The 71,896-nt window shown below is 35.6% G+C and overlaps 5 protein-coding genes and 1 long non-coding RNA gene across 10 annotated transcripts; 3 read left to right on the forward strand and 3 right to left on the reverse strand.

Moving 5' to 3' along the window:
* Positions 1-21,627: 21,627 nt before the first annotated feature.
* LOC126718461 (uncharacterized) lies at positions 21,628-27,195 on the forward strand. 3 transcript variants are annotated; one of them, XM_050420663.1, is made up of 8 exons: positions 21,684-21,762; positions 21,859-21,924; positions 21,967-22,088; positions 22,210-22,292; positions 25,156-25,242; positions 25,500-25,648; positions 26,012-26,143; positions 26,746-27,195. In XM_050420663.1, the coding sequence occupies exons 2-8, from the start codon at positions 21,887-21,889 to the stop codon at positions 26,933-26,935; spliced, it is 801 nt and encodes a 266-aa protein (XP_050276620.1). In that variant the 5' UTR covers positions 21,684-21,762; positions 21,859-21,886; the 3' UTR covers positions 26,936-27,195. The 3 variants fall into 3 exon arrangements, with proteins under 3 accessions (XP_050276618.1, XP_050276620.1, XP_050276619.1); XM_050420661.1 differs by having other exon boundaries at positions 21,628-21,762; positions 21,859-22,088; XM_050420662.1 differs by having other exon boundaries at positions 21,759-21,779; positions 21,859-22,088.
* Positions 27,196-28,451: 1,256 nt separating this feature from the next.
* On the reverse strand, positions 28,452-34,535 carry LOC126718462 (uncharacterized). Of its 2 annotated transcripts, none has more exons than XM_050420664.1 (9): positions 34,305-34,535; positions 33,009-33,363; positions 32,358-32,391; positions 31,814-32,038; positions 31,219-31,308; positions 30,065-30,130; positions 29,876-29,967; positions 29,667-29,714; positions 28,452-29,004 (listed from the first exon to the last, which is right to left on the reverse strand). In XM_050420664.1, the coding sequence occupies exons 2-9, from the start codon at positions 33,332-33,334 to the stop codon at positions 28,887-28,889; spliced, it is 999 nt and encodes a 332-aa protein (XP_050276621.1). In that variant the 5' UTR covers positions 33,335-33,363; positions 34,305-34,535; the 3' UTR covers positions 28,452-28,886. The 2 variants fall into 2 exon arrangements, with proteins under 2 accessions (XP_050276621.1, XP_050276623.1); XM_050420666.1 differs by having other exon boundaries at positions 34,168-34,308.
* Positions 34,536-35,853: 1,318 nt separating this feature from the next.
* Positions 35,854-42,472, reverse strand: LOC126718463 (CRS2-associated factor 2, chloroplastic). The gene is made up of 6 exons (XM_050420667.1): positions 41,673-42,472; positions 40,901-41,028; positions 40,026-40,251; positions 38,943-39,070; positions 37,325-37,469; positions 35,854-36,413 (listed from the first exon to the last, which is right to left on the reverse strand). The coding sequence occupies exons 1-6, from the start codon at positions 42,352-42,354 to the stop codon at positions 35,998-36,000; spliced, it is 1,725 nt and encodes a 574-aa protein (XP_050276624.1). The 5' UTR covers positions 42,355-42,472; the 3' UTR covers positions 35,854-35,997.
* Positions 38,405-45,714, forward strand: LOC126718465 (uncharacterized). Of its 2 annotated transcripts, XR_007652931.1 has the most exons (3): positions 38,405-38,639; positions 44,882-45,266; positions 45,439-45,714. It is a non-coding gene; the product is annotated as an uncharacterized LOC126718465 (long non-coding RNA). The 2 variants fall into 2 exon arrangements; XR_007652930.1 differs by having other exon boundaries at positions 44,882-45,714.
* On the forward strand, positions 43,352-44,083 carry LOC126718464 (ubiquitin-40S ribosomal protein S27a). Its single transcript, XM_050420668.1, has one exon. It carries the CDS (start codon positions 43,443-43,445, stop codon positions 43,911-43,913), a length of 471 nt encoding a protein of 156 aa, XP_050276625.1. The 5' UTR covers positions 43,352-43,442; the 3' UTR covers positions 43,914-44,083.
* Positions 45,715-65,950: 20,236 nt separating the features above from the next.
* On the reverse strand, positions 65,951-66,550 carry LOC126719817 (F-box protein CPR1-like). Its single transcript, XM_050422328.1, has one exon. The coding sequence runs from the start codon at positions 66,548-66,550 to the stop codon at positions 65,951-65,953; it is 600 nt and encodes a 199-aa protein (XP_050278285.1).
* Positions 66,551-71,896: the final 5,346 nt, after the last annotated feature.

Raw genomic sequence — 71,896 nt, forward strand, 5'->3', positions numbered from 1 at the left:
CTCTAGTCACTGTTTGCTATTTTATTTTATTTTATTTTATTTTTAGTGCCATTAGCAAGATGACTTTACAATTCAACATCATTCTGGATTAGATATTTTCTATGTTACAATAAATTCTCAATTACAAAAAATAAATTATCACTCTAATGAACATTTATTGGAGTTACTCATTCGTAACTCAGTTATAGATCCCTGGTAGTCAATGACCTAAATTCCTTGCCATTGGCGATGGGTTTCATGATCTCAACCCTAACATTCTGGGGCCAGGTGGCGAGTTAACAACTTAACACCAAACTTGACCCTGACCGACTCGTGAACAACCCTATTAGAAAGACACCAAGTTTTGTATATATAAAAAAAAAAAAAAAAAAAAGTATATACTAGTAATTACTAATTACTATTTGAAACTTTTGGTTAAAGAAAAACTTCATATCTAACCCCTTCCAAAGTTGAAATTTAAAATTTAAAATAGTCATATAGCCCAAACTTTTAGCTAGTGGTCCCTTCCAGTAAATCCCTTTTCCTCACAAAACAAAAATAAATTCTTAAAAAAAAAAAATGTGTTTGGTATGACACTTTGGTTATTTACATCTTTGAGACCCAAAATTAAAATTTATTATATGGACTTGCATGTTGTTTTACTCTTGTAACCATTTGGTGTTTTATTTTTTATTTTATTTTTTTGGTGCCATTAGCAAGATGACTTTACAATTCAACATATTATGGATTAGATATTTTCTATGTTACAATAAATTATCAATTACAAAAAAAATAAATTATCACTTTAATGAACATTTATTGGAGTTACTCATTATTAACTCAATTATAGATCCTTGAGACCCAAGAGTCTTTTATGAAGGGAAGTTTTGGGTGTTAAATTACACATCCAACCTGTCTACATGTGTGTTTATATATATTATCACGTGATTATGTGCTATTGGATAAAGGGTTTACAACTTTTCCTCCTACCTTCAACCTACCATATTCTCACATAGACCTCAATTTTTTCTTCACATAGTCTATCACATCACAGTTATGACAAAGTTGTTCTAAAAAGTAAAAATAGGTGTGGTCCTAGATTTTCTCTCTTTTTTTAGTTTTTATTTTTATCAAACTCTAAATTTACTAAGCAAACCCCCCATCAAGGTTAATTTACAAATTGAGAGAATGTTAGTCTCCATTTTGTACATCCCAACAGATCCCAAAGAAAAGCTTGATACAAAAAAAAAAGGAGGGCAACCATGATAAACTATTTTTCCGACCGGTATGTTGTCCACACTTGTTTGTCAAAAATATCTGCACAACAAAGAACTTCACAGTAGATGTGCTTAGGCCACATATTCATATGTAACAAATATAGCAGAGTAACGTCAATACATCTTTTATTTGGCTAAGTAATTATGGAGAAAGAGAATAGCAAATGAAACCCTTATAAGTAATCACTTCTTTTATTGTGGCACAAAATTTGTGTCCATAGACTTTCTCAAATATAAGCACCAAGCTCATCCAATTCTCTTACAAGATAGTTTAGATAGTTAAAAAACAAATATAAAACTCCCTTCCCTTCTTAAGGATGCGGAACAAAGCCCAAACCTGTTATGACCCATGGGCATAAGGAGATAGAAGATGGACACGTGGAATTGGAAGCAGCCGCTGAGTCAGACAGTGGCTAAGTTATTGGACTTGTGATGTTGCCTTACGGAGTAGTTATTATTGTGTTAGGATAATTGTTATCAGGATAGGATAATTGTTATTTAAATTTGATTAAGTTGTTATTAGGATGAGGTCTATCTTGTGATAGAACCATAAGACTAGGAGTTATCTTGATTAATTGTATTTAAGCGTTAAGATGAATAAACAAAGCAGGCATAATTTAACCCAAATACTCCTTCTTCCTTTAATTCTAGGAGGTTAGTCACCTCTAATACGACTAAAACCATTCTATCAACTGCAGATCACTGCAATTGGTATCAGAGCCATGACCACCATTCCACCAAACACACGTTTAACCACTAATGATGACCGCTTGGCTGCCTTGGAGATTAGCACCCATTCCCTCAAACAGCAAACCGATTCTCACAGGGAAGAGTTTGCCGGCATGAAGGGAGCTATGGAGGCTCTCACTGATGCCGTGGCCAAGATGAGTCGAGCTATGGAGAGCAGGGGAATTCGGGTAGATGAGAACCATAGCGATGATAACCGAGACCATGGTTCCATCAACCGGAACCGTGAAACTAGAGAAGGAAGCCGAGGAATTCACCAAGGCGGACTGCAGACCAGATTTGCACGTCTGGACTTTCCTCGTTTCGATGGGGACAACCCAACGGGTTGGATCTACAAAGTAGAGCAATTTTTTCATTACCAAAGAACCGATGACAATGAAAAGGTGTTGCTGGCTTCTTTTCACTTGCAGGACGATGCCTTAGAATGGTATCAATGGTATGAACAATCCCAACCAAACGTGACATGGGAAGAGTTCACTCAGGCCTTATGCATTCGTTTTGGCCCTTCGGACTACGAAGATTTCGACGAGGCCCTCGCGAAACTACAGCAAACGGGCACCGTGCGAGAATACCAAACGCAGTTTGAGCGTTTAGCAGCACGAGTACGCCAATGGCCACAACGTGCGTTGGTCGGAAGCTATGTTGGCGGACTGAAAGAAGAGATACGCGCCGAGGTAAAACTCTTTCGGCCCACCACTCTGCTTCACGCAGCAAGCTTGGCTCGGTTGCTAGAAGAAAAACTCTCCAAAATACGACGACCATTGTTTACGACATCCAAACCTTCGCTGCTACAAAACCCACCATACAAACCTTCACTCCTACCTACCCCCACACCCATCAAGACCTCCACAACCATTAATCCCAGCAACAGACCTTCCACCAATCCAACATTCCGCAAATTGTCCTGGACTGAGATGCAAGCGCGACGGGAAAAAGGCTTATGCTACAACTGCGACGAGAGGTTCGGACCAGGACACCGATGCAAGAAGTAGCAATTATTCATCTTAGAATTAATGGAGGAGACGGAAGAAAATTCAGGGGCGGTTGAGCTTGATCCTGAAGGTGAGCCACCACAAGCGGTACCGGAAATATCGCTCCATGCATTGTCTGGTGTGTCCACGCCCCGAACCATGCGAGTTACTGGCTTAGTCCGTGGAAGGCAGTTGCACATTCTTATCGACAGCGGCAGCACGCATAACTTCGTTAGCCTGAAGTTTGCCAAGCGCTTGGGCTGTCCGACAACTCCAACGCCAGCCTTCCAAGTGATGGTAGCCAACGGTGAAAGGCTACGATGCGATGAATTCTATTTGGCAGTGCCAATGGAAATACAAGGCTACAAATTCAGGACCAACATGTATCCTATTGATTTACAAGGCTCAGATGTGGTTTTGGGTATACAATGGCTACAGAACCTTGGCCGTGTGCTGCATGATTGGAGTAAGCTTTCCATGGAATTTTCGGTCGACGGCCATACGTTTGTGATACATGGGGACAAGACGGGAAAGGTAATTCCAGAATCCGCCCACTCCATTGCCCGGCTCGCATCGAATGGTATGAGATTCTGCATTATGGCCATGTCAGGAGAAACCACCAACGCGCTCGCATCAAAGGCAAAGTCAGACCAATGCAGCAAACTCGACGCACTGTTGAAGCAGTACTAGCAGGTGTTTGATACACCAAAAACGTTGCCACCTCTCCGTACCCATGATCACCGTATTCCCTTAGAACCAGGGAGCGGGCCTGTGAGTGTTCACCCTTACCGGTACCCCCACATCCAAAAGAACGAAATCGAGCGGGCTGTCAAGGAGATGCTCGCCACTGGGATTATACGTCCGAGTTTCAGTCCTTTTTCATCACCGGTACTCTTGGTTAAAAAAAAAGACGGTTCTTGGTGCTTTTGCGTGGACTATCGAGCACTCAATCGCGTCACTGTCAAGGACCGATACCCAATCCCAGCCATTGATGAGTTGCTTGACGAACTCCATGGTGCGACATTCTTCACTAAGCTGGATCTTAAGTCCGGATATCATCAAATCCGAGTGCAAACTGATGACATCCATAAGACCGCTTTTCGCACCCATGATGACCACTATGAATTCTTGGTCATGCCGTTTGGACTCACCAATGCTCCGGCGACATTCCAATCCTTGATGAACGATATTTTCTGAGCACTCTTGCGAAGGTACGTTCTTGTTTTTTTTTATGACATATTGGTTTATAGCAAAACTTGGGATGAGCATTTACTTCATTTAGACACGGTGCTGCACACCTTGATGGACAATCAGTTATATGTAAACCATTCTAAGTGTTTAATTGCTCGGAAGGAGGTGGAGTACCTCGGCCATGTCATTAGTGTTACAGGTGTGGCTGCTGATTCGGCAAAAATTCGGAGCATGGAAACCTGGCCGACTCCAACAACTACCACCGCTCTTCGCGGATTCTTGGGGTTAACCGGTTACTACCGGAAATTCATCAAAAATTACGGCACCATCGCAGCACCACTCACCCAGTTATTAAGGAAAGATGGGTTCCGCTGGTCCGAAACAGCCGAGAAAGCGTTCCTCACGCTCAAGCGAGCAATGATCCAAGCACCTGTTCTTGCATTGCCGGACTTCGCCAAACAGTTTGTGGTTGAGTCTGATGCATCTGGGACTGGGCTAGGTGCAGTCCTAATGCAAGATGGACGGCCCATAGCCTACTACAGCAAGGCACTCTCGGGCCGAGCCTTGGTGCGTTCCACCTACGAGAAGGAATTGATGGCCATCGTATTATCGGTCCACCAATGGCGCAACTATCTGTTGGGATGGCGGTTCCGCATTAGAACGGATCATAAAAGTCTAAAATACCTGCTAGAATAGCGCATCTCAACCTTGGACCAACAAAAATGGCTTGTGAAGTTGATGGGATACGACTACGAGATCGAGTACCGACCGGGTCGTGAGAACGTGGCAGCCGACGCTCTGTCACGGTTACATGGGGAGTTAACGGCTATATCTTGCCCACAGCCCACTTGGTTAGCCATGGTTCGCCGAGAAGCCCACAACGATCCGCTCTTGATCATTATGAGGAATGACTTGCAAACCGGCGCCAATAGCATGCGCGGCTAGAAGCACGGGGTGGACAACTGTGGTACAAAGGCAGGCTGGTTTTGTCTTCAAACTCTCTGTACAAGGAAGCCATCATTCGTGAGTTCCACGATACACCCGTTGGGGGACATTCCGGAATTTTTTGCACCTTAAAAAGGTTGGCTGCCAACTTCCATTGGGTCGGCATGAAGCGAGATGTTCAACATTACATTCAGCGATGTGATGTTTGTCAACGTAACAAGCACGATACGATGACACCGGCTGGGCTATTACAACCGCTGCCCATTCCGGACCGAGTTTGGGAAGATGTGTCAATGGATTTCATTGACGGGCTGCCGGCGTCGAATGGCTTCTCTGTCATCTTGGTTGTGGTGGATCGCCTATCCAAGTATGGCCATTTCATAGCTCTTAAGCATCCTTATTCAGCAAAAGGGGTGGCGGAGACCTTTGTCAAAGAAGTGGTGCGGCTTCACGGCATGCCACGTTCCATTGTTTCTGATCAGGACCCTGTTTTCACTAGCCGGTTTTGGTCGGAATTCTTTCGCCTGCAAGGCTCTGAGTTGCGCATGAGCTCTGCTTACCACCCTCAAACGGATGGTCAGACGGAAGTCCTCAATCGTTGCTTAGAAACTTACCTACGTTGCTTTGCAAGCTCCAAGCAAAAACAGTGGCTCAAATGGCTGCCTTGGGCAGAATACTGGTACAACACAAGCTACCATACGGCCATTCGCATGACCCCCTTCGAAGCTGTTTATGGGCGGTCTCCTGCAACCATTCACTCGTATGTGCGTGGAGAGACGTTAGTGGCAGATGTTGAGCAATCCTTGCGCAGCCGAGATGAAATTCTTCGACTCTTGAAGGAAAGTTTGGTCACAGCTCAACAGAGGATGAAAATTAATGCCGATCGTCACCGCCGCGAGCTGGAGTTTGCGCCTGGTGACTTCGTCTATCTCCGGTTGCAGCCTTTTCGACAATTGTCGGTTCGAACCAGGGGAAACCAGAAGCTATCTCCCCGTTTTTATGGGCCATACCAGGTGGTGGAACGCTTAGGGACGGTAGCCTATCGGATTGCACTTCCCGCTGATTCACGGATTCACCCGATCTTCCACGTCTCGCAATTAAAAAAACAGTTGGGCCGCTCCGACCATGCTGCGCAAGAGCTTCCCCAAGTGCAAGACGACAGCAAGCTGCTGTTTGAACCCGCTGCTATACTGGATTTTCGCTGGAGCAAGGCAGGAAAGAAAGTGCTTCAGGAAGCCTTGGTGCACTGGACGGGTACAGCTTGTGAAGATGCTACGTGGGAGCCATTTCCGGAGTTACAGCAACAGTTCCCTCACTTAAATCTTGAGGACAAGATTCGTCTTTCAGAGGGTGGGAATGTTATGACCCATGGGCATAAGGAGCTAGAAGATGGACACGTGGAATTGGAAGCAGCCGCTGAGTCAGACAGTGGCTAAGTTATTGGACTTGTGATGTTGCCTTACGGAGTAGTTATTATTGTGTTAGGATAATTGTTATCAGGATAGGATAATTGTTATTTAAATTTGATTAAGTTGTTATTAGGATGAGGTCTATCTTGTGATAGAACCATAAGACTAGGAGTTATCTTGATTAATTGTATTTAAGCGTTAAGATGAATAAACAAAGCAGGCATAATTTAACCCAAATACTCCTTCTTCCTTTAATTCTAGGAGGTTAGTCACCTCTAATACGACTAAAACCATTCTATCAACTGCAGATCACTGCAAAACCTTTAAAGGCTTTTTTCTTATTTTTCGCTAAGTAATCAATACATTATTAATTATACATGTTGTACATAGCAAATTATTAGGTAGCCTTGAAATAGTGCTCTAAAACTACCAAATAATTTCTCGTTATATACATTATTTAATCTTTTTCATCAAGCATAACCAACCATTTGATGATTGGCAAGATTGTCCAAATTTGAATATGATTTTGCTACTTCTTTTTATTAATCAAATCAAAGTTGGCACCAAACTATAATGGCTACTTATATTAAAATTGTTGTTTTCACATTAGCAGTTAGCCCTATTCATGAAAATGATTTTACTAATAAGCTTACCGCATAATATTTTTGAATGACATTAAAGTCATTGTCAAACAAGTTGTCAATCTCCACATATTTTAACAATGAAAAACTATTAGCAGTACATTCCATTATTCATATTGACAATTAAATAATTCGTAAGGTTTGAAAATATCAATCTATTGCTTTCGTATTTTGCCAGAAAGCTAGAAAATATCAATCAGTTGCATACCCAAAAAGAAAATTTATTAATCTGTCATAATTTGAAAGCTAATATCTCAACTTAGAGTTCTATAAACAAAACTCAAAATTGTAGTGCGTACTTATAAGTTTTTAAGTTATTAATCTTATTCATATATAGCTGGCTTGAAATTTCAACCCCTCATTTGATATTGCTTTGCTCACCAAGGTCCTATAATATATTATTGACCCGCAAACTCCTTCTTCAACCTATAGACAATGCTTTCAATTTCGTGTAAAATTCTGAGCCACTGTAAAAGAGACAAACATTGGATTTGGATGTTAATGGGAATTCAAAAGGCACTCAGCCACAAAATAAAATAAAATAAAATAAATGAAGGAATTTCACAAGTGTTGCTTCACCCTTACCAACCACAGTCAACCAAATGAGTTGACACACCGCAAAACCCTTTGGTCAACACTGTACAGCTGCTCTCTATCATTGACTTGGTTTTGCTAATTGCAAGTAATAATATAGATTCATACTCAACAACAATATGATACTCTCTCTAATTTCCATGGAGACCGTGAAAGAGTAAACAACTTAACATTTCAGCCATGACTTCAAATATACTCCTAGTCCTAGCAAACTTTCAATGTTTTTATTCTTTGTTTTTCCTCCTTGGATTATGACTTGGCACCATTTACTAGTAGACTATAGACTCCAAAAATTGAGTAATTATAGAATATTCAGAGTACTATAAATGCATATTTATTCCTCTTATATAATAGTAGGTTCTATAAATTACATTCATGGTATGATCCACAATTCATGTAAAACTAAAAGGGAGGAAGTATGCATTTATGATACCTAGAGCTTAAAGTATTCAATAATTTTCTCCAAAAATTAAACATAATTTGAGACAAAAACTCATGCAGCATAAAGTCTTTGGAAAATTATTAGGTACTCCCGGAGTACCATAAATGCGTACTTCCTCCTCTCACATGAATGGTGGGTCCCACTATGAATTTAATTAGTGGGACCCACCATTCATGTGAGAGGAGGGATCACGCATTTATAGTACTCCAGGAGTCCACGATAATTTTCCAAAGTCTTTTGTCAAATTCATAGCAACTCAATAATGCTAATGTGATTTCTCAAAAAAAAAAAAAATAATAATGCTAATGTGGATCATTACCTCCTTTTTGGGTAAACCAGAATGGACGACACGTCCTAACCTTTTAAAAAAAATTTGGTACACATTGTGAACCAGCAGAAACCAAGCACTAATAAAGAAACATGGAAATCTTTAGACTGCGTAAAACGTGGGACATTTTTGAAGTCTTTGGCTTGTGGGTGTATAAATTGGAATTTTGGGCTTCACGGGCACATAGTGCTGCAGCTGAATATTGACTTTGATGTGTAAAAAATATGAATACGCTGGTTGACATAATTTTTTTCTTCTTTGTTTTTGAAAGATTGCGTAATTCTCCTTTTCATAATTTTTCCCTTCTACGTGTGGTTGTAGAAAAGTCGGGAAAATGCGTAGCAGTACAGTTTATTTATTTTATTTGTTCTAAGGGTTAAAATCCAAAATTCACTTTATATGTTTCACCAAAATTTATTTAAGTCTTTTAACTTTGTTTTTGTTCATTTATGTTATTTAAATTTCAAGTTTATTCAATTAAGGTTTTTTTCGTTACGAATATACGATTTTTTTTTTTTTTCTCATTAATCACGTGCGAAGAACAGATGCGCGAATCCGGCTCTGTGCACTGTGCAGTGTCTTTGTCAAGCATTTTGTATTGTTGAGCACGTGACAAACTTACAATAATGTTCTGAACTTCTGATACTAGCCCCAAAAGGTGAATAGGTTGATTTTTGGGTGGGTTTTTTTTTTGTTGTCTTTTTGTATATTTTCCTAGATTACATTTTTGCTCTTTTAAAGCATTTTTTTTTTTGAAAAAAACAATTTTGGTTTATATATATATATATATATATATATTGGTTATTATCAATTTAGTTTATACATTTTGATAGCATCTAATTTGGTATTCTTATTTTTAACTAATTTGAAAAATACCATATTGATCCATACATGATGTAGTCACTATCCATTTGATCCCTAGTTTTTTTCTTTTATATATATATATATATATATATATATATATATATATATATATAAAATAAGAAACTTGAAGAAAGAGCACTTACATATGGGATTACCGCTGTTATTTAGTGAAAAACAATCTAATCATCACTTGACACATAAACAAGTTGTAATAATTTGTGTGGCAAATTGTGTGTCCATATAAATTTTTTTTTATTTGTGCTTCGTGTTATATAAGTCTAAAGAGCAAAATATTTGCTGGGAAAAGAGAGGCAAGATTAGTTAGGAATTCAGGACTTGTGAATTCAAGTCAACATGCAGTGATATTTATACCTCCATTGCTATCACCATACTCTTTTCTCACTATCTTTATTTCCTTCTTCTAGCTGAATTTTTTCTTATTGAATTATGCCTGATTTTTTTTTTTTTTCAAATCTCAATTATAAGATTTGGGGTATATCTAATTGTATAGTTTTTGTTTTGTTTTATGTGTGTCATATTTGGGATTTTTAATAGATTTGATATTTGGGTTAAGATTTTTTCCTTCAAAAGTGTTTTCTTGGTTTTTTAGGCACTTCCTTACTTCTTTTTCATTCCCTTATCTATATATATAATAATAGATGAAATTGAGAGAAAATTCAATTAGATTTCAATTGAATTCTCAATTTTGCACCACGTGTTTTTTTTTTTTTTTGGTCAAGTGAGTTAATTGGATTCTCAATTTTGCGCCATGTGTCCTATCTAAATTTTTAAAATTTTTGTGCCAAAATAAATAATATATTAACACCTAATACAAAAACTAAGAAGACCACAAAAATAACCTAAACAAGAACATGTCATCTGGACACTTCTATGTAGATCTCTCAAGCTCCTCTCTCTCACTCTCTCTCTCTCTCTCTTAAATGTTTCTCTAAATATAATTTCAACCCCTAACCACTTGCTACCATCGGCAAACAACTCCTAACCACTTGCTACCATCCCTATTAGTCAATAATTGAGTGTCGTACTCCGCTACCAATCCATACATCAATTCATCAATGGATCATCTGTTACGCAAAGGGAATGAGAAATCTACCCATAATCCATAGATCCGGAATAATTAAATTCCAAAAAAAAAAAAAAAAGTGCAGATTAAGTAAATTCAATTAGTAAAATCTTTTATCGTCGAATAAAATAACTTGAATTTGATATCTGCCTACACTAAAAACCAATTGGTCCCCATTTGGATTGAGGAAGGAGGTAAGGGGAGTAAAGGAGGAGCTTGACATTCATGGAGGGATCTATTCATTAAATTTGATATTCGCCTACATTAAAAACCAATTGGTCCCCATTCGGATTGAGGGAGGAGGTAGGGGGAGTAGAGAGAGAGTAATTCAACCCCTAACCACTTGCTACCATTGGCAAACAACTCTTAACAACACACCAGCAACCCCCCAATGTACAACAAACAAATTTGTAAGTAAACTTGCGCCCCTTTTATATTCATATTCATTGACTTATGAAACATTGTCAATTCATTTTCTCACATATTTTTTTTTACGGTTAACAACTCTTTTGCTTCATAACTAACCATTGAATTTAACAATATCAATATTCAAATGTATAAATGAAATTTAAATCCCGTATGAGGATTAAAATAAGCATCCATATGAATTTGAAAAATATGGCTTTTGGAAACAATATTTCATTATAATGCTATTTGGAGATTTTATTTATTATTAATTTTGTTGTTGTCATATGCCTTTTTTGTTTTGGGTTGCATCTCAACAATAAACAAAGCCAATGATCCAATTATTTATGGTAAGAATATAAGGGTATGATTGGGCAAGACCAATAGTTCTTTTTCTTCCAAGTCCAATGTACATGACTTGTTTTTTGGAGACTACAAAGTTGCAGTTGTACCTTAAGACTACAATTTCCTTTAAATTTTTTTTAATATTGTTACATATTTTGAAAATCTAATAATTGTAGTGCATATTTTTTACACTCTTAATTATTATGGGCATACACTAAGTTGAAAGTGGTATTTCTTGAAATTTTTCATATTGCATGAGATAAGATCTATAATGAAAAAATATATAGTTGAATTTAGTTATACAATTAGTAACAATGACCATACTTTAATACAAGTTTTTTATACAGTTAGGTAGATGATATTTATCGATTAAAAATTAAAAATATATTTAGTTTCTCAATAGGTAAATATAGAGAGATAGTATTTACTTAGATCCAATATGGGGGATGACAGTCAAAAGCGGTAAACATTCATCAATAGCTAAAATATAGCATTCCATATGAGTGTTGTTACTTATCTTTGAAAATATCATATCCAAAAACAAACAAACCAAAAAAACATGAAAATTATAAATTCAGCCCATTTTCAGAGAAATTTGTTTAGTTTACGAGCTTTTATAATATTTTTTTTTTTTTTTTTTTTTTTTTTTCCCATAGTTTGTAATGCTCTTCAAAGTATATACTAAGTTATGTGTGACTTTTAATGAAGCTAAGCATTGCTAGAAACAATGGTATCATATAGTAGAAAATAGAGTGGAACAAATGAAAGCTCTCAACGAAAGCTATTTATTTGTCTTAATTCGTGAGTGAATTTTGGTTTGGAAGATTCACATATGAATGAATTTGGAAATATTTCATATAAGAATCATGTAACATAATATAATAGTGGGTGAATGCCATGGTTGAGAAAGAAGATATTTTAAAGTTTGATTTGTAAGCCAGAGGATAATAGTGTGTGTATGTCATTTGATAATTGTATCTTTGACCTTAAGCTTCGCAAATCTTTTTTTTTTTTTTGAGAAACAAACACACACACACACACACACACAAGGGAGAGGGAAAGAGATTCTAATACAAAGGCATACCACAACTCCACTCAAAAGCCATAGTAACTTTTAAGGTAGGGTGGGGCAAGTTATACTACACACAACACACTCTCTTAAGCAATGTGGGACAATTACCCATTCTTTTTTTTTTTTGAGAAACAAACACACACAAGCTTCGCAAATCAAATGTACATAACTTAACATTGACTCTTGAGGCATTGTCATTGTCCAATGTCCATAGTTCAAGGCAAGCTTTGAGTTATAAATTTTTTAAGACAAAACTTTTTCTCCTGAATGTTGTCATTCATGGTCATTTTATGTCATGTTGAACTTGATATCAGAATCATGTATGAAACATAGCTCCTACATGCACCCTTGGAAAGTGGCTTATAGTGAAGCTTATTCGCCTTCTCAAAAAAAGTGAATACTAAGGTCGCTATTCAAGTGGAAGCCAAAGCTTTTTTGTGCGCAGTGGAATTAGCAGGTCAAAAGTGGTTTTGGAATGTGGTAATTGAGGGTAATTCCAAAATTTGAGTTGAGGTAGTGACCAATAGCTCCAAATTAGTGCACTAGAGAACTGTTAATTTTGTTGTTAAAGTTAGATTGCTATATGCAAGATTTGACCGGTTGGAGTTTAATTGGGTGTATAGGAATGCTAACAAAGCTACACGTCTTAGCAAGATGGTTTTTGTCAAACTCTTTTCCAAGTTATTTTGGTGAAGGGATTGGTCCCTTAGGAAATATTGTCTTGGCATGACTAATTCTATCTTTACGTTTATTATTCTAAATGTTAATTTCAATTTTTTTTTTTTAATTCATAATCAATAAGCAAACAATTTATATATATATATATATATATATATATATATAATTGTGATTGTTTTTAAATGTACAGTGCATATGCACGGGGTTACACACTAGTATATACTAAAATCAAGCGCAAAACATCAAGATCCACACGCACGCACAAACACTAAATTTCTCTCTCAAAATTCTCACTCTAATTGATCCACTGGATCCATCAAGGTTGCCCATGAGCATTGGATTGTTTCTAAAATAGCTAAGAAAGCCGGTTTGCTAAAATTTTACATAAATTTCACCAAAACTTATTGAAATGTTTTGTGAAATTGAAGTTTTGGTTTGTTATATTACTGATATTACTTTTTTTTTTCTTTAAAGATGTGTGAAAAAGTGTTTTTTTATTAAATTAATCTTTGTTAACATTATGTGAATTTCTTTAGATCCTTTAAACATTTATGTCATACCATTTAGGGCAAGGCCCTTTGGACACTCTCTGGGGACGTCCAACCAATATTCTTTGGTCTCTTTTATTCTTTGTTTATAGATTCTTAGATCTATTTCATGTTCTTGTGTTTTAAGATAGCCTCTTGGGTTGGTAATCTTGCTTTAATTTTGTTATCATGTATGGATTTGATTAATTATAGATTTGAGCTTTGGGTAATGGTTTTTTTTATTATTTAAATTTTGAGTTGGGTATGGGTTTGTTTGAGTAATATATCGTTTTACTTGCCTTCTTCTTTTTATTTTTATTTATATAAAAAAGAAAAAAAAAAAAAAAAGAAGACGTTTCATACTTTTTATAGTTGTTGATGTTTGGTTTCAATTCAATTCCTACGGAAGGGCAAGACCCATAAGTCAAGCTAAAAATTGCTGCCACGATTTCAATTTATTCTCTAATTCTAAATTGTTTCTTTCTTATTATTAGCTTTACTTATTTAACCTCTAATTTTGATTACACAATCTGTATCCTTATCAGTTCTTCTCTCAAATGTATAAATTTGCTAACGTTATTAACCCTATTTGGTTAATTAGATTAGCTACCATTTTTTATTTGAAGAAATTCTGAAATTAGAGAAGTTGGTATCTTAGAAAACATAAATAGTTGTTTGCTGTGTTAGTTTCATCTGGAAAAACTGGGTCCATTATGTTGACCTCATTTCAAGTTATCCTTATATATTTGAAATCTAATCATATTGGGCATGATTAGGACTCTTTAACTACCATTCACATCTGTACTTTTTTTGCATGTTTAAATTGATGGGGTTTCTGCAAGAAGAGCAATTTTGTTCGCTCAAGAAATTGGGATTAGTCATTCAATTTTTTTAGGGAGATTATCAATTCTCTTTCTAAGGGTGACGTGTTATGTTAAATTTTTGGTTACTTGGTAAAAGATATGTTGTCTTTAGTTTAATCTTTTCAAAGATTTTTCTTCTCTCATACTTATAGGCAAAGGCAATGTTGTAGCACATGCTTTAGCTATGAAAATAAGGTTTACCTTTATTAGTTTAGATGGAATCTATTCCTCCAAACATTGTTAATTTTGTCCGAGCTGATTTACCAACCACTTGAATAAATATCAAAAGGTGGGGGGGGGGGGGGGTGTTCATGTGCTTCTGTTTATTTTTACTTTATATGTATAGTTTTGTAAAGTGGTCAATTTTTATACATATATTATGTCATTGGCTTTGTAGATCATGGCTGATCCAGGATTGATAAGGATGGCCTATGAAAGCATGAAGAAGATGAGGCCTCACTACAAAACACGCGGGTCTTAGGCCGTGTTTTTTGAAGCCGCATTTGCAAAAATGCAACTACAGATGGTTTAAAGCCGTGTTTTTAAAAAACACGGCTTAAAGCACACACGAGAGGCTGCATTTTAAACATGCAGCCATAGAACGCGTCTAAAGCTGCTTTTTCTTGAGCTATAGCCACATTTTTGGGGGTGGAGCTATGGCTGCCATAGGACTTAAGTATTTTTTTTTTTTTTTTAATTCTTAACTATGGCCGCGTTTAAATGCAGCTCTTTTTTTTTTTTTTTTTTTTTTGAGCAAAAGACGATACGTTTAAATGCAGCTCTAGCTTGCCTAAAGTTGTGTTTTATAGACGTGGTTTTAAATTTAGTCTGAAGCCGCATGTTTAAAATGCGGCTTCAAATTTAGTCTAAAGCCGTGCGTTTAAAATGCGGCTTTAGTTTGGATGGGGCTACGTTTCTTAAACATGGCTTCAGGTTTTGCCTATAGCCGCAGGTTAAAAACGCGACTTTAGGCCTTGTATAAATAGCATAGTAAACAATGGACAAACCCTATTTCATCAGCCTCCATAGCCACGTTTTTCTTTTCTTTCTTCTCTTCTTCTCAAGCTGTCAGCTCTCACAAATAGTGCTCAAACTCTCATCCTCCACAAAGGCTTTAGCTTCACCGATTCCCATCATCCTCATCCATAAACTCTCACCGATTCATCAACCTTCTCACCGCCGCCACTGAAGCTCATGCACCATCGTTGAAGCTCATGCATCATTGCCGACCCACGCACCATCGCCGACCCGATTCATCATCCTAGAGAGAGAGAGAGAGAGAGAGAGAGAGAGAGAGAGAGAGAGAGAGTCTTCTTTCATTCCCAAACCACTTTCTAAGATCTTCAAAAAAACATCGGCGAGTTCTCAATCACCGAGTCGACTCAAGTGAGTTCACCCCCCTTTTTCTCTCTTTCCTTCAAATTTCGATATTCAATTTCGCGATCTCCGATTATTTGATTCGTAATTCTGGATCTATTGTATGCAATTTTCAATTTCACGATCTGGGTTTTAGGGTTTTGTTTTTATTCATGAATTTCTTCTCAACTCTGATACATCTGGTTAGATTTTGGAGATTTAGGGTCTTTGAATTAGCTTCATTTGAATGTATTTTATGCTCAATTTTGTTGCTTTTTCGGTTTTTTATAGCCACGTTTTAAACGCGGCCATTGGTCCTGGCCTATAGCCACGTTTGAAAAAGTGTGGCCATAGATCCCTCAGGCCAATAGTCACGGGGTTTAGGCCACGTTTGAATACGCGGCCTAAAAAAACGTGGCTATAGGTCAAATCGTCCTATAGCCACATTTTTCTGAGCTATAGCCGCGTTTTAAAAACGTGGCTATAGAAATTTTTTTTGTAGTGCCTAAAGATTTGAAAATAAATGTGAATAGTTGAAGCATATCAATGAAAGAGGAGATGGCTAATGCCACACTTGAAGAGCTGGTAGTTGTGTGCCCATGCAGATGCACAGTTCACCTATGAATTGAATGCATTCATTTCTCTATGAGAAAGATGGATCAATAGGCTATTCTTGATAATGATAAAAAGATGAGTTTAAGTTGATCTCACATGGTAACTTAGGATGAAGGAGATTATATACAAGCATGATATTAGTTTTGTCATTTGTGGGAGTAATCATTTTGTGCTTGTGACGCTTTTCATGTTAGTAAGGAGTGTGTGGGTATATATATCAATAAAGAAGATAATTAAAAATTTGTCTTGGTAGAATTGAATGGTGAAAAAGAATGCATATGGCCAACCTAAATTTTTTTGGACTTAGGTTTAGTTGTTGTTGATACAATATATTATTTCATATAAAAAATATATAGAAAAATGATCCAAAATTAATCTATGTATAATAATTAGCTTATTAACTTAAAAGATTAATTTAAATTAAACATGTCATTTGAATATTTAAGGGTAAATTCTAAATTGAGAAAATTAATGTAAAAAAAAAAAGACTAATATAATTTTTAAATCTAAATTCAACTTAAAGGGGATATTACTTAAAATTTTAATACTAATTCTATATCTCTTTCTCTATGTTTGAAACTCACTACCACCATAAAATATATATATATATATATTAAAAAAATTCCTAAACACCATCACCACCTCAAACCCACTACCCACCACCACCACCAGAACCAATCACATTCTATGTTTGAAAAGAAAAACCCAGAACACCATTACCACGTGTCTAAAACTCAACACCATTGGAGGGGAAAAAAAATCAACCGACCCACAACCCACCAAGTAGTAGCCAAAATTAAGAGCATTAGCATTGGAAAATTCCAATGCTACTCTATTTTAGCATTCTAAAACACCACTTTATCATTATACCATACCATTTTACAATACCTCCAGTATCCCAAAACTCTATTTTTATTAAAATATTATTTTTTAACCTTTATTTATTATTTCTTTCCAACCGTTTTTCAGTCTCATTTTCCTGCGCTTTCCAACAGCCATTTTTATTCCTCTCTCTTTCAACCTCTAGCACCGGTTCAATACACAACACACACACACCCATGATACACCGATCAACCTATCCAAACCCATCACCACACCCACACACACAAACACAAACATCAAACCAGCAACAAAGCCACACACACAAACACAAACCATTAACAGAGCCACACACACAAACCATCAAACTAGTTGGAGCCAACAACGGCCAGCACACCCACCACCCAAGCCACCAATCAGCAAACCCAAGCCACCGATCTGAAACCCACGCCGCCAATTTGAAACCCAGGCCACCGATCAAAAAAATCATCATCGGAGCAAGCCCATTCAAACCCATTCAAAAAAAATCATCACCGGAGCAAACCCATTAAAAAAAAATCATCACTGGAGCAAATCCATTCAAAAAAAATCATCACCGGAGCAAACCCATTCAAACCCATTCAAAAAAAATCATCACCGGAGCCATCAGAGCAAACCCATTCAAAAAAATGAGAGAGATCAGAGAGCAGATGGAGAGCAGAGACGAGGGAGCAGATGGAGAAACAGAGAAGGAAGAGAGAGAAGAGAACAGAAAAAATGAGAGAGATGAGAGACAGAGGAGAGAGAGTCAGAGATAAAATATTAATTTTTTTTTTTTTACAATACTGCTGCAGTGCAATTCTATCTTTAGAATTGCATTGTAGCAAGTATTGCAAAAAATTTGCAATACTTACCTTTACAATTCTCTGATGCAGATGATTTTAAGGCTGCAAATGCCAAATTTCCCTTAGATATGGCATTAGCATTCTCCAATGCTAATGCTCTAACCATGACCTACATCATAAACCCATCGAAATCATCACCAAAATCAACCCATGACCCAAAAAACTCAAAATCGATGACAGGCAAGATAGCAACAAGGCAAAGGCAACTAGATGGCGTGTAGAGGTGCAATGGGCGAGATGGCGATGGGCGGTGGCAGTGAGATGTTGAAGGTTGGTTTGAAAGAGAGAGAGGCGAGAAAGAAGAGGAATAAAAAAAAAAAAAAATTTATGTTTAGCATTTGGGTTCGTACCGTTCTAATGGTAGAATGGTACAGTTACAAATGCTTAAAAATTTTGGCTTTTAAAATATTTATGTAGCTTGTTTTTTGGTATTTGGTATGCTAAATGTTAAAAATTTAGCATTTAGCATATGGTATGCTCTTATTGGACCCAAGATTGGAGCAAGGGCATTGAGGGATGCCATTGTGCCCTCAAAAAATAAAATGCTCATACGTAAGACTTTCCCCCTCCTCCTCAAAGGGCCAACACACCACTAAATTATGAGTTCAAATTTGGTAAGGATGAGGTGTAAAATTCATGTTTTATACCATCCATTAATAGATTGCCACATTAGCTTACATCTACCACACCTAATAATATCTCAATAAACGCCCAATTGAGTTGGATTTTCAAATGAGTGTTATAATTAATTGGGTGTAGTTGTGTCTATTCTTTAATACGTGATATGATGATGTGATATGTTGAGATTGGAGAATGTAAAACTTAGGTTTTACATCACATCTTTATAGAATTTAATCTCCCTAATAATATATATATATATATATATATTGTTTATTTTATGTAGTTCTTGGTGACATACTACTTTTATATAAATAATTTATATAAATATATTATTATTATTATTATTGTAGGGATGAAAGGTCTGGATAAGGATATTGGGCCGTAGGCCGCACCCGAGGACGTCAAAGAACCCGAAAACAAAGAAGTATTAGTGAAGACAAGCAGATTGTTGGGCCGAGGAAGAGGTCTAGTCATAATAAATAGGTGACGTTGTCCGAAGAGCCACCCTTCCTCGGCCAACAGAGTGGAAGCCTAAAGTCCGACCACCCATCAAGTATTGGGCAATGGGCAACCGTGCTTGGGAGGATAAGCTTGAGAGAGAGGTGAGTCAATAGAGAATATATGGGAAGAAAGCTATTACCACCGCATTGAATGCTTTGTACCTAACCAACTGGTTGCATTAATGTGAAAGTGATATTTGAACAGTGACTTCTAGCTTTACAACTACCCACATAGACTTTAGGAAGGTGTTGATGAAACAAATATGAAGGAGATTAGCAATCTGATCTACACATGGAAGGCTAAAATGAAAGAATGGAAGGGAGTATAAAAGGGAAGGATTCCATTACAGAAGGGATCATGAGAAACAAGAAAGAAAACTATTATGTAACCAAGAACTTTAATATTTGTGTAAGCCTAAGAGAAATATATATAAGAACATACCATCCTCGGACTTGATCGAGGAGTGTTTTTCTTTTCAGCTTGTTTGCTTTAGTCATTCCAACACCAACTAGCCTATTGTGATTCGTATTTTAACTCATTAAACGTTCAGTAACAAATCCACTCTCTAACAAATCTATTGTTTTGGGCTTATTAGGCAATTGTTCAAATCTTTTGGGCTGTAGATCAAATTGGGTCCTTACAATTATTATTATTATGTCAATTTTTATTCAAATATAGAAATAAAATCTTTTCTATTTTATCAATGTATTAAAACTTATGCTAAAATATTGTTTTGGTAAACTTTGTATGGATTTCTTTTTTTGTCCATAAATTTTAAAAAAGTTTTTTTTTTTATCCTTAAACTTTTTAAAAATATTTATTTATAAATAATAGAAGGATGATTTAAAAAAAAAAAAAATTTAAGTATGAAAATGTAACCCATACAAAATTTATGGACAAAAATAATATTCTAACAAAAAAAAAAAGACAGTTTAACAAAAACTTTAAAACTAACAAATTAGACCTTAATTTTTTTTTATAAAAAAAATTTTTAATTAGAAAATTTAAAGTGTAATACTCCGTCAAGAAGGCAGAAAAACATATATGAAATTATTCAAGCCAAATAAAAAGAGCATCTATACTATCCTTTACATAGTTTGCAAATTGCAATTGCTATAGAGCCCATTTGGTAAGAAATTTTTAGTAACATTATTTAAGTGTTGTGAAGATACATGTGGTGAAAAAATATTATAAAAATAATGTTGTATTATTTAAATAATGAAACTTATTGTTTAAAAAACAGTACCAAACAGCCCCAAATAAGCAAAAAAAAGACCAAGAGCGAAGACACTTATTAAACGGCAGTTTCATAGTAAAAGACTGTATACTCCAATTGAATCTATACATTCCTTCTCGCTTCTCAGTGAAGTCTAAGAAACATCAACTACAGAGTACAGCCTACTCCCAGAAACAGAGTTCGCAAAAACAGGAATTTGTAAACACAGTCTATGGTTGCTAAATTCACGTAAACCAGCTCAGCCCAGAGCACAAATACCCAATTAATTTCACAAGAATTGAGTTCCCTTTTTTTTTTTAGAGAGAGTTTCAACCTATGGCGTCCGCTCCTGATGATAACTCTTTATCATCAGACTAAGACACCAATCATGGTGTAGGCGGGGATTGAACCCCAGATCTCTTATACAACTATCAGAAACTTTACTAGTTGAGCTAACTGGAACCAGAATTGAGTTCCGTTTGAAACCACTAATGCCAATTCTTTTTTTTAGAAACTAATTCCAATTTAGTACTGCTACCAGATAGAAAATGAGTATCACACTCAGACTCTATTACTGTTAAAGTGTTTGAGTTTATTATTGGCCAAAATGCAAATTGTATGCTTTAAATTTTACTAAAATTTATTTCTAAAAAAGAAAAAATTTAAATCTGTAACTTTTGTAACATTGAGTTTTTTAAGTTTTACTTTTATTCAATCAAAGTATTTTAATAAAAAAGGAGTGAGGAGAAGGAAACTATTAAGATTTTTATTTTTAAAATATATATTTTTTAAAATAATAATTTTTGTAATTCTTATGTATTTTTGCCTTATAATTTTTATTTCAGGGTCAAGGGTGTTACCATGTTAGTTTAATTTGACGTAGGAATTAGTTTACCATATTTTTTAAGTTTATGGTTTAATTTGTTACCTTTCTTAAAGTGAAATTTGTTACCTTTCTTAAACTTCTAAATCCCATCATTTTTCATTTCAATATTCTAAATTTCAAAACTACTCGATTCAATCTTCCGTCAAAGTGCCGTCCAATTACGTTTAGGCCTGATTTTAATATTTGAGTTTTGGGGAGTGGGGTTTGTTTTTTGTGTTCTTCATATAAGGAACGACACCGTTTGGGTATTAGTTTTTTTTTAAAAACATTAACAGCAGCACTAGACGGAACTTTAACAGAGGACTGAATTGAAAATTTTTGAAATTAAAAGGACTGAAATGAAAAATGATGAAACTTAGAGGTGGGTTTTGCATTTTAGCAAAAAAAAAACTAAAAACAGTAGTCAAGAGAGTGAGAGAGATCTGAAAGAAAAGGATCGTTATATTCTAGGGCTTTAGATAATCTTTTATGTTTCAATTTGTTTCTCTGCAAATAGTTTCTGGTGAGACTTCCATTTACGTTAGTAATTTCGACCTCAATCGAGTTCCATTTCCTGTCTCTGTGTGTGTTTTTTAACATTAATTTGTGTCTTGTTCAGTTTTGTGTGTTAGTGTTGAGGAAAAAAAATGGAAGGAACAGAGCAGTGGAAGTATCAATTGGAGCAGTGGAAGAATCAATTTGAGCAGTGGAAGAATCAATTGGAGCCGTGGAAGAATCAAGCGACGCAATGGTTGAACCAAGGGATTGAATATAGTCATCAGATTCCTCCAACCCAGCTCTACTCTGCTCTCGCTGTTTTGTTATTCACAATCCTCTTCTTCCTATTCAGTATTGCTCTCTCTCACATTCTTTGAAACCCAAAGTTTTCATTTTTTTGATGTTCAATATATTCAGTGAATCTTGAAAGGTTAGTAATGTCTTCTGTTTTTTAAATTGCTTTGTGTGGCAGTTCGGTTGTTCAAACGTGCGAAATCGGATACAATTGTGTTAACTGGGCTTAGTGGGAGTGGGAAAACTGTTCTATTCTATCAAGTAAGCACTTAGCATTGTTGGATTTGTGTTCTTGAAATGTGTTACTTTGTGAAGAATTTGATACTTCATTGCGTTCATAATAAACATTGATAGTAAATTGGCTGAGGCAACAAAGGGTTCGCATGAAGGACTTTTAGGTCCAGTGCAACAAACGTTTTCTGCATACTTGTCTTTTTTTGCTCTCATGACTTAATTTTTGGGGTACACGGCACCAATCTATTTGGGCAAACTAGTAGGGTAGGAAAGTTTTGTCAAATAACACATGTATGTGTACAGTGTAGTGTTAATGTAAACCCAATTACTCAACTATTGTATTCTTTTTTTTTTTCAATTTGATTGAATCGGGAAATTTAGCTATTTGTATTATAAATTTGGATGTCCCACTGTTGATCCAAGATAAGCAGTCTCAACTCATGGGCATTAATGGGTTGTTACTTATGCAGTGAGCTGTAGTTTCTACTCATTATAACGTCTATCAAATATTTTTTGCTTTTAATTTGGAATAATGTCTCCTTACATTTCTGCAACAAACCTTACATATCTCGAGCATGCCTTTTAGACTATTATATTGGCCAATCATGTAGTATTATGTCTTGATGTGATTCATTATGTTACATTGCATTTTTTGTTAGAAGAAGGTTTACATTTTCACCTAGGGGCACAAGGAACTATCTAGAATCTGACACTTCATGTGAACACCACTAGCTAAATAATGTAGATTAAGTGTCTTGGATAGTGATTCATCCGAAAGAATAGAGAAAGCGTTCTTAATCTATAATTTTTCAAAACCCATGGATTAGGAATACATTGTGAGATGGAAGAAATAATTGTCATGATGTAAGCTGTAAATTTTCATTTTCATTTTAATTTTTTTATACACACGAAAAGGTTTTGAATTTAATACTTCACCCTTTATACCATTGTAATGGGAGAAGGAAGTGCTGTTTGAGCTACAGCTCATTGGCTTGAAAAGTATTTCATGGTGCCCCAACTATTATTTTTAGAATCTTTGTTCTGTTAGTTATATGCTCTGAATCTGATTGGGGCATCTAATGAGCTAAATTTTGCTTTGATTGCCCCAAGCGAGATCCCCTTTAAAAGTTACCTTTGACATTAAACTTGGTAGGCAAACAATATCCAACCTGTTGGGCTGATAAAACTTCATAAATGTAATCTTTGCATCTATGAACCCATACTGCAAGTAGAAATATGGCTTAGTTGAGTAATAGTTGTTCAGTTATGTAGGAGTCGTATTTCTGTTATGCCTGTTGAGGCGCCATATTGTTGGAAATTCACGGTCAAGAGGCTTCAGGCTTTGTTTGAGGACTCAGGTTCTGTTGCATAGCTGTTTGTACCATAAAATTGGTACCTTCCCTGCCTTTGTATTGGTTAATAACAGCAGCTAAATAAATATGTGGCCTTGCAAAATGCCACATGTTGAAATTATCCTTTCTTTAACTTTAAAGTTCACCTGTTAAGGCAGCATGGAGTAGTTGTAAGTTATTACTTAAAAGAGAATATGGACACACCAAATTGGGTGAATGAGTACTGGAGACACTTTGTCATGGACAACGAGAATTACATACTATGGTTGGGGCTGGGGAGTTTGGTGTCATGGTGAAGAATAAGTTTTATTTAATTTTTTGGTTTTCTTATATTCAATGATATTGGGGAAGAATTAGTGGGGAGAGTCTTGTCGAGTTTTGTTGTTATTCTTAGCTAAATAATTAGCAAAGAATAGGATATTTTTGTGACAGCTGAATGAGCAGTCTTTTGAATATTGGTTGTTTAGTAATTTGTACAGTTCAAGCTTCATACTTTATAGCACAATTTATTTTCTTCAATTCATATATTAGTGTTAATCTATAGATAGCCCATGCTTGTGGTTAGTCAAAACCCTTATCATTTCATTTATCATCATGCCATGGCATTAGAGGTAAAATAACTTGGATGGCCTTTGGAGAGAAGTATTTTCAGTGCGCTTATCTTCAGTAAATGAGTCTTTTTTTCCCCTAAGCAGAACAAGATTACTTAGTTCATGGAGTTTTTAGAAGTTTGTTTCTAAAGAATGCAATAGTTTTCCTAACCTGCACTAGAAAAAAAGAAAGAAAATGGAAATGATTCAGATATTATAATCACTTGTGTTAGAGGGCTTTGTAATAAATAATATTAGGTGAGCTTTGAATTTTAATTTCATTACTGTTATGTTCCTATGATGTTTACTGTTGCTCAAATATTTTTTAAAATCTCATGTTCAATAGCTTTCCCATGCATCGCACATGTTAGCGACTAGTTAAATTATATGGTGGAATGCTTAATGAAAGACTAGAGAACATTATTTTGTGCTGTTCAGCAACCTGGAAGTTCTATTCCTTGGTCTTTGCATTATTTGGTTATTTATTTATTATTATTGTCCAATTTGTTCTGAAGCTTTTGGAGTGTCGGAGAGTGGCAGTTAGGAACTTAGGAAATAAAGTGTAGTGTTGTTTATAAGGGGTGATGTTATGCTTGACTTAGTGCCTTTGCAATAGCACAGTGGTTGAGCATTCAAGGTGATTGAACCTTTTATCCACAAGATTAGATGGTGTTCCTTCAATTTTTATTTTATTTTTAATATCTCGGGCTCTTGGTCCTTTCAGTAGTGATTCTTCTATGCTCTGTTTTTAATTGTAATTTTATAGGCTGACTTTCCCGTTATTGGCATCATGTTTACTAGGGGCTTCCCTTTTTTCTCCTAAGAAGCTTTTATTTAGCAGAACCCATATACTCCTCATATTGCTACTAATTAATTTATTACATGACATAGTTTATGCCTTACAGATGTCAATCTTACCTTTTATGCATGGTTTTATGCTTGGTCCAGCTTCGGGATGGCTCTTCCCATCAGGGTACTGTTACATCAATGGAACCAAATGAGGGCCTGTTTGTGCTTCATTCTGAAACAACAAAGGTATCATATTTTAACTTCTTTTTGTAAAACCAATGCATGAGCAAACAAGTGCAGCCAAATGTCTCTGTGCATACTGATTTTCTCAAATCACACTTCTTCTGTATAATGAGAGAAAGCATGCCAACTCCTTCAACTGTCATGTGAACATAAGATTAATTCTAGTAGTTTCTTTCCTTGTCATTATATTGTTTTTTATTTATTGGTTATTGAATCTCAGAGTCAATTGAACTGAACCTTTCTATCTTTCCATTTGACAGAAGGGAAAAATAAGGCCTGTTCATCTGGTTGATGTTCCTGGACATTCTCGTCTTCGACCCAAGCTAGATGAGTTCTTGCCTCAAGCAGCAGGAATTGTTTTCGTGGTGGATGCTCTGGAATTCTTACCAAACTGCCGTGCTGCTTCAGAGTAAATGATTGTTATTTATTTTTGGCCAAAGCCACAATATGTGGTTAAAAAATACTGTTCTTTTCCCATCATTTACTAATTTTCCACACCCTGCAACCATGACTTGGACCTCATGGGTCCCCAATGAGTCCGAGCTCATCCTTATGTGTGAGCAACACATGGTTACCATGGGAATCGGTGTACTTCTTTTGGGGTGGGCATTGGATCTACTCTTATGGGCCTCACTCTCCCCTCCTCTCCTTAATTATCTTAGCCCAAAAGAAAAAGAAAAAACAAAACAGTTAGTGAACAAATGGAAATTAGAATTGACAAAGAGATATGTTGCACACAAGGATACTAACATTTCTTACTTGATTGCAAAAGGTACCTGTATGACATCTTGACTAAGGCAAGTGTCGTGAAGAAGAAAATTCCAGTTCTCATTGTCTGCAACAAAACAGACAAAGTGACAGCACATACCAAGGAGTTTATCAGGAAACAGATGGAGAAGGAAGTGTATGGCTTCTAAGTTCTTTTATATTGAATTGTTCATAGTTGATTACATTTATTGCACATTTTGCAAGCTGTGTATGGGATTAAACTGCTTGTTTTGCCACAATTTGCTACGATTTGCTCTACATTATTCATAGATGAAGAAGAGATATCTCTCCATTATGTAAGAAAATGTTGCATTAGTATTTTGGATTGTCATCCTTGAGTCACTGCGAAAGTGGTTGTTCAATGCAATATCTTTTGTGTGTCCTTCATTCTCAGCTCACTGGATGGTGCTCTATATATTTGCAAAATACTTATGACATGTATGCATTAAGTTATTCTCTCAATGTTTCATCCTTGATCAATTGCATCTTATTGGACATTTTTGCAAGTGGTTGCTTTTGATCATGATTCACTCTAAGTAAATTATAGAAGGAAGAGATCTTTGCCATTACACCAATTGTCTTTCAAGAAAATTCTGCTTACAGTATGATCATTGTGATTTTCATTCATAATCCTTCAAGAGTTAGTTGTTGAATTTGGATTTATATTCCTTAGCTGAATGAAATTACAATGTGATGCTTATGACTCATATTTCTAACATATTTTCTATCTTTTGACAGTGACAAATTAAGGGCATCAAGAAGTTCAATTTCGGAAGCTGACATTGCAAATGACTACACACTTGGGATACCTGGAGAAGCATTTTCTTTCTCTCACTGTGATAACAAAGTTACTGTTGCAGAAGCTTCTGGTTTGACTGGTGTGACAAATCAGGTGGAACAGTTTATCAGGGAACATGTAAAGGCCTAGCAAGATGTTCTCTAGATTTCTTGAACTGTGATGTTTTTGCCTCTAGAGCTTGCTTGAGTATTCATGCTGTTTGGAAAAGCTCTAGGAAGCTTTAGACTCCCAATTGAACTTCAAGGAGAGAAACGAGGGGAAAAAAGTGGGCAGAGATCCATTTGGGTGCATGGTAGTGGTCTGGTCAGTGAATTTGACAATGAGACACAATTGAATATGTTATTTTATTTAATTTAAAAATCTAGGAGTATTGACTGTAGTTGGAGTAATCATGCCTTTGCCTCTCCAAGCTCACCAACTAGTTTTTGACCAACTGCATGACTTTTGATTTCATTTGCATTATCCATAGTCTTTCATTGATCTTTGCCTTGTTTGTGGTTCATTCTATTTTAATGAATCATGGGCCACTCCATCAATTTTCTGATAATATGGAATATCACAGCTCCATCACAATAATCTAGGACTAGACCATACCAAAGGCCAAATCCCCTAATTTGGAATGTAATGTTGGCATGACATTGCGTTCCAATTTCCAAAACCCAGTTTAATGATGTGTATTATTAAGTAATCGACCAATTCAACCCTATTTCTGGAATCCTTACTTCACAGATCACAGTGTTCTTTTGATGAAACAGACTCTCAATTATATTCAATGGAAATAGTAAACAGTAGTAATCCACTATTTTACTCGTTTGAGCATTATGAGACATGTTTTATCTTAGTTGAAATTGAAATTATTCATAGTGCTTTAAATTTCCATCACTTAAAAAGTGGATCCCACTTGTGAATCTTTATATGAAAGGAAGTACATTTGTGAATGGAGTATTTCTCTCGGGAGATGTTTATTACAGTGTGTTTTCATAAATTGAAATCGTGACACGTGTTTAACAGATTTTACCATTTCTCTAATCTTAGTATATTAAGGATATTGTCAATCTAATTGGTGTGTTTATCTTCAGTTAATCAAATTTTACTATGGAATTCTAAGAACAAATTCTTCCAACCTTATAAGACCTTGTACAAATCTACTCGATTGTATGACATGTTCTTCAAATTTATTGCGAAATTCATCAATGGTTGCAATTTGGTTGATATTCAACAAGGGAAACCCCGTTGGATCATTTTCTATATGCCTATCAAATCCAACATATAACATGAGAAAAGGCAGTCCCAAGTTACAATTTTGTAACTCACAGCGTGTATACTACGCATTTGTCAAGGGCAACAGTAGCGTTGTGGTTAATGAAAGAATAGTAAACTGAGTGTTTCTTTACTTCAAATCAAAGAAAAGGGTGAATCTGAAAAGAAATGTTAATACGGAAAAACTTTGCCGAAATCCGTTACTAGTCAAGATCAGCGTTATCAAAGTTATAAAGTATTAAAGAGTGGGAACAACTTTATAGAGAAAACAGAAAAGTCTCTTTCAAAAAAAAAAAAAAAAAAAAAAAAAGGCAGGGAAATGGAAGAATCATTACAAGCTAAAGACCAATACTGTGGACTTCGAATTTGGCAATGGAGATAGATATAACAAATATAGCAATCCTGAGGTAACCAAACCATATGGCTGATGATAACTTAGTTGAACTCATTTACAAATCCCCCATTAAATAATTCATGAGTGCTTGGCAGGTCAAAAATGAAGTAGAATTGAATTGAGAAACAATTAACAATGTTTGGCAATTTATCCAAGCACATAAATATTTAGGACATATACCCCCTCTGGTGGACACAAAAACATGCTTATCTGATTTGTATCCTGGGAAAAATAATGATCACCAGCTTATCAACAATTTTTACATCCTTCCATTGCTGCTCGATGTAAAAAATAATGACACTAGCAGCAACTCTCTTAGAAGATAAATACTGAACTAGTCTTTCATATGAAATGGTGTGGACCCTTGTTTTACGCTCAGACCCTTGTAATTAACATGGTCGAGGGCAGCATTAGGCTTCTGTTTCCTCAACTAATAATCTGATACGAATTTGGAAATGATCTTGACAACCATATGCGCTTCAACCTAAGAATTAAAGCAAAGATGAAATAGCATGGAAGATGCATCAACCCCACTGCGAAGTACCTGCAAAATCCACAATGGCAGCAGAATGGTAGGATTATGAGAAGCAATAGAATAGTAGATACATTTTGGTGAGATTAGTCTCATCTTCACAACAGTGGAGAGTTGCCAACTGAACATTGGAAATCGCACAACCGGTGCTGCCATCCTTTCAATAGTCTCTCTCACTCACAAAGCAACATAATATATTTTTTCTTTAATGTGGAGGCATATTATTGGCAATAGATTATTATTATTATTTTTTCTGATGACACGGATTCTCACCAAGGCAGGCCCTTTGGACCCACCCTTGGCACTTGCAATGATAGAAATCTACCATATATAGTACTTAACCTAAAAGTTAAAAAGACCAAGTTATATAACATCTGGACAATCATTATCTGATAACATGATTCCAGTGATTTGAACTGCACTCAGAGATATTTGGCTGCCATCTAAAGGAAGAATGATATTATTGAGGAAAATTTCTTGCATTTTGGAGGCATAGATGGCCAATTGGCAGTATATATGATTTCTTCAAAACTTTTCTTTTGTCTATGTTTTTGGAAAACAAACTTGTCTTTTCATGTTGAGAGTTAAATGCATGTTTTTGCACAGAATAAGGAGGTTCAAGAATAATAGTAGTATTAGCAATAGTAATAATTAAATAGATAATGACACCATACCATAAGGGAGCATATGGAGATGACAAATCAAGAAATGGATATGGCCACCTGTAAAAAAAAGAAACAGAAAAAAGAAAATGTATAATTAAAATGAAAAAGTAACTAAGAACATAAGAATAAAAATGGAGAGGGAGAGAAAGAATAGCAACAACAAAAACAACATTATCAAAAGTATAATAATAGACAACTAAATGGGAAAAATGTTTTACCATATAGAAATACATGCATGGATGACCCATTGGAAAATGACAAATATAGCTGTCCACAACACAAAATATGCAATCCGAAACTTCGGAAATCGCTGGGACAAAGAGATATATAGTTATAAACTTGCAACTGATCATTGAGAAGATTAAAATAAGTAGAAAACAATAAAACCATTCAGGAACCAAACTTACCACACAATTTAACATTGTTTCACCAAGCAGGAAAACAGCATTGAATGAGTGCATACTAGCAAGCAACTGCAATTGAAACAGCAACACATTCCTCAAATGAAAGGGATTCATTATTAGTGATACAAAGAGAAACTCAATTTGTATTACCTAAAAGAGCGAGAGGGAGGGAGCAAATGATGGGGGAAGTGCAAAGAAAATTTTATTTTAATTTAGTCCTGTTTAATTTTAAAAGTCAAGTGTATCTTTATTAGTCAATTGGATTTTGTTTTATGTCTTATTAGGTAATTAGGTAATTAGTATTTTATTCAATTACCTAGAGTTAAAGGGTATTTTTGTTATTCAATAATTGAGAATTTCCTAATCAGTCAGATTAAGGGTTTAGTTTTAGTGGGCTATATAAGGAGGTTATTGTACTCCTATGGAGAAAAGTTTATGATGAATAAAATTTCTTTTGGATTTTTTTTTTCTTTTCAATTGTCTGGTGTTTGCCTCTAGCCAACTGTAGGTGCTAACTCCAAGCAATCCTAGGTGTTGATTTCTAGGGTTTTTCTTTCTTCTTTCGATTTTGCTGTAGAATTTCAATTGTTTTTGTCCTGTGTCAGCAGGCATGATGGATGTGACATTTGCATAAAACTGCTAACTCTTTGCTTTCTGCTTGTTTTGAGGCCTGACTTGCTAAATTGCAGAAACAAGAAAATATAGTTGAAAGGAACTGAGTTTACTGCCTTCAGCCCCACAAAATAAGACAAAACTTGTCACTGCCAATACCCCCAAAGATCTTTCTCAAAACCAAAACTCATTTTTCTGCTTTCAGGGTTTGGTGGTTTTGGGAAGTGGTAGAGAAGACTTCAAGATCAATGAAATGTCAGAGTCCAATTCTGACTTAAAAGTTTTTTCTTTCAAGAACAACCAAAGTCCTTGATTTAAACCCTTTCCAAATGATACCATATCCGTCCTATCAGTATTCTATATTTAAAGCATATCCCTTTTTGGCTAGTAAAAACATCTCCTTCAAAAGGGCATTAGAATTCAACCTTAAAGTCAGCAAAAAGGGCGAAGGGGTCTGAACAAGGTATGGTTTGCATGTACAGAAACATAAACAGTTAAATTATAGGAAGCAAACCAGGCGGTGTGATGATAAGGTCTGTACTTACAAAATCCAGTTTATACTCGTTGGACATAAGAAAAGGATAAAGAATGAGCCAAAATACGCAGTCGGTGAGCGTCACAGCACCTGCACACATCTATAGGTAGAAAAAAAATGAAGTAGTAGATATAGAATCACTTAAGATATGTTTACTCAAGTATTAAAAGCAAGTTAAAAGAACAGTAGTTGCCAAATGTGGTTAAACTCATACAGATAAGCAATCAATGACAGCATAGTGCTCAAGATTAGTGAACCATATATATTCTTAAATTTCCTCAGGAAAAAAAGAATAAGAAAAGAAAGTTCATAAACTTCTCTGTTCAACTGGTAAGGGTAGGATAAAAATAAATACATAAATAAATAAACACAAGCCAGGTATTCCATTCTCAGTACTAACTAATCAAGGGAATGTACAAAACAAAACCATAGCAAGTTTAACATTTTTTCTCCCCTAAAGAATCAGCTCATTAAAATTACAGTCCTAACTAAAGGAACAAGATGAAGAGAATATAGAAAACACTGAAAGCAAGAAAGAAACTTGAATGACATAGTTTAAATTCATACAAAAAAATTTAGCAACTGAATTTTAGAAGAAAAATCACCTGAAAAATGATTTGAAAGATATAACCCCATACACTTGCAGTCTGGCGAGAATGAGGTGCTTCATGGGTATCTGGACTCTTGGACATATTGGCCATATCTGCACTCTGTCCTATTGTGGGAGCTAAATATGTTCCTTGCTCTGCATCTGAACTTGCATGATCAACCTCATTGCCTCCAACTCTATTGTGCTTGAACAATCCATAAATGGAGAATAAAGATCCAAGCTACAAGTTGAAGTTGAAACCATAAGAACCTATAAATGATGATGTAAAGTAAAATTGAACACAAGGAGCTACCATACTCCCAAAATCAATTAATGACATTGAAGACAGATGGCTGTTATGTGTTCCCAAGGAGGAACTCAATAGCCAAGTAGTGCAGCAAACATCTTTATACAAGATGATTAATAAAAAAGAATAAACAATAATTTAACTAGTCCAAAGAACAAAAGAGGTATACGTTCCAATTTCATCTCTATGAGACTTTACTACAATTTAAAAACAAGGATCTGTACAAGAGTGTTTTTAGAGTTGAAAAGTATACCGCAAAATATATCGTGACCAAAGTAAATGTCCACCTGTGCAACACCCAAAAAAACAAAATCACAAAAAATATAGTCAGCAAAGTGATCATTTCTCTTTATTACTCATGATCAAACTTGAGACTCGAAAGCTAGTTAAAGAAATACTGCCTCATTGAAAAACCAATCTCAAGATCCCTTCCCCACCCCACCCCCCAACATCCAACAAAAAAAAAAACTCTTTTTCCTTTTCAAATTGTTCATGGAGGTATTGAAATTATTCACACAGCAAAAAAATATAAAGTATAATAAGGAACCATTGCAGCATCTGACATAAGCTCTTTGTTATTGACAAAAGTACACAATATATTCTCTCAAAGGGGTTTTCAAAAATCCGTAAATTGAAACCGTGCTCCACTATAATGTGAAAAAGTATACCATTATCTATTTACAGCATGCTGAATAACCCGCTAAAGAAAAATTAGGGCCCCCCACTCAGGTTGCACAAGAATTGAAGAATAATGCAGATTGTGATACTTAAAGCAGGAAAGTATCAAATGGTGACATCTAAAATCACAATACAAGTTAGAAGAGATTTCTTTAAGTGTACCTTAGGTACATATATTTCCAGGTAAATAGATGAAAGATATATAGATGGGACTAGGATGGCTTACTGAGTGTAAAAGAAAAAAATGCCACCTCCGGCATCAGCAACATCTGCGATGAGCAACGACAAAAGCACAATCAATGCTATCATTCTGTAAACAAGCAGCCAGGCAGGATGGATTCCTTTAAGACATGTCTTCCAGGCTTCATCCTCGTACAAAGTCCTTGATTTTTCTTGCTGATTTTCTCTCCTCTCCGGTCTGGACTTGTTGAAACCTTCATATTTCCATATTAGAAATGATGCCAAAACCATCGAGGCTAAGACCCATAGTGCACAGAGGAAAAACCTCCAGTTCAACCAATAACTTGGAGTGTTTGTATCAGTACTAGTCATGACAGGCTCCCAAGTATGGGTTGAAGATCCTGTTAAGAATCTAAAGATATTACTTCTACTTGCTTCACTTTTTATCATATTTTGTAGTTTAATTCCCAGAGCCAAATGTTGGGTGAAAATTGAATTCACTACCAAGTGCACAGATGAATGATGGTGAAAATTTTAAAACCAAAAAGGGTTATTCTTAAAATTTGATGACTTGAAACTATAAAATGGGGAAACAAGTTTTATGAAAGAAAAACAAAAATGTAATCAAGATTCCAAAAGAAATACAAAAAAAAAAAAAAAAACAAGAAGCATGTGCCTGCTATGCTAAGGGTTCAATGAGATTACGGTGGAAACTCAAACATCTGAATTTTCCACAAACACTTCAATTGCTAAACACATTCTAAAGATTAAAACTTTGAAGAACCCAACAAATTAACAATACAAACTACTATGCCTCAATGAAATGGAACCCAAATCACAATTTTTTTTATAAGTAAACTTTACTAATGAATAAAAAAGAACAAGTCCCAGTGTCTAAAAAAGAAAAGAAAAAAGAAAACAATAGGAAAAACACATGGCTAACAAAGGCCAGACTTCAAAAATTCAATCCCAACACAATTCAGTTTAAGAATTTTCACAGTGAGTGTTATGCAAGTAAGGAACAAACAACACAAGGAACTAAGAACTAACACGGGTTCTCTTCTCGTTAATATTATCATACACAAACAGAGATTCTTTACTTTGGATTGGTTTTTACCCAAAAGGTCATGATCAAATAATAATAACAATAATAAGAAAGAAAAAACACGTAAATTCCTATAGAAAAAGAAAGGTGTGGCACTTACGGTTTCGCCAAACTAAAATGCAGAGAGAATAGAGGTGTCAAAATGTAAAAAAAGAAGATGCTTTGCTTCTTTCTATTGCAATCAAAAGAGAGAGAGAGAGAGAGAGAGAGAGAGGTTTAGAACAACACAACAACAACCTTTTACAAAAGACGGGTATGCTTTCGTTGTCTGATGTAGCAGGCTTTTCTGGGATTGGAAAAGATTCAACAGAGAAGATAACGCACTACACACATTTTTTTCTTTGATTTTTCTCTCTCACAATGGATTTTATTTACAACATGGGTTTGGTTTTATTTGGAGAAAGAACGCAAATTCTATACGGAACCAGAAAACCCACACACAAAGAGACACAGACACAGTAGAGTCACACGTACACCGAATTTTGGACAGGTAGTAATTAATAATAATAATACCTACTCAAATGGAAACAAAATACACTGTTTCTTTCTTTATGTTGTTGACGGTTTTTTTTTTTTTTTTTTTTTTAATAATAATAATAATTTTGATGCAGAATTTGGGTCAGTCTTTGCCTTTGCCTTTTCTTTTGTCAACAGGCTATGATGGTGGTGTTCAATTTATTCATCCCAACTCCCAAGTACTTGGAGATGAATAAAAGGAGAATTTTTTTTTGGGCAAAGAAACGGTCCCAAGCCACAAATTGATCAGACTGTTCACAAAATCTTGCTATACATGCCCAAAAAAAAAAAAAAAATTTACAACATTTTATATGGAGGCACCCTTATTTGTCATGACTCCACTCTTCCATTAAAATGACATGTCATTTATATAACAATCTTATAAGGTTGGTTTGAACTTTGAATACTTGAATTTGGATTTGTATTTGAATTTTAAAGCAATAATTTTAAAATGCCTTAATTTCAATTTTATAAATATTGAAGTGTATCATACGAATTTCTAAAATTTTATGGGTTCAGAAATTATTTCAAATTCATGAATTTTAAGATTTAAAATTTTTTTGTAGATTTGTCAAATCTAAATTTTTGACTCTTTGTAAACTATCCAAATAAAATATTTGAATTTTAATCACCCAAATTCAAATTCATATATCCATGTCTTGCTATTCAAACACACCATAAATATGGATGACTGTTTAATTCACGCATGTGTATTTGTAAAGTTAGATCATGACCTTGTCATGATTACAGTTTATAAAAATAAAACACACAGTATGTATGTTGCACTAATATAATAATTATCCAAAAGTATAAATAAACAAAATTATTAGAGTTGGAAAACAATAACCCAATCTTTCTTTATAAACTATTCAGAAAAAATATCTTTCCTTATAAACTTTTCACTTACTTTTGATGAATAGATGAATATACCTTATCTTTTATTTATTGCCACAAATATTTGATTGGCCAAACCCACGTGATCTAGCTTTCGGAAAGAACAAGGCACTGAAGCAGCCCTACCAAACAGATAGGACTATATATACATGTTTTTTTCTTTTCTTTTTTCTCAATACATACTTTACATTTCATTTCCCCATTTCTTCCTCCAAATATCGCAATCTAGTTCAATAAAAAAAAAAAATCGCAATCTTAATTTACTTAAAAATACTAAAGTCATAAACTATTTTACAATTTTTTTTACAAACTGCTGATGTGAAGAATGATTATTGGGAAGTAAATAAGTGATGTTAGTAGTGAGTTCTAGTAAGAATTTATCACATCAATAATTTATAAAAATATTGTAAAAAGTTTTGTGTTCTGTAGCATTATTTACAAAGCTCATTGTTCTCTTCTGGTAAAAATAAGCAACATTGCAATTGAACAGTTCATCTATGTCAGAACCTTCTTTTCAATTTCATTCCCATTTGAGCTTATCAGCTATCAAATCAACGGGTAATGACCCTAGAGGCACTGATGACTCCACCTCTTCAAACGAATCACTATCATAATTTTCGTACTCATCATCGTCACTATCATTATAGATGTCATCTTCATCATAACCTTCTGATTGGGGATCATCTTCAGACACTGCCATTGAGCTGCTTGTACCATCTTCGCTTGTCAATATTAACGCTGGATAGGAATGCTCTGTGGCCTGTGAAATACCCTCAAATTCCTCCACCTTCTTCAAAAGAGCATCTGGACCAAGATTAATCTCATCCAGCAACAATGCTTTGCTTGACTCAATTGCTCGCTTCCATAGTGACATCATTTTAGAGCTTGTTCTCACTGTTGTGGCATTACCCTTACAACAATCACCATCATCCTTACCTGAAAAACACGATGAAAAATGAAAATTAAGGCCAATCATTTTAGAGTCTGTCATCATGTCACAATATTTACCATAACTGCAAAGTACTGCTAGGAAAAGTCAATCCTTTTAGAACTGGTTTTTCTTATTAGTATTATTATTATTATTTAACATATACCACATTTGAAAGCAACCTCAAAAATCCCACCTCCCATCCAAGTTGTTCAAATGTGCAATTCAGAAGAGAATACAAAAAGAGCACTTGCTTACTGGTAATGCAATTTCAAGGAAACTACTCTTGGAGCATCTACTAAGGGCCTCTTTTAACTTTTTCACAAAAAACAGGATGCGTACCTTCCTTTACCAAAATCATTTCAAAGTGGTGTCCAACCAAATTGCACAGTAGCTTACTAACCAAAATATATAAATAAATTGCAAAGTAGCTTGCCTTATCCAAAATAATGTCTAGTTGTCTCCTTAACTGTGGGGCCACTACAGCTATTCTTCCTGAATTTAACTAAAATCTAGTGGCCAATGGCGGCTTCCTTGAAATTGGAACGAAAGGCTTTTTTAAGACATGCTACTATGTCAACTTTTATCATATCGTTTACCATCCATGACATGGTAGTCCCTGTGCATATGAAATGATGTATCCCAATTTGCCATCATCTATAAGACTAAAACCCTTCTCAACAACATATTGTTTTCCTATAAAGTACATCAAAATCAAGTGCCTTCCCACCCCCATGCATAGAATCATCCAGCTGTTATCTACAATTTGATCTTTGCATAATATCATCTTACAGCATAAATAACCTAATATTGCATGCAATAGTACCCTTGATAGTGTGTCAACAGTTCCAGATAAAATTTCAAAGGAAAGTTGTACAAATGCAATGTGACTTGTCCCATTCCTTTTCGTAATGCATACCTGAACTTTCCAAACCACCTGCAATGCCAATTTTAGGGGGGATTGCAGGTAAAGGAGCATTTGTATACATTGATTTCCAATCTTGTCCCCTCCACATCAATATTTGTTCACCTTCAAAAGATAATAACACACAAGGAACTAAGTCCTGTCCAAATGGAGAGGAAAAAAGGTTAAAAACTAGGACAGCATGGCAACCAGAATGATAGGTAAACTAGTAAAGAATCTAAACACCATCAAACAACATTCAACATATCATAACACACTTGTGTAAGGGACTGCCTATCAATTAACAGTATAAAGGGGCCACCATCTAATGCAATGCTTTGTCTCAGGCTAACAAGTGCATATGCAAAAGATGCTGAAGGTAGGATTCTATCCAAGCCCCCCTACCTAGGTGGGACTAACACTCATAATGATCCATATAATGACAAGTAAAACTTTAGAAAGGTACCATTTCCTCTGAGCCACAACATCTTTTTCTTTTTTTGCTAGGCATCTTTCCTTTGGACCTACATGTATAGATGCTAGAATTCAAAACGTTTGTAATATATACATATGGACTATGATTGTTGAGGAGAGTTCACTTTGCGGTGAGCCAAGCCCTAGCAGATGGGATAACCCTGTTAGCCCATGCCAAGCCTGTCATTAGGTTCTTCTCATATGTAGCTTGGCTGTCTGGGCTTTAAAAATGTGCAAATTAATCACAAGTTCAAGCAAATGCAAAAAATCTGTCTAGAAATGTTCATAGGAACTACAAAATTTTTGTTTAACTAAGACATCAAGTACCACCTTGTGCTTTTACAAATTTCAAAACAAGGAAACAACAGCTTCATAGAATATTTTTAACACTAGAAAGAAGTTACACTTTTGGTTGACATAGCAATAACTTCATTTGGAATGCGACCTTTTCATTGTCTTATGTGGGGAATTTGGAGGGAGCCAAATTTTCAAAGGCATGGAGAGATGTGTTAAGATCAAGTATACTTTCTTATATTTTTGGTTTGAATGGTGTACTATGATTTGGGTTATCTTGTAATTTACTTGATTAGATGGATAATTAAAATATAGTTCTGTCTCTACCATTTTAGCTCTCCTTTTCTTTAATAATTTTTGTTATTACTTATCAGGAAAAAGAAAAATAGAAAAGGACACCCAGCAGTGCAATAACTTAATTAATCTACCACAATCAATTTAAAAATGTATTGACAAGAGAGCCATATCCAATGAGTTCCTTCGTAAGCATCCATATCCTCCCCCATCCAAACTTTTTGGGGATTCAGAGGACAAACCCTGTTCCATCATTTTAGTTCATTAGGTCAAGACTCAGGACCTGAAACTCAGGCCATTATAGATTAACCTCAAGTTCATATTTCATAGAAGCCATTAGATACCCATAGTTTATTACATAAAATTCCTGATTAATATATAGTGCCAGAGTACTTATCAAATATATACATAGTGCCAGAACATACCTTCTTTTAATCTTATATATTTTCTTTCCAATTTGAGACCAAACTCTATTCTTAAATTTAATACCTAACAATGTGTACGTGCTTATATATAAGATTGTGTTACATTAATACCGCTTGAAAGTTAGAAGAACACAAATGTTACAGACCTTAAGCTTAGCACCTAACTTCTTGTAATCACTTGTGTGCATCCCTTTGCAGTCAATTTTCACTAGTGGGCTTCCTTCAAAAGCATTCCTAACATCTTTCACCAAGGTTATGTATACTCCATTTTTTGCTGCAATGTGAAAGAAGGAAATAAATAGTTTGAATTGACCACCAATAAAAATAATAAGGGTAAATTGCAAATTACACCCCTAAAGTTTGGAGGTGATTGAATTTTACACCCTGAAGTTTCAGAATTTGGATTTTACCCCCTGAAGTTTGGTAATATTTGGATTTTACACTTTAACGTTTCAAAATTTGGATTTTACCCCCTATATTTTAGAAGTATTTGGATTTTACTCCTTAAAGTTTTGGGGTGTTTAAATTTTACACCCTAAAGTTTCAGAATTTGGGGGTGTAAAGTCCATACAACCTAAACTTTAGGGGGTAAAATCCAAGTTCTGAAACGTCAAGGTGTAAAATCCAAACATCTCAAACTTCAGGGGCTAAAATCCAAATTTTGAAACTTCAAGGTGTAAAATCCAGTCACCCTCAAACTTTAGGGGTGTAATTTGCAATTTACCCAAATAATAAAACTTGAGTCTTGATGATGCTTAGATAATAGACTTTGTCCCATAAATAGTGCAACTAGAATCTCTGACATGAAAGCAAGCCTATAATACAGGAGCAACTTGCAGTATACACATTCAAATCCATAGACACTTCAGATGGTTTAGTATATACAAAGTATGTACAGTGTGACATGGTCATATTGAATTGAGGCATTCTAAGCCCATATTGAAACTGAGGTTGGCTGTTTGCCTGAGCAAAACATCAACAGATCTGGAACCCAGGTGTTGGGACTGGCTAGAACAATTGGCATGAAAGTGTTTATACCATGACCCTTTTAGAATAGAGAGACATATAGTTCAGGGTTCAGCTATTTCTGGTTATCCAAAGTATTGCTTCACATCCTATGGCTCTAGTTACAGAGAACAGATAAAAAAGACAATGTGAATTAAATATGAAACAAACTTTATGACAAGGTGGTTATTTATAAGAACAAGTGACGGTCCTGGTGAATTTACCTAATTTACAAATTGGCAAAAGTTTTTCTCCCTGCTTCCGAAATTCATCAGCTTCAGCTTTTGTTAATCCTTCTGGAGCTTCTTGGATAAGTTTTGGGTAAACCGGAGTAGCTGGTTTCCAGAGCATTACTGGGTACTGTGGACGGGTGCGATAATTGTAGTTTCTGCCACGGAAAAGATAAACTACACCACCAACGCGATGAATGATTTTTCCCCCAGTTTTATCCTGACATTATAAGAAACTTGAGCATGATGCAAGCATGAGCTTTCTTTACTAAATCAGAGAGAACATAAAATTTGAATTCAGCCTGATAATGAACTTAATTGGTGCATAATTAACTTAGGAGGCTTAAACTTCTTAGGAGAATAAAATTTGATGTACATTTTCATAAGTCGAAAAACTGGCCTTTAAATTAAAAAATAGAGGCAACTAAGGTGATTTATGCGCATACACACTTCCACAAAAGGCACTATTTATTGGAATTGAAGTGAAATCTTAAAACAGAATACACGAAAATCCAGTAGTAGCATCTATGGTTAGTGAAATGTGCCATTGTTCAGTTAAAACAAAATGTTGGCATGGGCCTCATGGCTGCTTCTATATCTCACACCCAATATCCCATTCCATCTCTTAACAAAGTGATGGTAATTGAAGGAATGCTATTCCAACTTTTTTCTCTGCCAAATTACAATAAGATTTTATAGAATGAGATTTTTATCATCACATCCCATTCCTTGCAAAATAAATGGGAGCTTGAAAAGAAACTTTACCCACAAAAGGGCACCTTTAGCAAAACATCTCTATCACATGCTTGATAAGCAACAGCTTAGATAAATGAAACTGAGGAATACAAGAAAAATGGAGAGACTAATACCTCAAGATGGCGGCAAATGTTATCCATATCCACAGTGGGAACCCCTTTACATCGAACTTTACAAACCTTCTGCCCCCGCCAATGCGAATGTATCAACTCCAACATATTATGTGTCAACCCATCCCTCCCTATACACACCCAAATTTAACCAAACAAACATGAATATCCACGACAAAATACCTCCTCCAACCCATACATGACAGGATCATTAAATCATTTAAAGAAGTCACATAAATCATGGATTAGGATCCTTTAAAGTTCTTAAGGTTACTCCATGACTGAGCTCATAAAATCCTATTAATCTATTTTTAAATAAGGGAACTGAATTCAACAATGCATCATTTTTATTGTATACTAATCAACAAGTTATAAAATTTGTTGTTATTGATATTTAGACAAACTTTGACAATCACCATTTTGATTTCTATTTAAATTATTGATGGCGTGCCAAGAGACTTGTAGCTCAACTAACACCTCATTTCCAGGTTCAAATCCCTCATACCAATTGTAACTAATGAATTATCAAAGTTAAATAAAAAAATCATTGGCAACGTGCCAAAATCCAGTCCACTCGTCTCAAAATGAATGAATATGATTTTAGGTATTAAGAACTCCATTGTAAACTTATCCACTAATCACATGTAACATAACAATTTCTTAAGTCTCTAGTCGCCACCTAATGAGCTAACGAGTCCTTAAAAACTGTGGTTTGAATGAAAATTCAGCTACCATTTCTGAGAAAAGAAAGGAAAACGAAAAACGAAATTCTCACCAAGATTAACCTGGCGATTATCGGACAAGCGAGGTTCAACAAGCATTTTGATCTCCCATTTCTTCAAACGCTCACCGAGTATTTCCTCTCTCGTCCTCTTCTCCTCCACAAACTTCCCCAACGGGAACGGCCTCGCCATCTCCACGCGCTTCACTCCGTCGGTACCGGCCGGAGGCGAATTCAGCGACTCCAGCAGCCGAATCTTCCTATCCTTATCCCTCTTCTTCTTCAGCGGCGCTTTACCGGTCCACGGCCGCGGCATAGTCGGCGGAGCGAAGGGCAAGAAAGCCGGCTCCCGAATCGCGAGCGGCTTAACCTTGGGAGTCTCGGAGTAACTGTACTGGAACTCGAAGGGAGCGCCGGGGAGGAGGTAGGAGACGCCGGAATCGCCGATGACGACGGAGCGGCCGGCGTCGGAGGCGATGACGCCGTCCTTGACTGGCTTGTAGTAGTTGGAGCGGCGGTGTGGGGTTTTGAAGGCGGGGTTGGTTTGGGAATTGGAAGATTTAGGAGGGGCAGTTTGGGATTTTTTGAGAGGCGGAGGGTATTTGGGAATGGGAATAGGTGGAGGAGGAGGAGGAGGAGGGGTGGAGTTTTTTGTAAATTTGGAGTCGTTTGAGGGTGGTGTTGAAGGGAGAGAAGAGAAGAGATTGAAGCCTGGTAGTGATGCTACAATGGCCATTTTTAACACTAAGTGTTAGCTTTTTTTCGGATGAGATATTAGAGAGATGAGTGATGATGAATGTGATAGTGATAAGAGTTTTCTGGTTTTTCCGTTGTGTTTTGTAGAGGGAAGAGAGTGAGAAAGAGAATATGATTTTTTTTTTTTGAGCTTTGTCACATGATACGACGCCGTTCTTAACCTTTTATTTATTTATTTTTTTTTGGGTTTTGTATGCTAACATACGACGCCGTTCTTAACACTGTGATTTGTGAATTTAATCAAGTGTGCAAATGCTCTTGTTAAATGTGGGTGCATTTTTAATTGGGTTTTTGTCATTCATGATGCTCCCCTTATCACAATGTTTTTATTTTTTTTAGGGAAGAAAGGAGAAGTTATGTTGAATTTGAAATAAGACTAGGACACAAGCATTTCTTAGTATTTTTTTATAGAAATATTCATAATTCAAATAAGGGGTTAGATGCCATTGAACTCCAAGCTAATTGGCACCTTTTTTTTTTTAAATAGATTTTTGAATGAAACATATAGAAATATCCTTAGATTTCTTTTTTTTTTTTTCAACAAAAAGAAGAAGAAGAAGAAGATTGTTTGTAAGTATTGTAACAATAATAAAGTTTGCCACTACTCGAATCCATAATCTCATACTCCTAGAGTGATGAGTCACGAGAGCTTCCTACTATTAAGTCACTTTTACAGATGATAAACAGTACTCTTACTTATAACACCTCTTGAAAAACATAAGAAAATACCATTTGTAAGTTGTTAAACAACATATAACACAAAATCATCACATACATATGTCCCTAACAACAAGACCCCTATCACATATATGAAAGAGTAAGATAAAACGGCAGCGGTTTTGCACCACCCATACAAACAAAAACGCAGCGTTTCACGATACCCCTAAAATACCACTCATGCACCCTCACCGCACCCAATCAAAACCCCCCACAAACCCTAGCAGACCCATCCACCATATATAAAGCTCTCTTCATTTCCCGAATCCCTTCTCATCCTTTATTTCAGACTCTTTTCACAGAGACCCATTTGAAGCGGCTGGTTGCTGCGAATCGCAGAACCAAGCAACCATGCAGATCTTCGTGAAGACCCTAACGGGCAAGACCATCACCCTCGAGGTCGAGTCCTCAGACACCATCGACAATGTGAAGGCCAAGATCCAAGACAAGGAAGGAATCCCGCCGGACCAGCAGCGCCTCATCTTCGCCGGAAAGCAGCTCGAGGACGGCCGAACCCTAGCGGACTACAACATCCAGAAGGAGTCGACCCTCCACCTCGTGCTCCGCCTCCGCGGCGGCGCCAAGAAGCGCAAGAAGAAGACCTACACCAAGCCCAAGAAGATCAAGCACAAGCATAAGAAGGTGAAGCTCGCGATCCTTCAGTTCTACAAGGTGGACGATTCCGGAAAGGTCCAGAGGCTTCGTAAGGAGTGCCCTAACTCTGAGTGCGGCGCTGGAACTTTCATGGCGAACCACTTTGACCGCCACTACTGTGGCAAGTGTGGCTTGACCTATGTGTACCAGAAGGCTGGTGGTGATTAGGTCTTATGTTTTGTTTTGCTTTTTTTTTTTTGAGTTATAATATGTTTTAATTTTGAAATAGCGGATGATATGGATCTGAACTACTAGGTTGTGTTGTTTTTTTTCCTGAATTTTCTGGATGATTATCGTACTATTATTCGACTTAATAGTTTTGTTGGGATTTTGCTTGATTATCTGTTTGGTTTGGTGTTTTTAATTTCTCTGTTGTTTTAATTTGCTATTGATTTTGCTATCTTAAATTGAATTTATAGGATTGTGTTGTTGTAGTGTGATATTGCACACACACACACACACAAAAAAGGAAAATTAAAATTTTGATTTAATATGTGTCTTAGTTGGATATTGATTCAAAGAGTCTCGTGTCTCAACTTAGACATCCAGGGTTTTAATCTCCCATTCCTAATTGTCAAATAATCGAAGATGATATTGACTACTTTGTTAATGGGGAGTGACTTTATGTATTGTTTTTATACGTGAAATTTGTGTAGAAGATGAAAATGCTATCCGTTATTAACCTAATGTAGGATGTGAATTTGTGTGTTTGCATATTGTGGTTCGATTGTTTTGTGAAGATATCATTTTTGTAGCTTTTGAAAACACTTCTTTGAATAGTTAACTGTGTAGTGTTTGAAATAGTTATGTTAGATCTTGCTTTCATATGAGCTTTGTCCTATTGATCTAGTCACCTAAGATCAAGTCTACTTTCTTATATTTTTGGTTTGAATGGTGTACTATGATCAAGTCTCCTTTTCTTTAATAATTTTTGTTTATTACTTATCAGGAAAAAGAAAAATAGAAAAGGACACCCAGCAGTGCAATAACTTCATCAATCTACCACAATCAATTTAAAAATGTATTGACAAGAGAGCCATATCCAATGTGTTCCTTCGTCAGCATCCATATCCTTCCCCATCCGAACTTTTTGGGGATTCTGAGGACAAACCCTGTTTATCATTTTAGTTCATTAGGTCAAGACTCAGGACCTGAAACTCAGGCCTTTATAGATTAATCTCAAGTTCATATTTCATAGACCCTGTTAGATACCCATAGTTTACATAAAATTCCTGATTAATATATATTGCTAGAGTACTTATCAAATATATACATAGTGCTAGAACAGACCTTTTAATCTTATATATTTTCTTTCCAATATGTGACCAAACTCTATTCTTAAATTTAATACCTAACAATGTATTGGGCTACATTAATACTTCTTGAAAGTGAGAAGAACACAAATGTTATAGACCTTAAGTTTAGCACCTAACTTCTTGTAATCACTTGTGTGCATCCCTTTGCAGTCAATTTTTCACTAGTGGGCTTCCTTCAAAAGCATTCCTAACATCTTTCACCAAGGTTATGTATACTCCATTTTTTGCTGCAATGAGAAAGAAGGAAATAAATAGTTTGAATTGATCACCAATAAAAATAATAAAACTTGAGTCATGATGATGCTTATAGACAATAGACTTTGTCCCATAAATAGTGCAACTAGAATCTCTGAAATGAAAGCAAGCCTATAATACAGGAGCAACTTGCAGCAGCATACACGTTCAAATCCATAGACACTTCAGATGGTTTAGCATATAAAAAAGTATGTATAGTGTGACATGGTCATGTTGAATTGAGGAATTCTAAGCCCATATTGAAACTGAGCTTGGCTGTTTGCCTGAACAAAACATCAACAGATCTGGAACCCAGGTGTTGGGACCGGCTAGAACAATTGGCATAAAGTGTTTATATTGTGACCCTTTTAGAATAGAGAGACATACAGTTTTGTTGGGATTTTGCTTGATTATCTGTTTGGTTGTGTTTTTAATTTCTGTTATTTTAATTTCCTATTGATTTTGCTATCTTAAATTGAATATATAGGATTGTGTTGTTGTAGTGTGATATTGCGTGCACGCGCACACACACACACACACACACACACACACACAACCCCCAAAAAAAAAAAAAAAAAAAAAATCAACAACAACAACGGAAAATGAAAAATTTGATGCAATATGTGTCTTTGTGGGATATTGATTCAAAGAGTCGTATCTCAATTAAGACATCCAGGGTTTTAATCTCCCTATTCCTAATTATCAAATTATCAAAAATGATATTTACTACTTTGTTAATGGAGAGTTAGTTTATGTATTGTTATTCTATGTGAAATTTGTGTAGAAGATGAAAATGCTATCCATTACTAACCTAATGGAGGATGTGAATTTGTGTTTTTGCATATTGTGGTTTGATGATGTACTTTGTTTCATGTGAATTTATCATTTTCATAGTTTTGTAAAACACTTATTTGCATTATTAACTGTGTACTGTATGAAAAAGTTTTGTTAGATCTTGCTTTGATATGAGCTTGTCCCATTGGTCTAGTCACTTGGTGTAAATGGCTAGTTAGTACTCAGCTAGTATTCTTTTTCTAGACATATGGAAGTAGTAAGATGACTAATTTAAAGTTATTAAGTAGGGTGTTTGATATGGCCCATATGGGCAATGTTCTTGGTAAAACTGTCTAGTCCCTTCTATGTTAGGGCATATGTGTTGCTCAGGGGCTATTCTAGATTTTATGGCATTAAAGACAATGCTGGCACGTTTTGATAATGTGTGTCTTGCACATTAGAGCACCTCATGACTTCCAAATTAAGGATGTGTTGAAGAGCCCTACTTGTTGTTTTGCTCTACTTCACTTGAATTATGATTTAGGATCTTACTCATTAGGTAGAAGATTACGAAGAAGAATCCTGGAATTTTGTAGCAGAAGTGGTTTACTTGAATTGGAGTTTGGTGACTGGTCATGGTATTTGATACTTTTGGCATTTCTTTAGGCATGAGCTTGCATAATAACTGGAATGTCTTGCTAGAGGTTGGTAATTTGCTGATGATTTGAGTAGGATGGTATTAGTTGGATATGAAACTAGTGAATGTGATTGCTAAAGCAAGAGGGTGAGTGGAGTTGTATTTTGTGATTGGTATGATGAATTATTTAATAGTGGAGACGACCTATTTTCGTACCGGAACATTTCAAAATAAATGAATTTCGATTGATGAATTTCTATTCAAATAAATGAATGAATTTCTATCTCCATTTGAAATCAGCAAGAATCGACCTGATGTGCTAATTCGATTGAAGGAAAGTGAATTCAGGCCATGAACACTGTAATCCGATTTGGGTATCCCTAATTTTTTCTTCAGTTTCCCGTTGTTCTTCTTTTACCATATTGTTATTTGTCTTTTTAGCGTGATATGATGTGGCATTCCATGTGTTTGCCTATGTGTCAGAGAAATAATATTTAACACGTCAATAATGTCCAACTTTGAACAACAGGATTAAATTGACACGAACAATTGACACAATTGAAAGGCACTTAATTGACATAGTGTAAAGGCTAGGGATTATTTATACAATTTACCCTATTTTGTTTTAGTAATTTACCCTATTTTGTTTTAGTAGTTTCTACTCAAATTAGAATGTTTTTATTATTATTTTAAATTACTTATACTAGGGAGTCCTTGTCTTTCAAAAAATGAAAAGGATTGATGATAACATTTATAACAACCTTTAGAGCACTTGCATAAGTGTTTGTATGATAGAAAAGTAACACACTTTAGCCAACCAAATTCAAAATTCAACTACATCAGTTTTTGGCTACAAATCTGGTTGTAGCCATTAGTTACAACTTTCACTAAAAACAACCATTAGTTACAACTTTCACTAAAAACAATTAATATGACTACATATTTTAAAAATTTAATTGTCAAATTGTATGTTCTACATGTTCTTAATTCGTATGTAAAATTTTGTGTCTATTGATGTTATTTACTATTTGATTTATGAACTTATTTTTTATGCAGAATTTTAGGTTACAAAAACTTTAAATTTAAGCATAGCAATTGATTTTGGATCTTCTGAAAAATTTGCAAGCATAGAAGATATAAGAAAAAAATGTAATCCAATGATGAATTTGTTAAAATTCATATTAGATATTAAATAGTTGTAATTATGGGCTACAACAAAATTTGTTGCCAAACTTTGTCAAAAAATAAATGAAGAATTAATATTATATTGAAATTGTAGGTAGAATAGATAATATGATGTAGGTATTTTTAAAAAGTGGTTGTGTAAAAAAAAAAAAAATAGTAATGTGAATGCTCTTAGCATGTATATACCACATCCAACTCTCTTAGTGTTATACCAATTACTAATTTGGGCAAATATGCCTACCTACATCTTGCAATTCTCAAGACTAAAGTAGATGTAATATAACATAAGACCTAAATTTTGTCCATCTAATCCCAAAAATCAGTCATATAAGTTTATATATGCATTTTACTATAGTACTTGTGCAAATGCTTTGCAAAAGCATTGTTATTGCGCATTTCAATTATTTATTTATTTATTATGTTTCTCGAAGTTTAAAGAAAAGAGTGAATAGTGATTGTGGTGTGTAAGTAAAGATAAACAATTTTAAAATTAAAGAAAAAATTGATATCCTAATGAAATAGAGTTTAGACTAGATAATATAATGTGTGCATACTGAAAAGTAGTTTGATTTAAAAAAAAAAAAAAAGCTTATACTAAAAAAAAAAAAATGCATGACCTAATATGAATTCTAATGATTAAATATTTTTCTAGTGATGCTGCTTCGGGCAAGACAAACAAACTATCCTACAGCTATGTGAAAGGCCTTGTAGCTGAATTGACATCTCCCCATGCCCAATGTGCTTGGAGTCTAGGAGGAAAGGGTTCGAGTTGTAGGGTTAGTAGCATGTTGTAATTATTTCTCAAAAAAAAAAAAAAAAAAAAAAACTATCCTACAGCTACAAGGCTACAAATGCTGTATTAATTGTGTTAGAACGTGGTTTTTTTTTTTTTTTTTTTTTTTTTTAAAATAAATTTTAAAAAGCGGGTCAATAAGATGGAACAAGGTATGAACTCGTTTATGTTGTTGTTTGTCTTAAATTTTGCCTAGGGCCACTGGATCCAGATCCTCTAGATTTCTTAGGGTATTCTACCAAATAGATTTCCTTAAATCTTAACCATTCTTTAATGATTTAATAGTCTAGATTTTGCCATATTAGCATTCCACTAATAATAATCTTAATTGTTTTGTTTGCAACATTATTTTATTGTTTTAAGAGTATTGTTAGTGGAATGCTGACATGACAAAATCTAGACCCTTAAATCATAAAAGAGTGGTTAGGATTTAAGGAAATCTATTAATAGAATACCCTAGAAAATCTAAAAGATCTGAATCCAGGGCGATTCCAAAATTTAGTTCTATTTAACAAGTTAATAAATAAATTAACTAAATTAATCACTATTATTCTTTCACAAGACTTTAGAGTTTAAATTAATGAGAATAGTTTTAAAAGTTTGTACATTTATAGGTAAAAGACAAAGCATTAAATACTAAAGTCAAAATTTTATTTGGAGGAACTTTCCTCCGGTGCACTTTGTGATGTTTGAAAAATCGATTAATGTATAATTTTAGTTACATGACATTTTTAATTAATCACATGGCTTGTTTATATAATACGCAAATGATAATCTTATTAATTGTCATGTAATGGGTTGAAAGAGATTTCCCCTAACAAGTTTGAAGGTAAATTTATTTCAAACCAATTTTAAGAATTCTATTGGAACTCATTACATTATAAATAATAAGATTATCCACATGTATTATGTATACCAGTTACAAGACCACCCCGACCTGAAAAAAAAAAATTATAAATAATAATTTAAAATTTTATATTTATCTACCTTTAAAAATTTTTTTGGGAACACCCTGAAATTTTTTATATTCCAATAAAATTAAATTTTGGTTCGTAATTTGAGCAACTTAACAATATATTAAGAAATTTCAAGCAAAAATAACCACATGCTTTTATATTCTTTTAACCCTATACTATGGCTTTACTTTTAGTTTTTGCTATTCTTTTAAACCTATACTATGGTTTTACTTTTAGTTTTTGCTTTACTTGACACACTGTCATTGTACGACTATTTTTCCTCAAAAACATTATTGTAGGGACACGATCCTCAAACGACCCAACGATGAGGTTGGGCTCGCGCGTGATGGATCCCACACAATAAAATTTGTAGAGAGTGGGCTTGAAAGGCTAACGTTGGGTCACGGGGCGTTAGTACCGGCCGGACTTTAGATAAACCCAGACAAGAAAAGGCTTTAGTCTGGATATCCAAGCCCTATAACTTTATAAATTGAGGGATTGGGCCTCTCGGATCATGTCCGAGGAGCACTAATGTTTTTCTCCGGTTACCCGACGGTGGGTTTTCCGTGGTGGTGCGCATATATTGTCTGGGCATTCTCATTCCTGAAGTTTTTCCCAGGAAGTGAGATGAGGATCCCCCCCCCCCTTTACTTCGTTACCTAACGTTTTCTTTTATACTAGCCTACGTTCGTGGTCCCTCGTCCACGTGTAGGGTCGACCTTTCCAGGACAGATATCTGTCCCATCAATCTAATCCCGAAATTGTGGGAGATGATCAATAAAGCCTAAGAATCCGGCCTTGTTAGGTGTAGTGTCATATCAGTGAAGGGTATTAAGGACAACTTCCCCCAAGATATTTTCTGATCTTTCAAGTTAGCTTGTATTCCACTCTAATCCATGAGACTTTGGGTCTGCCGAGGACTAAGCTGTCCTCGGCGGTATCTTCGGGCCACTTTGGGCTTCCTATTTTTGGACTTGGGCCCTGGCCTCCTTTAGTTTGGGGCCTGCGGACTCCCCATAAGCGAGCGAGCCGGGCCCCTAAACTATTGGGCCCCACATTAGCCCCTCAAAACCCTGCTGTCCAACGTCATGGTTGGAAAGGTGGGTTTTGATAATATCAAGCCTTCATTGCAGTTCATTTAGTTCAGCCCTTGATCAACGTTGGCGACTCTTCACCTCCCCGAGGAATGTACCGCTCTATGAGCCGTTTTCCTGAATTTGCGTACGTTGCCATTATGACGTTTGGTTATCTGCAGCGTGTCTTTAATATCTTCCCATTTACGAGACCTCCCAGATCTAACGGTTACTGATGGCGTGGGGGAACGAAACGGCGCATTCTTCTCTGCAGATTTCCCTGGGGATCTGAACGCGTTATATACCCTTTTCTTCGTCCCCTATATAAAGAAAGAAGACAGAAGGTGATTTTCTCATATCTGAATCCCTCAGGCCCTTCTCAGAGTTCACTTCTTCAATCGGATTATTCCCTATCCGATAATACATCCCCCATAGTAATCAGCCATGAACAAACCCTTCCTTTCCCAGAAACGCCATGTCCTAACAAAACTTGAGATGGCTCGGTCGGGGCAAGGATGGCGGAGACTCAAGATTTGCCTCCCCATTCTTTTAGCCAAAATCCGAAGCAGGGACTCGTCACACCCCACTTCCGGTGTGACTGAGTCGAAAACCTCCCTTGTCATCTTCATCTGCTCTCTCATGAGCATACCTAATATGGCTCCAGTGTGCTAAGAGTTAGGATTGAGGCAGGGACTAAATGCCCTTGCTTCTTCCTCTCTTTGTTCACTGGCGCCATCCTTTGATTCCCCTTCTTCCTCTTTTGCTCCTTTCTATTTTCTTCATCTCTTCCCTCTTCTTCTCCTCCTTCCTGCTCATGTCCTCCATCTTCTTTTTCCTTTGCACTCCTCAGCGACAAGAGCTTGCTGAAGTGCTTCCATGTGTTCCAATTCTTCTTCCTTCTCCTTCATCTTTTCTATATAAGGTTCTTCTCCTGATATGAGCAGTACTGAGGCAGAGATTTTAGAGAGACTTTGAAGACGAGTTTAAAGGACACCTGGCGGTTTACCTATCTGTATTACGGATGTTATTACTGCTTCGGCAGTTCATTTTTTGTATAGGCTTGCTTAAGCCCTTCTTTGTACGTTGTAATAATTTTTTATATTAATAAAAGTTACTGTTATTCTATTTCGCATGTTCTGTTTATATGTTTTAATAAATTTGCAAGTTCTGCTCGGCACAGTAGTATAGCATTTGAACCAATGACAACTAAGGCCAAAATACTTGCTAATAAAAGGACGCCATAATAACTTTAACAAAATTATTATTCGACATAACAATCCGACCAGTGAGGAACGAGACTTACCCTAAAATTAGTCGAGATGGGGACTAAGTGTTCGATAAGGTGTAAGAAGTAGTTATCCGAGGACATGTCACCTTCCCAATGAACAATTTCCTTAGGCTAACGATCATCAGTTCGTTTCGCCATCTTCTTAACACACTGGCCTTAACTTTTTCCCGTATTTGAGCCGAGAAACTTCTCCATCCGAGCAGTTGATTTCCCAAAAGGCCTGAGTCCGAGGACTTCGCAAAGCCTGGGTTTTATTTAAAACTTACGCTTTTTTTTTTTTTTCTTTTATGTACTTGGCTTCCCCATAGACTTGAGTCCGAGGACCATGCTAGCCCTAGGTTCTGTCCAAAACTTTTATGTCCTTGGTTTCCCCATAGGCTTGAGTCCGAGGATCATACAAGTCCCAGGTTCTGTCCAAGACTTTTATGTCCTTGGTTTCCCCATAGGCTTGAGTCCGAGGATCATACAAGCCCCAGGTTCTGTCCAAGACTTTTATGTCCTTGGTTTCCCCATTGGCTTGAGTCCGAGGATCATACAAGCCCCAAGTTCTGTCCAAGACTTTTATGTCCTTGGTTTCCCCATTGGCTTGAGTCCGAGGATCATACAAGCCCCAGGTTCTGTCCAAGACTCTTCGAGTTCAGATTATCCCTTTCATCAGGCATTTCATAAGGCACCGAGCAGGGGTTGTCCTCGGCAACGGCTATTTCTCGGTGTGGGCCGCAGTCCCTGGGCCCTCACGCAGAGCGGGCCTGGGCCGCGAATCCACTCAGCCCATGAATTAAGAGATATTTCTGCAACCTCTGGCCACGCGGTACTCTCTGATGTCACAATGATCGAGGTGCGCCTTTACGAGGCTTCTTTAATCTTGTGGTTGCAGTTGATGTTGGAAGTTGAGCCAGAACTGTTTTGTCTGTAGCGTACCTTGGGATGCTGCGTGAGTTGACCGCCATCACCTTACCCTTTCAAATAAACAGGAGGGAGAGAAAGTTGCTTTATATACGCTCCAGTCCTTTAGTTTTCTCCCACATCATAAATCTCATATCTGGTGCTATCCTCCTTTAGCACAGCATGTTTTAAGGCGAGGGTTGGGAAGAAAGAGCTCTCTCCGCCGCATAAGCACAGTGTCCTCATGAGACTCAAAATGGTAAGGTATGGGCACAGGAAGCATAAGTTCAGGAGAGTACTCCATTTCGACCGGGGGGGAAGGGTGTCTCTCCCTCTTTCAGTCAAAATCCGAAGCAGGTTCTGTCCATGCCAGAATTTTGGTGTGGCAGAAGAAAGATTTTCCGCCATCAGCGCCTCTGCTTTGCGGCAGGCGTATATTTAGAGAAAGCCCCTCAACCTCCAACTCCCTGCACCTTTCCTTCAATGGTGTCAGGCTCAAGTTGGGTCTCTTTTGCTGTTTGAGTTGTGGGCATGTGAAAGCATTGAGGAAGAACAAGGTCTTGGGGCTGTAGCCAACCTCTCCTCTGACCTACTTCCTCAGCTTCATTTTATTCTCTTGTATCTTCCTTTCTTTTCGGTTATGTAATGAGCTTTGACGCAAACTGATTCCAGCTTTTCATTGTACGCTGTACTATTTCTTTGTTTTAGTGATAATGGAAATTTCTTTACTTGTTTTGGATACTGTTCCTTTGACTACACTACTTTGTGAGTGAGTGTGCCCCATGCATGTGTTTCTTTCAGAATATTTAGAGCAAAATAGCTTGAAACATAATCTAACTAACTCCAATTTATCAATACTACCAGACATTATATCGATAATTTATAGTAAATCAAACTTAGGAAACTAACCGGGATAACAGTTGAATATTTTGTGATAAGCGCGTGAACACCGTCCAAGGCTGATAATCTCTAAATAATCCATCCGAGCAATCGACTGGGAAGTAGGGAACTCCGATGGTGCTTTTGTGTACTTGGTTTCCCCATAGGCTTGGGTCCGAGGACCATGCAATGCCTTGGTTCTGTCCAAAACTTGTAAGATTTCTTTGTTGTACTTGGTTTCCCCATAGGCTTGGGTCCGAGGACCATGCAATGCCTTGGTTCTGTCCAAAACTTGTAAGATTTCTTGTTTGTACTTGGTTTCCCCATAGGCTTGGGTCCGAGGACCATGCAAGGCCTTGGTTCTGTCCAAAACTTGTAAGATTTCTTGTTTGTACTTGGTTTCCCCATAGGCTTGGGTCCGAGGACCATGCAAGGCCTTGGTTCTGTCCAAAACTTGTAAGATTTCTTGTTTGTACTTGGTTTCCCCATAGGCTTGGGGTCCGAGGACCATGCAATGCCTTGGTTCTGTCCAAAACTTGTAAGATTTCTTTGTTGTACTTGGTTTCCCCATAGGCTTGGGTCCGAGGACCATGCAATGCCTTGGTTCTGTCCAAAACTTGTAAGATTTCTTTTTTGTACTTGGTTTCCCCATAGGCTTGGGTCCGAGGACCATGCAATGCCTTGGTTCTGTCCAAAACTTGTAAGATGTCTTGTTTGTACTTGGTTTCCCCATAGGCTTGGGTCCGAGGACCATGCAAGGCCTTGGTTCTGTCCAAAACTTGTAAGATTTCTTGTTTGTACTTGGTTTCCCCATAGGCTTGGGTCCGAGGACCATGCAAGGCCTTGGTTCTGTCCAAAACTTGTAAGATTTCTTGTTTGTACTTGGTTTCCCCATAGGCTTGGGTCCGAGGACCATGCAAGGCCTTGGTTCTATCCAAAACTTGTAAGATTTCTTGTTTGTACTTGGTTTCCCCATAGGCTTGGGGTCCGAGGACCATGCAATGCCTTGGTTCTATCCAAAACTTGTAAGATTTCTTTGTTGTACTTGGTTTCCCCATAGGCTTGGGTCCGAGGACCATGCAATGCCTTGGTTCTGTCCAAAACTTGTAAGATTTCTTTTTTGTACTTGGTTTCCCCATAGGCTTGGGTCCGAGGACCATGCAATGCCTTGGTTCTGTCCAAAACTTGTAAGATTTCTTTTTTGTACTTGGTTTCCCCATAGGCTTGGGTTCGAGGACCATGCAATGCCTTGGTTCTGTCCAAAACTTGTAAGATGTCTTGTTTGTACTTGGTTTCCCCATAGGCTTGGGTCCGAGGACCTTGCAAGGCCTTGGTTCTGTCCAAAACTTGTAAGATTTCTTGTTTGTACTTGGTTTCCCCATAGGCTTGGGTCCGAGGACCATGCAAGGCCTTGGTTCTGTCCAAAACTTGTAAGATTTCTTGTTTGTACTTGGTTTCCCTATAGGCTTGGGTCCGAGGACCATGCAAGGCCTTGGTTCTGTCCAAAACTTGTAAGATTTCTTGTTAAGTAGTTTTTTCTCTATACTTATTTATTTTTCGAAGGTTAACCCCTAGGCCAGGGAGGGGAGAGTTGGCTTGAGGCCGGAAGCCCCTAGAGCTGCTCGCGCCGTTAGCAGTGCAAGGCGTAGCCCCTAGCAGAAGCTTATGTCAGAGCAACAACTGCACGTCGCCGGAGATGGGAAAAACTCGTGAATCTCTACTTGCTAGAGAACTGACTCATGCGCCACCCGTGCCAACGCGCAAGCCTTTCCCACAGACGGCGCCAATTGTAGGGACACGATCCTCAAACGACCCAACGATGAGGTTGGGCTCGCGCGTGATGGATCCCACACAATAAAATTTGTAGAGAGTGGGCTTGAAAGGCTAACGTTGGGTCACGGGGCGTTAGTACCGGCCGGACTTTAGATAAACCCAGACAAGAAAAGGCTTTAGTCTGGATATCCAAGCCCTATAACTTTATAAATTGAGGGATTGGGCCCCGCGGATCATGTCCGAGGAGCACTAATGTTTTTCTCCGGTTACCCGACGGTGGGTTTTCCGTGGTGGTGCGCATATATTGTTTGGGCATTCTCATTCCTGAAGTTTTTCCCAGGAAGTGAGATGAGGATCCCCCCCCCCCCCCTTTACTTCGTTACCTAACGTTTTCTTTTATACTAGCCTACGTTCGTGGTCCCTCGTCCACGTGTAGGGTCGACCTTTCCAGGACAGATATCTGTCCCATCAATCTAATCCCGAAATTGTGGGAGATGATCAATAAAGCCTAAGAATCCGGCTTTGTTAGGTGCAGTGTCATATCAGTGAAGGGTATTAAGGACAACTTCCCCCAAGATATTTTCTGATCTTTCAAGTTAGCTTGTATTCCACTCTAATCCATGAGACTTTGGGTCTGCCGAGGACTAAGCTGTCCTCGGCGGTATCTTCGGGCCACTTTGGGCTTCCTATTTTTGGACTTGGGCCCTGGCCTCCTTTAGTTTGGGGCCTGTGGACTCCCCATAAGCGAGCGAGCCGGGCCCCTAAACTATTGGGCCCCACAATTATAATATATATTATACAACTAATTGGTCAAATTTATGTAAATTTAGTTTTTTTCATTGTACAAGTACTTTTCTTTTTTCCTTTTCCGATAATATTGATTAGAAAAAAATAGTAGTTTTAGTTAATTAAGTGAATAAACTTAAAAAGTTACTTAATTTTTATATAACATTAATTAATTCATTATATATATACATATATAAAATAAACTTTTTATTTTTATGATTATAATTAAACATGTGATTGTCCATTCTAAGAAAATTTGATTAAATTTACACGAAAAGTGTCACTAAATATTATGTTTTTACATTTTGCTATCATATTATTAGTAATAAACTTATTATATTTTTATTTATATAATTTAAAATTTTATTAATTATATTATTTATGACGTTACCGGTTTGACCATTGGTCGAATCTTGGTCCGACCAAAAAACCAGTAACCAGTTTATTTTTCGGTTTTTTCATCATATTGGTTTATAAAACCATGAACCCCCCCACCCCCCCCCCCCCCCAAAAAAAAAAAAAACTTGAATGAAAATTTGGGAAAAAAAAAATTATAATAAAACCACTAACAAGGCCAAAACCAAATGCCAAAATAGAAAAGCCAAGTACAAGATCAATCTCATCTTAGACTAAGATTATCACTACTCCAACACCAATACGATTACATTTTTAATTCAACAAATATTAAAAAAAAAAATCCTCAGTGCCTCGCAGATTCACAAGTCATTAAACAATTTAAACTAAAACTAAATCAAACATAAAAGCTAAAAGGAAATAAGAAACTCACTTACTCTCCCCAACCATCACCGTCTATCCCTGTTTAGCAACACTAACAACAACCACAACTGAACTCTACAAGCTTTATGTTGTAAAATTTTATGTATTTGCGTGTTTTTTGATTATTGTTGTTATTGTCAATATATAAAATTTTCTTTTTATTAAATTGTGTAATTTATACTTCTTGAGGAATACCCTAGAAAAAATTTCTAGAGTTGCCACTGGTTACAAGACTCATTAAAAAGGTTATATGACTAAAAGTACATGTAAATTATCGTTTTAATTGTTACATAGTGAGATTGAGAAAGTTATCTATACTAATATTTAAGAGGCTTCCCTTGTTTGGGATCCTTATTTTTTTGGTTCAAAAATGCCTCTACATCCCTATGTTTAAGTAGAGACAAAATTAAAAGACAATTTGGTAAAAATAAAACTCTAATTATTTTTAAATTATTTTATCCACTTATAAATTAGATTCCCAAAATAAAAATTATATATATGAAATAAAAATACAAGTTATTTTTTTGTTTGTTTTTAAAAAGCCTCATCGCATGCGCAAAGCACGTGTGATGAGTCTAGTTTCCTATTACATGATGTTCCTTATAAAATTTGGATATTTTAAAAGGGTTCTGTTAACAGATACCTTTATGACAATTGTTAATAAACTATTTATAAAAGTTTTAACATCACTTTTATAGGAAAATACAGTTAATTTTCTTATAAAATTTTTAAAAAAATATATCATAAACCAATGCCCTTAGACATCTGTGGGGCCCAATAATTTATGGGTCAGGTCCACTTGCTCGTGGGGAGGCCAAAGGCCCAAGCCAAGGAAGGCTACGACCCAAGCTCAATAACATAAAGCCCAAATGGCCCGGAGATGTTGCCGAGGACAGTTCAGTCCTCGGCAGACCCAAAATTCCACCGAGAAGAGGGGCAAAAACGGTATAGGACCAAACTGGAAAGAAGATCTAAAATATCTCGGGAAAGCTGCCCTTATTACCCTTCCCAGATAAGACTATGCATCCAGCAGAGCCGGATTCTTTGGCTTTATCAACCACCCTCAATGATTCTGGGATTAGACTGACAGGACAAATATCAGTCTTGGAAAGGTTGACCCTACACGTGGACGAAGGACAGCGAGCGTCGGCGAGTATAAAGAGAAAGTAAGTAATCTGGATAAAGGGGGCTGGGAACAATGGAAAAAAGACCAGGGACTCCCATCCTACCTCCAGGAGAAAGACTCCATGGGTGAGAACCCCTTAACGGTGTATGTGCACCACAAAAAAAAACCACCGCCGGATAACCGGAGGAAGACCTTAATGATCCTCGGACTAAGTCCGAGGAGTCCAACCCCTCAGGATGTGACGCTATAGGGCTTAAGTGTTCAAATCTAACTCCTTTTTTCTACATAAATTCCTCTAAAAACAGGACCGGACCATCGCCCCGTGATCAAAGATAAGCCTTTCAAACCCACTCTCTACAAATCATATTGTGAGGGATCTTTCATGTACGAGCCCAACATCATTATTGGGCCGTTAAATAATCGTGTCCCTACAACATCAATTAAGTTTTCCCATTTTAAAATGAACAAAAAAAGATGGGCATTATGACCTCTTTTTTTGTTTTGTTTTTTGTTTTTTGTTTTTTTGTATATAAATTATAAACGTTCAAAATTATTTGTAATGATTTCAACTATATTTTTTTCTCAAAAAAAAAGAAAAAGAAAAAAAGAAATGAACAAAATTTAGTTCCATGCATATTTTTGGAGCCTATCTTTTTCCATTTAAAACTACCTTAAATATCTAATGCAAAATCTTGCCAAATGATAGAAATTATCTAAAAACACTTTATCTATTTATAGCATTTATTCTCTCTTTCTCTCTCTCTCCAAAAAAAAAAAAAAAAAAATTATAGCTTTTATTAATCTTTTACTGCTTTGGGAAAGAAATTATATACCTCCACTGTTCTCCCTTGTTTGACGATGAATATTCTATTGCAATGTTAAAAGAGAACCCTTAAATCTCATACTCAAATAATGTCCGTGGAAGTCATGAGAGTCTGTGTTGGGGGGGAGGGGGGGGGGGGTGAGGGGAAGAGTAATTCTCAAGTATTCTCAGAGCACAGAGAATGATGTTCTCTCCTCTCACATTCATAGTGGGGTCCACTAATAAATTTATGGTGGATTCCACCATAAATGTGAGAGGAAGGAGTACAATTTCACTATATACTAGGAGTTTCTAAAAATTTCCTAAACAAAGAAAACTACTAGCCCAAAAGAAAAGAAACATAATACAATGCCGCACTTGCTCCTTCACAGTCATAAATCCCCTCTTTTTGTTCAGTGTTGCACTTCTCCAATGCGGAATGCTTCAAGCAATTGAATATGAGAAGGTCCATAAAATTAAGTAGCTCATGAATAAATTTGAACATAAGAAAATGAGTCAAGTTTGAACATAAAATCTTGTTAGGTGATGAGCTCGAGCTAAGCTTGTGTTCGAAAAAAATTTAAATAAATAAGCTTAAACTTTTAATACCCGACTTATTAATAGCCCTTTTTTTTAATTAAAAATAATAGAAAGAAAGATAGAAAAATACTTTATTTAAAAAAAAAAACACTAAAATAGCTAATTAAAATTGAAATAAAATAAGTTAGTTAACAATAAAATTAACACTAAAATTTTAGTTGCTTGCTCCACAAGCTTAGTTATAGCCCTTTTTTTTATTTGTAAAAAAAGATTAGAGAAAGAGATTATTTAAAAAAAACACTAAAATAGCTGATTAAAACTAAAATAATAGTTAATTAACAACAAAATAGTTATAAAAAACTAAAATAAAACAAGTAAATTAACAATAAAATCAACACTAAAATAATAGTTTCTTGCTACACACACTTTATTTCCCGCTCTGTACTATTTCTCACACTCACCCACACCCACGTCCACACCCAAGAACTTCCTCTAGGTCTCTCTCACTCAGAACCGAAAAAATCTCTCTCACACCCATTTTAGAGATCACTCAAAATCTCTCATACTCACCAAACCACCATGTCTGTGAAGGAAATTCTATTGAATTTGCCTTGGATTCTTCAAGCTCGGAGAATTGTTGTCGAAGATGGTAAGTTTTTTGATCATTCCTTCCTTTCTTTCCTTCTTTCTTTTTTCTTTTTGAAGTTTCTTTCTCTCTTTCTTTTTGTACTAAAATTATTATTATTATTATTTTATATGTTTTTGTCGTTTCAGTGATTCCCGCTAATACATCTCGTTAGGAACTAGACGAATATGCAGCTAGAATGGGTGCTTTCATGGGTAATTAAGTTATATGGGTTAGATTCTATTGGATTCTTTTAATTGGTTTTGTTTTGAGAAATGGTTTAATGGGTTTGTATTTGTCAGGGGAACAACAATGGTCTCGGGAGTTTTTTGATGCCGTGTGCAAGGACTTCAACTTGGCCGTAGGGAAATATCGGAAATACTCCAAGGCTAAGAGGATTTTACGCCAAAATCGGAGAGCTTTTGCTACTATATTGCGAAGCCATTTGCGTCCTATATCAAGAATGTATTTGTTGAGAACACGGATTGCAAGGACTAATTTCATTATTAGACCGGTCGGAGAGAGGATGGTGAGTGCAAGGGCTTCGTTTGCAAGATCGATGCAAAGACTTTTTCAGAGTGTTGTGGCTTTTCAACATTGTTATAATAATGGCGATGAGATATTCATCGAAATTTCCCCCCTGAGCCATTGAGATGCATATGCCAATTCACCTATTTTTTAATAAAAGATAGACTTTGCCAGTTGGTCTCAGGGTAAAATTTTCCCTCCTTAAACTTTTGTTTGGATTTTCTTTTTCTGGGCATTTGTCAATAGTGTATACTTTTGAATTATCTTTTCATTCTAGTTCTCTACTTTATTGCTTATTTAGTTTGCCACTTTGGATTGGTGGGTTGTTTTTTATTTTGGGTTTTGTTGTGTTTTAGGGGTTACCAAAGTTCTACGTTATAATAGTCTATTGTCATATACTTTATTGCAATAGTCTATTGTCATATACTTTATCACAATAGTGGGCAACAAAATTTTTATGCCAATTCACCTATTTTTTAATGAAAGATAGGCTCTGCCAGTTGGTCTCAGGGTAAATTTTCCCTCCTTAAACTTTTTTTTGGATTTTCTTTTCCTGGGCATTTGTCAATAGTGTGTAATTTTGAATTATCTTCTCATTCCAGTTCTCTACTTTATTGCATATTTAGTTTGCCACTTTGGATTGGTGGGTTGTTTTTTTATTTTGGGTTTTGTTTTGTTGTGTTTTAGGGGGATACCAAAGTTCTACATTATAATAGTCTATTGTCATATACTTTATTGCAATAGTCTATTGTCATATACTTTATCACAATAGTGGGCAACGAAATTTTTTTCGTTGCAATAGAGGTTTATTGCAACAATTTGAAGTTTATTTCAACAAAAACTCCCAAATGCAATATTAGGAGATTTTGATGATTATATAATGGATGATGCGGGTCATGTGGCTGCTGACATGATGATAATGTTGTTTATAACGATCAATTGTATTGTTATGGTAACCTATCGCAACAAAAATTTTGTTGCAACAAATTGTAGCAATTGTATTTTTTTTTTGTTGCAATAAATTATTTTTAATAATAATAAAAATATTTATTGTAACGAAATTTTTGTTGTAACAATCTATTACCAATTGACTTTATCGCAATATTGGACAACATAATTTTTTTTTTGGTTGCAATGGAGGTTTATTGCAACAATTTGAAGTTGATGGTGACAAAAAATTTCGTTGCAATAAGAGAAAGAAAGATAGAGAAATACTTTATTTAAAAAAAAAAACACTAAAATAGCTAATTAAAACTCAAATAAAATAAGTTAGTTAACAATAAAATTAACACTAAAATTTTAGTTGCTTGCTCCACAAGCTTAGTTATAGCCCTTTTTCTATTTAAAAAAAAAGGATTAGAGAAAGACTTTATTTTAAAAAAAAAAACACACTAAAATAGCTGATTGAAATTGAAATAACAGTTAATTAACAATAAAACAGTTATAAAAAAAATGAAATAAAACAAGTTAATTAACAATAAAATTAACACTAAAAAATAATAGTTTCTTGCTCCACACGCTTTATTTCCCACTCTGTACTATTTCTCACACTTACCCACACCCACGTCCACACCCAAGAACTTCCTCTGGGTCTCTCTCACTCAGAACCGAAAAAATCTCTCTCACACCCATTTCAGAGACCACTCAAAATCTCTCATACTCTTCACACCACCATGTCTGTGAAGGAAATTCTATCGAATTTGCCTTGGATTCTTCAAGCTCGGAGAATTGTTGTGGGAGATGGTAAGTTTTTTGATCATTCCTTCCTTTCTTTCTTTCTTTCTTTTTTCTTTTTGAAGTTTCTTTCTCTCTTTCTTTTTGTACTAAAATTATTATTATTATTATTTTATATGTTGTTGTCGTTTCAGTGATTCTCGCTAATACATCTCGTTAGGAACTAGACGAATATGCAGCTAGAATGGGTGCTTTCATGGGTAATTAAGTTATATCGGGTTAGATTCTATTGGATTCTTTTAATTGGTTTTGTTTTGAGAAATGGTTTAATGGGTTTGTATTTGTCAGGGGAATAGCAATGGTCTCGGGAGTTTTTTGATGCTGTGTGCAAGGACTTCAACTTGGTCGTAGGGAAATATCAGAAATACTCCAAGGCTAAGAGTGGGTCGTATCTATGGTATTTAGATTCTATTGTGTTAGATTTTGATTGCTTTTGTTTTGAGAGATTATTTAATGGGTTTCTCTTTGTCAGGCCAACCAATATGGGCTCAAAGGATTTTTGAGGATCTGCATGATGACTTGAACTTGGTAAGAAGGCAATTTCAGAGATCCTCCTAGGGAAATTTTTGCCACTATATTGCTAAGGCATCTGCATCGGTCTAGATCACAAATGCATTTACTGAGAACTCGGATTGTATTGTCTAATTCCACCATCAAACCAGCTAGACAGAGAATTTTGAGGGCAAGGGCTTCATTTGCACGTTTGGTGGAAAGGATTATTCTAAGTTGTGTGGCTTTTCAATCCATCTTAATAGTGACGATGATGTAGTCTTACAAATATTCTCGGACTAGTTGTCAGCTTTACACATTTTTTATAAATTAAAACTAACATTAAAAATCCAAAAGCAAAAGAAGAGGAATAATAAAACCCCAGAATAAACCATTTTGATCTAACCCGAGTAAACAAACCCATTTCAGAATCCACAATCTCTCTTATACTCACCACCATGCAACCAATTATCCAACACATCCTATTGAATATGTCTTGGATCATTCAATCATGGAGAATTGCTGTTGGAAATGGTAGGTCCTTCCTTTTTTTTTTCTTTCTTTTTCTTTTCACATGTAATTTCTTTCTCTCTCTTTCTTCTTTTTCCAATGTTGAAAGAAAAAAATTGAAAAATTTTCATTTTTATGGTATTTAGATTTTGTATTCATTTGCGGTGCATATTGTTATTAGTTTCCTCCAATACTTCAATAATTTTTGTTATTAGTTTCCTCCAATATTTTATTAATTTTCCTTACAAAACATTGTAATCTTCCATTATAGACAAAATAGAAAGACAATTTGAGCGGTGAAGTGATCTGATCATACTATATGTATTTTATAATTTGAAAATTGCATGATTTATTGGCTGATACAAATAGTCAAGTTTCATGCCTACTTAAGAATGCAAATATCATTTCCAAAAAAAAGGTAAATATCCTTTAATTATTTTCTTTATATTCTTGATTGTGTGTTAATATATATATATTTTCTATGTTGGACTTCTTCCAACTATTGCAAAGTAACTAAATTTGAGTAAGAATACCGTATTTCAATAATTGTTTCCCATATACATCTTATAAACAATAAAATTTCATTATATATAAATAATTAATGCGCCACTTAATATAAATAATTGAACAAAATAAATATAGTTATCCTATTAATGATCTCCAACAAAAATAGTTTCTTATATAAAATTCATAAAAAATAATCATATAAATTCCTCTAATATAAATAATGAATGCACAACTATAGATAATTAATATATACTTACTGTATGTATTGGCTAATACATTGAAATAATACTTTGATATAAATACAAACTTTGTTGAGTTGAAAGTCTAAATAAAGAAAATTTAAAAAAAAATGCAAAATTTGTTGAGGTGAAAGTCTAAATAAAGAAAATTTCAAAAAATGTGCCACATGGCTATAGAGTATTATTTCGTTGGATTAGCTAATAGAGTAAATGAAATTATTTATATTTGTGCATTAATTATTTATATTAGAGGAATTGGATTCGGTCAATATGAGAGAGAGAGATCCAAAGTGACCACTATTCCAATTTCTATCTAACTTCGCTTACAACATGATTGGAATAACTTAACTAGAATTACAACCTATAGATAACATTTTAATACCATGTATGAAATATAAATTCCCATATACAAGGTCCTCTAAGGGTCTGTTCGGGATTCGCTTATTTTGCTAAAATTGAAAATTTTTTATTGAAAGTATTGTAGATAAATGTAAAAGTTAACTGAAAGAGTATAGTGAGATTCATGAATAATACCAAAAAGTGCAGTGGGACCCATAAATAGTAGCAAATATAAGTTAAATAGTAAAATAAGCTGGCAAAAAATAAGCTATCCAAATAGACACTAAGAGGGTGTTTGCGTTTGGATATGATTCATTGGAATAAGAAAAGAATGAAAAGGAAGGAAAGCAGTGAGTTATTTCTAATTCGGAGTATTGGGCATGCGATGGACAAGGATATTAAGGAAATGACATGTTGGACAGTAACATCATATTGTAATAATCTTTCAATGCCTCTCATGTTAAGGGGATTGAGAAGAAAAAAGAAATTTTGTCATGAAATTGGTAGAATGCACTTGGTACAGTCTACTAACCACACAATTCAGCATATGAATCCCATGCCTATGCCTAGCTATATACTACTGCCCATTAATTTATTTTAACTGCAATAGAGCAGCAGCAAATGGAAACTAGGTTGAACAGAACACAAAATTGTGGCTTGGCTAGAAGATGCATGTCATGAAGAATACTAGAATGTGAAAGGATATCTTTCTAAACTTGTAAGCAAAAATCTCAATGGCACAATCAATTTCACAAAAACTAGCAATCATTGAGGTTCAGACAACGCATCCGGGTGCTTTCAGAACTAAATGAAATGCAAAGGACCACAAAACCTATAATAAGGTTAGATTATAACCTCTTGAAACATTCTCTATTAAATTCGTCTTCTTACACTAACCATGTTTTCCATCAAAGTATACGAAATTTAATTTGTCACATTACCTAGCGGTAGGGCGTAATACTTAGGTAGTCCTAGAGCAGTGCTCCGGGCTCTCACAAAGTGGGTGGGCCCTATGGTGGGACCCATGTGTGGGGCCCACCCACATTGTGAGAGCCTAGAGCATTGGTCTAGGACTATCTAAGTTTTTCCCGCGGTAGGGAGCCTCATTGGGCCAAAGTGACCAAGTCTTTGTGAATTTCCCTAGAACAAAAAGACACCAAAGCAAGTAATAGCTGAGATGCCATTGCAGAAAAGTCTACTAGCTCTTACTCTACATAGATTAATGACAAAACCTTCCCCAAAAGTCTATCACAATTCCGATGCATAATAAAAATCAATGATTTACTGATCCATCAATAAATGACAGAGATTGAAGAGGAATAAAAAATTGAAATTCAACAAAGATATCATCGATAAAAGACGTAATATCATATTCTCTGAATTACACACAACATTAGGAGCACAATAATTCTAAAACACATTTCCACTATTTAATGAAACTAGGCTCTCCACATAGAGCAGAGCACAGCGTGGGTAGAACGAGTTTGGAAGCCCTGAATGTTGAAGATTCTTCATTTCTTGAGAACCAATATACAAAGCTACTGTATGATCTTTATTGTCACGCAGTAGAATAAGCTCTTCATTCTTGACAAATCCTAGTGGTCTCCGAATTCCTTCGAGGGGTCCTACAACAAGTTGTTTGGTCCAAGAATACTCGACCCCATATTCGCGCATCACCCATATATTGAAGTATTTCTCTGGTATTTTACGACAAGCATTAAAAACAATAAGAGCAAGGCAATTATTGAACAAAGCAAGCTCTTTCATAAAAGAAAAAACAGTGCTGTCCCGCTGTGGGGGACTTTGTCTATTAAACACCCCATTTGGCATCCTTATTAATCCACACACCTCATGTCTCATGTCAAAGGATACAATTACCTCAGTATACTTACGATTTCCATTGTCGTCAGTGACAGAGGAACCATACCAATGATGAACTCCATTTAAGAACGCAAAATTACAATAATCTAGCAATGTGATGTTTGAATGATCAATAGAAACAGAGTTCATTATTTGCCTCCAGAAACCAGTACTTAGGTCGTAAACATGAACAACATTGCAGCTTTGTGTGATTCCCGCACTATAATTGACATTTCTAACCACTTTATAGATATTAGAATTGTGGTCATGACCAAATCCATATCTGACAGTAGGGTTGCATGGAGAAGGTTGTATTGCAAGATGGGCAGGACACTAAGGGACTCTGGGATAACGAACAACCTTAGATTCTCTAATAGTCAGATTCCACAAGAAAAAGCCAGAGAAGCCACTATAAAAGGTACTGCCAACCAAATTATGCCGTTGATGCAAGCAAACAATTCTATCTTATGAAGGTTGGCCACCTTCCTGTCTACAATCTCCTTCGTGCCAACAATGCGTACTCCTTGAGAATCAACATTTTCAGGATGAGGATGCACGGACAGTCCCCAAGGTGCATCAGGTCGCAGCTCGCGACGACAAGATCTGCATTTGTTTGTAAACGGTGGCGCTGCTGTTTGGCAATGAAACTTGGATTCTGGAAGAAAGTAGCAGTGGACCATGAATTTTTAACGCACTTGAAACGTGTTAGAGATTTCACTGGAAGCCAGGAGAGGATCTCTTCCAACAAGTCTTCTGTTAAATAGGGCGTCAACCTGGATCTGAACCTGGAACCTGGATCTGAACCTCGACTCCTCCGTTCCATGTTTGATTATAGATATTGACCCGTATTTCGCTCTAACAATTGCTCTCGCCTCTCGCTTAAATGTGAAGTTTTTGTTTTTGATTTTTTGTTTTTTTTTTTTTTTAAGAACTGCTTAAATAGTTATATGTGAAACGAAAACCCTAATGTGAAGTACAAGTTTGGTCTCTAACATTTATATTGTTTTTCAATTTGATTTCTATCATTTCAAATTTGTTAATTTAATTTCTCAAAAAAAAAAGTGTTAATTTAGTCTCTAACATTTTGGTATTGTGTTAAAATAGTCACTGCTACTAAGTAGTGGATGAAAAAAGCTAACATGACTAATGGTGATATTAAAATATTATTTTTTTATGCTAACTGCCACGCAGGATGCCACAAGTCCTTAATTTATAAAATAAAATATTTAGAATTAGTTTATTTTCAGATTTGAAAAATTTTCTTTTCTTTTTCTTTGATTTCTTGGTAACCAAACATAAACACACATTATAAACTTAGAAAAAAATAGAGGAAGCCCAATTAAGCAGGACCCATACCCACTCATCAAAAACTCACCAAGAGGATTGATTTCACCATGAACTCTCTTGGCACGTCTTCCGAGCCCTAATAATATGCAAGTAATTCAAGTTTCCTAATAACGCCAATCATGATCCTCCATATGCCAAGCAAATCAACTAAACATCATCACCACATACACCATCAGGGACAGAACCCCCTAAATCTCCTCTTGAGGAAATTTGCCATATAGCATTATTTTTGGAACAATTTAGTTAATTGTCAAGTTTGCAAAACTATTTTGCAAACTAACATCTTGAGAGTTTGAAACTCATGAATTTTTTTAGAATTGCTTAAATAGTTAAATGAGAAATGAAAACCCAAATGATTTTTTTTTTTATTACTTATGAATTTTTTATTATATAGAATTAAAACCTAGATCATGTTTCTAAAAAGTAACTAGTAGCTTTTTTTCGTTTGGAGAATAAACTAACTCATATCTAGGGACGAAATGGGTAATTAACCATAATTTCCTAACTAATCAGTTAGTAGTTTAAGTTTTCAAACTATATTTTTTACTAGCATCTCGAGTCTAAGAGACTCGATTTAGGGTCTATAAATCGAGTTTTTGGGACTCGATTTTTATGGGTTGTTCACGTCTGATGTGACACTTTTTCCACGTGGCATCTTCCTGGAAATCGAGTCTCTAAGACTTGATTTCTAACCCAAAAATAATAATTATTAATGACCCAAAATGCAGAAACAGCAAAAACACAGAAAGAAAGAAAAAAAGAAAGAAAGAGAGAGAGAGAAGAAGAAGAAGAAGAAGAAGAAATGGAGATGCAAGCTCGCCGACCCAGGCCGCGCAAGACCAGGCCGTGCCAGACCCAGGCCAAGTGCGACCCAGGCCTCTCTCACTGCAACCCTTTTTTTTTTTCTTCTCTGATGAACACATATTTTCAGGAATTACTGTTGCTGTTGTCGTTGTGGTTTTCTTTTGCTGTTGTCGTTGTGGTTTTCTTTGTTTTCTTTTTAGATGTAAATCAAGTCTTAGAGACTCGATTTCCAGGTAAATACCATGTGGAAAAAGTGCTACATCAGATGTGAACAATCTACGAAAATCGAGTCCCAAAAACTCGATTTATAGACCCTAAATCGAGTCTCTTAGACTCGAGATGCTAGTAAAAAAATATAGTTTGAAAACTTAAACTACTAATTATAATGTTTGAAATTTAAGGTTAATTTCCATTTTTCTCCCATATCTTACATTGGTGCATAATAAAACTAAAACTGTACTAGTAGTTCACTTCTTATGTTGTGCCACATAAGTTTTAGGGTCCATTAAGTTTGGAGATAGAGAAAAGTGAAATTATGAAAAATATTTTAGTTTTCTTCATTTATGTTTGGTTGAGTGATGGAAAAGTGGAGGGTGAAAGATTTTCTTGTTTAGTTGAGAAGAAAAGTGATAAGATAGAAAATGGAATTCAAACAAATTAACTTGATGAGGTATGATATCAGTAAGTTGTATGCTCCAAACACGATGGTGAATCAACAATTTGAAAAGAGAGGAAAAGACTATCAGAGTGCACTGGTGTGGTGTCGGCCAAGGACCTTTTGATAGTCAAGTTAGTATTTCTCTCAATGACTTAAAAATAGGAAGTGGATGAATAGTTGTGCATGCCTTTGCTTGGGGAGGTCTAGTCCTTTATATGGAGAACTTGGAGTAGGTCTACTAATTAGGTGCCACTACCATTGTTGGAGAGGTGTGCATGGTTTTGAAACTCGGACCATTCATCGAACCTTAAAAGGAAGAGGTTTAAGGTTTTTGAAGTTAGACTGAGGTTGAACCGTGATGATGTCATAATTAATTTAATAATTATTTAAAATATAATATATTAAATTAGTATAAATATAAAATTTGACTAAAATAAACCAAATAAATATAAAGACCATCTTTCAAATGTATTTTTCATATCACAACTTCTATTATAGTGTTCAAAAATCAACACAATATTATCAATTGTTAAATAAAAAAACAAATAATAATAATAAAAGAAAAGGAAAAATTATTTATTTACAATATGCTTTCAAGTTAAGATTTAAATTATAGATTAAATAAATGCTTATAACATTATACATTTTTATGCAAATATGTATAATATTGTACACTCATTATAAATATATACAAAATTTTTAGCATTTTTTAATCTACAATTACATTGATAGTACCAAAGCAATAAATAAATTTAATATATGAACTTACAAATCAGTGGGAATTGGTGGAGAAATTATAATGTTCTTATAGTAGACCACATCATTTTTGCCTAGCAGTCCACCATTCTACTAAGATACTCCCACATGTTTAAAATTTTTTTGACTCATTTTATGATAAAATTTGAAGTAAAAGATAAAAACATTAAATGCTATCTGTTTAAAAATAAAAAATAAAGAGAGTGCGAGGGTGAAACAAAATTTCTAAAGAGAGATACCATTTAATTTCACAAGAGATCAAATTGAAATCTCTTCTTCCTCTTGATGATATTAGTTCTGCAGCATCATCTTCTCCCTTAATCGGTAAGTTTTGGTTTTCCTATATGAACTTTAAGCCAACTCTTTATTTATTTATTTATTTTTATTTTATGTTGAATCGTAGGTTTTTAGAAAGGGGTTTCCAGCTGATTTTTCTTGGTATTATAAAAAATAGTTTGGTTTTCATTCCTTCAATTTTAAATGGATATATTTTTTTAAAGTTCTTATGGATGTAATAAATTTTTATTATTTTAAAGAAAATTAGAGTAGAAATTTAATTTGGGAAGAAGCTGTTTGTAGATGTGGGGACACAGGCCCATTAGGCTTGTCTGAGGAGCTAGGCACGGTGGACCGAGAATAGATCAACAGTAAGGAAGGAGCAAGACCAAGAACTTCACGAGCAAGCTATGGCCGTGAAGGTTGGGAGAGGTAAGACGAGGAGGAGTATCACCTCTGCTAAACAAAGAAGGGGTTAGAAGGTGAGTTTTGTTATCCAGAGTGACATTCCAGGAGGTTCTGTTGATAAGGATACGCACTGTGAATTACTGGACAAAGTGGGAGTTGAGAAATATCTAAGAAAAAATTGCTACCACCGCATTTAATGCTCTGCAGCTAACTCTCTGGCCGCATTTATGTGGAGAAGACCCTTGAACAGTGCTACCTTGGTTACCCCAACTCACAGAGAGCCTATGAGGGTGTCCCATGGGACAAGCACTCAAGTGGTGGCTTGGACGATTGACAAGTGGAGGGCTAAGATCAATCGAAGGAAGATATATAATGTAAGAGACCCCTGAGGAATAGGGGAGGGAAAGAGAAAGAGAGAAACACTGTAGTAATCAGGAACTAAATTTGTAATCAAACTTGTGAGAAATATATAAGAATTGATCACCTTAGACTGTACCAAGGACGATTTACTTTAGTTTAAATCAATTTTTCTTATTGTTCATGTCATTTGAACCCACATTATTTGTTGTCCAACTCATTTTAGCCCAGTTTTCCAACTCACTCTCTACAAATTCATTGTTTTGGGTTTTTTGGGCCCAAGTCCATCTATATTTTGGGCTAGGAACTGAAATCCGGTCCTTACAGTAGATATATGGGATGTTTTTCCTTAAATTTTTGTATATACCCTTTTGATTGAGTTTATGAACCACTCTTGTTCCTATTCAAATCCACTGGTGATTATTGTTTCTTTAAAGTTTGGTTATATTCATGAGGCTTTGAGTGTTTCTGTTGCGATTCAAATGAATTCTTTGTTGTTGGCCATTAAAATCTCTAGAGGCCAAAAAGGCTGTAAAATTTTCTATTAAAATCAATAGAAAGATCATATTAGATTCCAAAACTTTCATAATCAATAGAAAGAGATCAAAGAAAAATGGCCAAGAAAAAGCCGTATGCTAAGAGACATGTTTTTAGCTAATTTAATTTTATTCTCTTTCTTCTTTGCACAATTACTGATATTTCTCTCAATTTCTTTTATAGATGCTGGCCCATATAATATGAAGAACAACACATTTAAGCTCAAGAATGCTGATATGCAACAGTATAAACTTTGTTTACAGAACAAGTGAAACTTAAAGTTGTTTATCATATTGTGGACCTTAAGGGTTAAAAGTGAGATCCAAAAGAGTTAAATGGATAAGGAGATTAAT

The sequence above is a fragment of the Quercus robur genome, chromosome 3 (assembly GCF_932294415.1).
Source record: "Quercus robur chromosome 3, dhQueRobu3.1, whole genome shotgun sequence".
Taxonomy (NCBI): Eukaryota; Viridiplantae; Streptophyta; class Magnoliopsida; order Fagales; family Fagaceae; genus Quercus; species Quercus robur.

Excerpts from the sequence above, each read along its gene's own strand:
- LOC126718462 (XM_050420664.1), bottom strand. The coding sequence starts at position 33,334 with ATGACTAGTACTGATACAAACACTCCAAGTTATTGGTTGAACTGGAGG. Across the intron at positions 32,392-33,008 it reads ATTTTTTTCTTTTACACTCA|GTGGACATTTACTTTGGTCA; the intron begins GTAAGCCATCCT and ends GGTGTTGCACAG. Across the intron at positions 29,005-29,666 it reads TCTCCATATGCTCCCTTATG|GTACTTCGCAGTGGGGTTGA; the intron begins GTATGGTGTCAT and ends TGGATTTTGCAG.
- LOC126718461 (XM_050420661.1), top strand. The coding sequence starts at position 21,887 with ATGGAAGGAACAGAGCAGTGGAAGTATCAATTGGAGCAGTGGAAGAAT. Across the intron at positions 25,649-26,011 it reads AACTGCCGTGCTGCTTCAGA|GTACCTGTATGACATCTTGA; the intron begins GTAAATGATTGT and ends TGATTGCAAAAG. Across the intron at positions 26,144-26,745 it reads AAACAGATGGAGAAGGAAGT|TGACAAATTAAGGGCATCAA; the intron begins GTATGGCTTCTA and ends ATCTTTTGACAG.
- LOC126719817 (XM_050422328.1), bottom strand. The coding sequence starts at position 66,550 with ATGAACTCTGTTTCTATTGATCATTCAAACATCACATTGCTAGATTAT.
- LOC126718464 (XM_050420668.1), top strand. The coding sequence starts at position 43,443 with ATGCAGATCTTCGTGAAGACCCTAACGGGCAAGACCATCACCCTCGAG.
- LOC126718463 (XM_050420667.1), bottom strand. The coding sequence starts at position 42,354 with ATGGCCATTGTAGCATCACTACCAGGCTTCAATCTCTTCTCTTCTCTC. Across the intron at positions 41,029-41,672 it reads TAATCGCCAGGTTAATCTTG|GGAGGGATGGGTTGACACAT; the intron begins GTGAGAATTTCG and ends GGGTGTGTATAG. Across the intron at positions 39,071-40,025 it reads TTTGCCAATTTGTAAATTAG|CAAAAAATGGAGTATACATA; the intron begins GTAAATTCACCA and ends TTCACATTGCAG.